The sequence below is a fragment of the Hyalella azteca genome, unplaced genomic scaffold, assembly GCF_000764305.2.
Source record: "Hyalella azteca isolate HAZT.00-mixed unplaced genomic scaffold, Hazt_2.0.2 contig8596, whole genome shotgun sequence".
NCBI classification, from domain to species: domain Eukaryota; kingdom Metazoa; phylum Arthropoda; class Malacostraca; order Amphipoda; family Hyalellidae; genus Hyalella; species Hyalella azteca.
This window is the reverse complement of record NW_025938685.1, coordinates 22,882-94,970: the sequence shown is the minus strand read 5'-3', so window position 1 is coordinate 94,970 and position 72,089 is coordinate 22,882. Positions and strand designations below refer to the sequence as shown.

The window sequence follows — 72,089 nt, the reverse complement described above, 5'->3', positions numbered from 1 at the left end:
ACCGTCAGATATATTGCTCCTGGAAATCTCTACTATAGAAATCTCTCACTCACCGTCGGATCTCTCACTTATGAAAATCGCTCAAACACCGTCGGATATCGCACTCTCAAAATCTCTCACTCACCGTCGGATATCGCACTCCCGGAAATCTCCCCCTCACCTCGGGATATCGCACTCTCGGAAATCTCTCACTCACCGTCGGATATCGCACTCTCGGAAATCTCTCACTCACCGTCGGATATCGCACTCCCGGAAATCTCTCCCTCACCTAGGGATATCGCACTCTCGGAAATCTCTCACTCACCGTCGGATATCGCACTCTCGGAAATCTCTCAGTCACCGTCGGATATCGCACTCTCGGAAATCTCTCCCTCACCTAGGGATATCTCGCCGCATTTGCAGGGCGCAAAACAGACGCAGCAGAGGCGGGAACGCCGGCATTGGTGGGCCGGAGCCTCCAACAAAGCGCTGCTGCTGAGTTCTTTGTCAACGGTCAAAGCTGAGGACAAGTGCGAGTGAAGCGAAATTCCGAGGAGGCGACTGATCCTGCGGGAAACAACAATCTGTCTAAAATGCAAGACAGATATGCAAAGAAAGACATGTTTATAATGCAATGCATTCACTGCAAGAAATGCAAGGCAGACAAAGAAAATGCAGTGAAAAACTGGTCCAATGCAAGAAATTTGCGGCAGACATTTTTGTGCAGCTTAAAATTTTTAAAAACTGCAATGTTAGGCAATATTACGTTCTTTGAATTTGAATTAAATTACGTAAATTTGAAGCAAGCTTCAACAATACGCGATTTACCCGCAGCAAATACACTTATTAAGCTTTTTATTCAATGGCTGTTTTTCATTATTAAAGCATCCACAAAAAATCACAATTGAAGAGAATTAATTTAAGCGGAAAGCAAAGCTCTAACATTGCACTGATCTACTCCATCATTCCATTCCCCAATGCAATGGCTTGTTTCCGCGATCCATGGCACTTGAGGAACGCGTTCATATCCACAAATCTCGATCGTAATCGCTATCATCGGCGCGCGGATAACGTCCTCATGGAAGAGCTTTGCCGGCATTAGCCTGTATTTGGCAATCTTAGATCGAGTATCTGCGGCCTACGGTCGGCAGTGGCAAGCCATGAAAAATATGAATTGTGAATTGTCGTTGCAATGAATAGAAACTTTAAGGATTAGTTTGCAAATAAATATTTTTTAATAGCCGTAAAGGAACTCATGAATTTTTCACTTAAAGTTTAATTTTCATGCCATGAGCCAATTATGAAAATTTTCATTGAAAGGTATTTTTGGGATTGAACATGGATTTTGTAATTCAATTGAACCTATTTATTGAATTTTGGTATCACACGTGGGAGTTCTGCCTGTCCTGGCATTCTCAGAACTGGGGGGGGGGGAATGCATGCAAGTGTCACTCTTCAGATTCAGGGAAGTCAGATATGGAACAATTTTCGGGTCTATTATATCGGGGGCAATTTTTGGGTCTTTTATACTGCCATTTTTAGAGCAGGTTATGGAACCATAACTTAGGACAGTTTCTTGGGACAAATTTTCATAAATTTCAATAATTTCTTTAACTTTTAGCAAGCTCTGGTACCTAATATGAGAAAATTTTATAGCATTTCGGAGAAAGTTTAGGATGCATTCGTGAGATAAATATCGAGACCACTTCCAGGAGTCCAGTTTAATACAATTTTTGAGGCCTAGTAAAATAGTATAATAGAATAATAGTATAACAGTAATAGTATACACTGTAGCGGATTGGGAATTATTTGCTTTAGCGGTTTGGGACTTACTTTAAGAACCTGCAATAGAAACACTTCTATAATCAATGCTGGAAATGTTTTTAATCTTATTTGGGATCAATATTATTGTACTGTAAGCAGCTTCAATTGAACACTCTGAACTCCTCTCATCGACAGCCGCTCACATGTTAACTCTAAGTTCTTTTTATCTAATTTAAGCTACTTTTAGTTAGGAATAATTAGTTTAGTCAGTTTTTTAGTTTATAAGTCTGAGTTATTATAATATAATATATATAATATAGTATATATAATATATATTATATAATAATATAATAATATATATTATTATATATAATAATATATAATAATATATATTATATAATAGATAATATATATAATATATAATATAATAACTCAGAGTTATTATTATCTAATTTAACTACTTTGAGCTCTCCATACGATGTAGGCATGTACTTTATATAATTCAACACAATATAACATAACATAGCATAACAAAACATAACACAACGAAAAATAATACAACATAACATAACATAACTTAACGGAACAAAACATAACATAATATTACATAACATATCTTAACATCACATAGCATAACATTAATTAACATAAAATAACATAACATGTCTACTATTTAGTCACTTTATCACCTACAACTTTATCTCATCACCTCTAAGTTCACAAAAATTATTGACTCTTTGATGACCTTATTACCTCTAACTTTTCATTACTAATATAGTTTTAGTTCACCTTATCGCCCCATGCAGGTCAGAACTATTGCAGAACCTCGCCTCATGCAGGTCAGAACTATTGCAGAACCTCGCCCCATGCAGGTCAGAACTGTTGCAGACAATTTCAAGATCAGCTACATACCAGACAGATCAAATTTGTCTGTACGACCCCTCAAGAGCTCTTCGTAAAAATTAGGTAATTTAAAGCCCTAATTAAATCACCTTGTTTGGTAAGAATCATTTAGGACTTAGGCCTAGTCATTGCAGACTAGGCTAGGGCTAGCTTAATGCTTAATACGTCATTTTGTTTGCTATCACAAAATTTTAAACTGAAACCGACCAAAAATGCTCTCAATACATTTATAAGCTCAACAACATTATCTTAACTCTTCAATAGACTTCACAAGCAAGATACTGGGAAGAGCGCAGGTCATAACAGAAGTCTTAATTGAGTCCTGGACGGTTTAGAGAATCTCTGAGCGCCCGATGCTCAATTGTTTGCTCTGCGCACGCCAGTCACGAGCGCGTAACTCCTGAACTCCGCGCTGAGTAACTCACTTCAATTAAGCCTGCCGATACAAGCTCGTGATTGTTCCTCTTAGAGCTCACTACTATTTCTTTGGTTGAGGAGAATTCTTCATTACTGTATTCTTATACAAGCAGCGCTATTGCTCCTCTTAGAGTTCACCATTTATTGTTTAGTTGAGGAGCATTCATTATTTTTATATTCCGATACAAGCACGTTATTTCACCTCTCGGATTTCACATTCATTCATTGGAATTGGGGAGCATTTAATACAATTCTTTATGGCAGAGAGTGAAGTTTCGATGGATTGTTTTTAATCCACGGTTTTACCACTAAGGATTTACATTATGCATATTTGCCATGTATATTTATTAAAGTTGTATTCATTACACTGATCACCGGGGAATATGGTTGTGGGATTATTTATTGTGGATCGATAAGATTTTTTCAACTGATTTCAAAACAGGCTTTGTTTTTTTCTCTAGCACGATTTTTTGGATTATTTGCATTTTTCGGATAATTATTGTAATAATTATATATGTTTGTATGCATAATTGAATGTTTAATAGAAGCGATCCCACGCATAAATTTATTTTACTTCGAATCAAATATCTGCAATACCGGTAGCTATATTAGGACTTAATGCACAAATAAACGTAATGCACTAATAATTAATATTAATATATTATCACTATACAAATATAATTATTATATACATATCTTACGTAAAAATGCCAATATTTCAAAAACTAGACGTGTCAGAGAAAAAGCAAAGTCATAAATCAGCAGCGAAAATGCTTTCCAATCCACACAGAATTACCTCGGAACCATTACCTATATCGATGATTATTCTTGAAGACAGTGAAGTGTTAAGGTAATCATATTTATCCACTGTTTTCCTTATAAGTAGTTGCAGAGAAGAGATCCCTTATCTGTATTTATCATTCAAATAAAAGGCAGTGAGCGTTTGATGGATAATTATTAGAATCATTTAAAAAACAATAGAGTAGTAAATATTCGTAATTGGTATTCATACTTCATTATTATTCTATACATTATAGACGATAGTGCGGCTTTATTGGATTGATATATGTCGATACTTTTACATGATAAAGATTTATTATCCGTATTCATTATTAAAGTCTCATTAATTAGTTAGGAAATATGAAACTCGTAATGATTGACAATTATTTTATGACTGATCCGATATCATTGAAAAAGTGTTATGCAATTCAGTTTCAATTTTTTACTTTTATTTCAAAGCCAATATGAGAAGACGCATGAAACTCGTTCTTTACTTCTCCCGCGACCGTGGATTCCACGCAGAAGATTATGTATTAATATTCAACATTGTAGCACCTGAATAAAAACCAACTACTATCAGTCTTTATGAATTCTAACCCACGGTTCAGAGCATCAAAGCTGTATATTTTTCTTCTGCGCTTCCCAAAGGCACTAGAAGTCATCGCGTGATGAGAATGCTGAATCCACCTTTGCCAAACGAACTATTTTCGAAGAACTGCAATATGACCAGAGCTGGGCAGCGCTACTTTGAAATGTAGCGCCGCTACCGCTACATGCTCTAAATGTAGCGGGCGCTACCGCTAACGCTACACCAACTAGATTGTAGCGAGCGCTACCGCTACCGCTACAGTAAAATGTAGCGCCGCTACATTAGCCGCTCCAATGGCCAAAATTATTGGAAATCGCTAAATATTTATTGTTCTGCTATTGGGATTTACTCATAAACATTTAATGATAATAAAACATTTTCAAAACATATCAATGAAACTTTATTGCAATTAACTTAACCGAAATAGTACGGGTTAGATATAGTAAATAAAAGTTAGTTATTCTTATGTTTTACCTTCCCTACATGGATGTCTACTTTAATCTACCAATCTCAAAAATTATCCATGTATACATATAAAAAATCAGTCTTTTATTTGTATATATATGTGGATAATTTTTGAGATTGGTAGATTAAAGTAGACATCCATGTAGGGAAGGTGAAACACAAAAATAACTGTGTAGAAATTACTGTAAGCAAATTCAAGTTAGGTGGCTGATGTCCGTGATGTGGTCGTGGACATGTGGTGGCAGCTGGCACGGAACAAGAACAAGTGGTAACTGGTAACAACTTAACAAGTAACAACTATTATGTTGACACTAGTAACAGGATGAGGTTGACAACCTTACACCGAAATCTTTCGTACAGTTTTATTTTGTAATTTATATTATTTATGTATCATGCTGGTTGTTAAATAATATTTAATACTATTAAGTAAAATCTAAAGGCTTTATCTATAAATGTAGCGGTAGCGCTGTAGCGGAAAACCTCGTATCGCTACTTAAATATGTAGCGGGCGCTATCGCTACCGCTACAATTGATTAAATGTAGCGCCGCCACATGTATCGTGCTACTGCCCACCTCTGAATATGACCTAGCTCTAAAAATAGTGTCTTCATCTGCCTTCCAGCTCTGTTGCAAGTTCTTGAGTTAATTCTTTTCCGCAGCTCATGAGACAGCGAGGAAAAATTAACCATTTGCCACGCACTTTAGTCAAGAGAGCGCTACTTTGGACCCGTGGAGTTCCTCAGGTTGCGAAGAAAACCTGAAATCGTTTTCTTTTTTGGCAACGTTTTCTGTTCTTCAGGCCAAACTCTCGCATGTCACTGACGAATGGCGTTAGCCGGCCCGAGATATGCATTTGCATACACAACCGACCCATAGAGCTTTAGGCCTCTTTCTCAGTCCTGTTTTACAAAGTGGAGAATTTTTACGGTGGGATCACTTCCATTTACAACTTTAAATGCTCAGTTAAAAGCGTGGAGACCATCCAGAAGTGAGATACTTTGCAACAAAGTTGAATTGAAACGATATTTTTTGCACGGAGATGAGCGCATGGCATGTCCGAGGAAAAATGCAGGCTTAAAAACATTTGACATCGACACTTGAAACTTTGCTCCCGTTTTAATTTGAGTCCATTATTTTTCCATGAATATATTTCCCACTGTCAACAAATGCCGTATAAACAACCGCCGCTGATATTTCAGAGGAGTTTAAATTACTCAATTACTATTAACAAAAATTTATTTTGCATGGCGTGCAGAGAGTGCGATTTACTTTTTCAAAATTAATGTCCTGCTATGAAAAATTTTTACTCAAATAAATCTATCTCAAAAAGGTGCCGTCGAACTATTACACTATTGACCTAACCTTTCATAATCATTTATAATTTACCTTGCTAATTTCCCGTCGCCTTGTTTTTTTTCTGGCTTGAATATTTTCTTTCCCGTCACTTGCCGCTACACATAGTGCTATCCTCGCTGCCCCCAAATATTAATTGGGTAACACCAACACATCACTTATTTTTCAAACGATCATACTCAACTTAATATATTTTCATTGCACTAAACATCTCTGACGGCATATGCATTCCATTAGTAATCGAACTTTTGAATTTAAATGCATGTGCTTAACATTGAAAACATACAACTCAAATTTTTTGACACATCCGACACACAACTTATATTTTTTTCAAACGCCCATAAGTTGAAAAAAGCTCAAGGGACTGTTTTCAAAGCTGCATTGTAGATGCAAGAGTTCAAGTCAATGAAGCTACACGGGCAGATCTCACCATTATAGGCGGCCAGGAATGACAGCTTCGTTGTCTTGTGATCTCCGACATGTCATCAAATTATCGAAAACGAGCCGTTATCGATACTTGGCTGTCCTCCAGACTTCTTTTCCCGATAAAGCGCTTGTTCTCTCGAGTCAGGGTAATGGCTTTATTGATGAGGAGGTTCTCTATAATGACTAAATTATTTCACCGTTATTTTCATTTCCTTGTTTTGTCTTGAATACCATACCATGTCCGACAACACTTGATGATGGTTAATTGAGTAATTGGACTTTTTTTCCATTTTAGATTTTATGTTAATAAATTAACAGGTTTTAACGTGGTCGTAACGAGAACTGGTTTTGAATTTCAACACCTTCGTCTAAATTTCGGTAACATTTAAAAATTATTTGGTTGAAAGTTGCTTAAAAAATCAGGCGCTGATTCCACTTAGGTTTAGTCGATTTGAGAGTCGGTTTTAAACTCCGTTATTTTTTCCGTTAATTTTTAAATAAGCGCCGAAAAACTAATTTTACATACCACTTGTAATTCTACAAAAGCGAGTTAGCCTGATAGTGCTACAATTTAATTATTTTATCATTTTTGCCGTCATTAAGAAGCAGATGGACCATGACACATCGTTTCAGTAGGTAAGAAACAAGAGATCAAATATTTCTTTCGCTTCAACTTTTAAAATGCATTCTCTCCTTTAAATTACGCAATACCAGATGATAATTTATTGCAATAGAACTCTTCTCAACCCTACGAAATGTTCGCTTTTTGGTTGTTGAAGTCAAATTGTTCTTATGTAATTATCCAAATGTTCTCCATTGGTATTCTCCAGATGTTCCACGATGTTATTCTCCAGATGTTCTTTGATGATATTCTGATGATATTCCCCAGATGATCTCTGATGATATTCCCCAGATGTTCTCTGATGATATTCCCCAGATGTTCTCCGATGATATTCCCTTTCTGCAGGTGTTCCCGATCCCCGAGTCGGTGTTCACGGTGGACAAGAGTCGGTCCGGCAAAGGGCGCGTGGTGGTCAAGGCTGTGCAGCTCGGCGCCGGCGACGCGCCGCTCAGATGCGAGATTTCCGGCGAAGCTCCGTACTTCCGGACGGACGAGCGCTGGGCCAAGATGGAGGTCGCGGGTGAGCATTTTGGTGATATTTAAGTAATTTATATAATATTATTTCAGAAACTTGTGGATAAATGAGGACGAATCAGGTTTAATGTATTAATTTCGCTTTTTTTCATTTTGAGGCGTTTCAGGTGACGCAGAATATATTTGAATCCAGTTTCTTAACTAAATGGATTATAGTTTCCGTTTTTAGATGAACTGTGTAATTTCACGAAAGGATTCAACATACATTTCATGGGGGCAATCTAGATGGTAGAGAGTGTTTTTTGAATTGCATGATTACATTTCGTACCAAGCACGAACGATAAAACAATTCTTCACATTTCCCTGACAGGAATATATGATATTGATGTTACCGTTCCGTCAATGTCTCCATCTGTTTTTATATTTGGCCAATTTAACAATGAACATAAACCAATTCCTCAGAAAATAAATCTCGTCAATTTTAATTATTACTTACACTGATTAAGTCTTCCGAATTATGTGCAGTGAACATATATTAAATATTGTACATTATTCAATGCATTCTAAAAATTAAAAGACATTGCCCCGCATGAAACGTCAATTTTTTCCCCATGATCACTACCAATAAATAATAACATAATTCTAAATTTTTCATCTATAGTTTTATTGCAGAACTTAGCATTGATATTATGTAATATTTTTCTTTTTTGCTTGCATCGATTCATGCAATTTTCCGTTGCGAACATTTGCAACTGAGTCCGTTTTTGTGCAGCTTCCATCAGCTCAGCTGCCACGCTATCAATTTCTTGCTCAGCAACGACAGCTCGACGCGAATTTATTTTTTTTATTTTATTTTTCTCCTTCCGGCGATGTTGCTGGCAGACGCGAGGCTTTTTGCGAGACGACTTACGACATCTGAACACCTCTGGTTGCTCCTGACGATCGAAAAACATCGACTTACGACATCTGACAACCTTTGATTGCTCCCGATTCTCAAAAAAATATAACTCGGTACGCACTGCAGTGAGTGACAGAGAGCTCATTTTCTCGTCGACGAAAATGAGAAGTCACGGACGGGCAGACAGAGGGACAGGAAGACGGACAGACGGACGGACGGACATGACGAGCACAATAGTGCATTTTTTCAGAAATTAGAAAATGCGCAAAAACATCGACTTACTACCACATGTAACATTTGAGATTGCTCCTGATGCTCAGAAAACATCGACCTGCGACATCTTGTAACCTTTGATTGCTTCCAATGCTCTTAAAACATTGACTTACGACATATTGCAATCTTTGATTGTTCCTAATGCTCAGAAAACATCGTTTCATGACTTGTTGTAAAATTTCATTGCTCATGAAGCACAAAAAATTATTATTTATGACAAATTACAATCTTATGTCGCTTACATTGACCTACGACTCTCTGAAATATTAAATGCAATACATATAATATTAATACATAAAATATTAAAAACATCTTTTCGCGTAGCATTATTTCTCTTGATGCTCGAAAAACATTTGACTTACAACGCCACGTAATCTTTTATTGCTTTAGATGCTTGCAATGCTTTTAGTTGAGTGTAATGTCTGGTACCCTAAACTCATGTTATTAATGACTTGGTTGGGGTCTATTAATTACATAAGAGAATACAGCATCGCGCTCCGTCATAATTTATAATTATTCATGTTCTTTTATTATATATGATGCTCAAATCACGTGTGCTAAAAGAAGCTTGCAATCTTCGATGTTCCTTACTCCAAAGAAAATTCAGATAACGATACCCCGCTACCTCTGATTCCCGATAAATAAAAAAAAAATTGAATAGTATTCTTCACTTATTAATAGTTATTCTTCCCATATTTGTTCATCCATCACCACAGCTAGTCAATTATTACTATACTTATTCATTTGGAAATATACTTACTTTTGAAAGAGACAGTCCATTACCGTGTAATTCGTGATTGAAATCTACATTGCACACGGCAGGGATTTTTAGTTAAGTTTCCGAATCGGTCAGAAGCAGCGGGTACACCAAATTCTCCGACATGCACAGCGTTGAGAGAGTTGAGAGATGCGGTGGGAGAATCGCGGAGATTTATAGCGGAGAGAAGATTAAGAAGTCGAGAGATACGGTTTGATATATTACGAAGACTGAGTACCGGTAGGGCGACTGGTACAGCAGAAGCGCAGTTTGACGACAAAGCGTCTGACATGTTAAATGATCTGCCGGGAATGTAGAAATCTACTCCAATTAGAGCCTTATGCTCAAGAGGTGTAGGAGCAGAGTTACCATATATGTACACAGAATATTGAAGTATCGTCAGCGGCTGCATTATACGCAATTTTTAATATATTGATGCATAATATGATATTTGTCATGCCCGTAATATTCTTTGTGTTTAGAGACGTTTTATTATGACCTCTGTTGATAAAATTCCGGCGGAGATTGTCGGTAAGAAATGTAAATAGACCATGAACATGTATTCCATATTTTCGTTGATGTTCGACTGCTTGATGAAAATTTAATGTGGCTTATTGAACCTATTTTTCTATGTGTTCTGCATTGTATTGTTAGTACATTTGTAAAATGTTGTACTGGCTGTCGTTTGCTATGGAACCTTAGTCAGGAAAGTATAGTACGTATAGACTTAAAATTCTTTGATATATCCATGAGGTTCATACAATGAAGAGAAGAAGAGTAGCGTTTCTAATTCGAAGAAATTTAATTTTGTACTTCGTGACACGTACGCGAAACTATTTCAGTAACTAGAAGATAGAGCCTCATCATGGTGTATTTTATAGTACGTAATATAAAATTCGGAATATTGACATGCGCAAACGAACGTGACTAATGTAAAGGTAATTGATAGGTGTCCGTACATTTTTTTATATTGAATTAAACTCAACGCGTACCAAAAAGTATATAATGTGTATATTGTAGTTGTGATTATTAGGTTAGTAATTAGTTACGTTGAGTAAATGTACAAGTTTTCATATCGCAGAGGTAATCGTATTCCGCGTAATTAGGTAATCGTATTCCACGCTATTAGGTAATCGTATTCCGCGTAATTAGGTAATCGTATTCCGCGTAATTAGGTAATCGTATTCCGCGTAATTAGGTAATCGTATTCCGCGCAATTAGGTAATCGTATTCCGCGTAATTATTAAGTCTCGGATCCCACTCTTGGTGGGGGGGATGTTAAGTTCGCCATACCATATAAGAATTACTTGCCGTATTTTTCTTTACTTTTCTGAATTTTCTTATCTCATTGTCAATTTTCTCAACTTGTTAAAAATTTAAAGTCATACATATGAACTAGCAATTGCTTCTGGCTAGAAATATGTTTCGCTAGGATGACAGTTGTTGTTACGGTGCCACTAGGAAAGGGTGGAAGAGAACAAGAGGTTGCACAGATCGAGTGGCCGGAAAGAGGAACAAAACTTTACGATCGCAGACGGCTCCTGTGTAGGATTTATATGATATGTTTACCACGCGTTAACAGCGGCAGCGTGCGAGCCACGACAGTTACATTTGCGTTAAATTACTATCTGAAAGTAACATATTATATAAATACAAAATATTCAGCATTAAATTCACCATATCTTTATTCGATGAAGATATGGTCATATTATGGTGGGTTTATTTCCTTGAGAACTCTTGATCATCTTGAGATTCAATCAAGTTCATTATATTTAACTCATTATAATTTATTTATTCATTTGTTTATTATTTAACTTTAACCATTTGTACAAGTTAATGATAAATTTTTTACTAAAGATGTAGAATATTTTAACCTCTCTTAAAGTTATCTACACTCTCCCTCCTCTCTCACTCAGTTGTGCCCTCGGACCCTCCTTCCCTCACGGGCGTCGCTGGAATGTATGCCCTCAACTCCCACGCTCTTAATTTATCTACACTCCCCCTCCTCTCCCTCAGTTGTGCCCTCGGACCCTCCTTCCCTCACGGGCGTCGCTGGAATGTATGCCCTCAACTCCCAGGCCCTCGCCACCTGCACGGCGCCCCCCGCTCTGCCCAAACCTGAACTTGAGTTCCGCGTCAACGATGAGAAGGTGAAATTAAATATTATCATTTGTATATTTCTTAAGAATATTCATAGTTTTATTATTGGTATATTATATTTATAGTATGATACTTTATACGGATTTTTTTACACTTTTGCTTGAGTTCCGCGTCAACGACGAAAAGGAGCTATAATATTTTATAATTATTACGAGTATTTCACTTCAGGCTATTTCAGTATTATTGTAGGCATCATAAAATGTTTAAAATGTTCAATTGTGGCAAAAAATTAAGGTCAAATGTAATTATTTTGCCTTCGAGTTTTTCTCTTATTTTTCGTTGTGTATTTGTGCATTTTACTTATTCTTCCAATTTAGCAGTTGTAGCATGTATCATTTTTAAAGTTATTTCGTTGCATTTTTTCTATTAGGTGCCAGCTACGTCAGACAGATCATTTCCCGAAACAAAGTTATCTGTTTTGTTTATGTCTAAATTGAAAGGAGGCAATATTAATTAAATATCTGCTTAAGTCATTGATAACCTACATTTAGAATGCATTCCGGTAAACTTTTATTTGCTTTACAAACCTCTTATCACACGGTATAAAAAAAACGAAATTCCTAAGCGCAGCCATGTAATTGATGAAATTGCCTTTAAAACTTGTAATTCAATGCAAGGTTTCCATTCTAGCAACCTCTCACAACGCCGTACATATCGACGTTGTTTCAACGTTGAAATCTCGTTGACATCTGACGGTAAAATTGCGATTATATATATATATATGGGGATATAAAGTCAAAATTTAACGCTATTTCAATGTTGAAACAACGTCGAAATGCACGACGCTGAAAAAATGACACGCTTATCCAATTTTCATTCTAAACTAATACTAAACGTTATTTCAGCGTCATGAGTTATGTTGTTTTAACGTTGATTCGACCTGACATTGCCTGCTGGGTCCTTTTATCCAGAACATGAAATACAGCAATTATGAAAAAATTTCGAAAAATATTTCATAATTCATCAATTAATCCCACTCAGGTGCACCCATCTCTCCTCCTCGAGCCGCTCGTGCAGCTGAACAACGCTACGAAGCTCTACTCGGTGTCACAAACTCTACGGTTACGCACAACTCTTTCCGTTGCACGCAGAGGCTACGTCATAGTTCGATGTTCGGCTTCGGTTCGTGATCTCTATTGGAAAAATTCCGAAGTGAAACTCAACGTTGATGTTCCCGAACAATTCAGACAGAGACCCGAGTTCCACTTATTCGGTGAGATTGACTGGAATTTGAAAAGTTGTACTGTTTTAATTTAACGAGTAGGATGACCGAGTGACATGGCTGCTATATTGTACGTCAATTTTTCTGACACCTTAATTTTCTATTTAAATGTTATATAACTTTTTTCAGAGGCTTAGATGGCTTTGTATGTCACTGTGTGTTTTGTGTCATTGTGTGTTTTATAACGTATGTGCAATTCATTGTATATTCTTAGAATAATTCAGGTTGACGTGAACATAAGAGAATTACATTGAGTCTTTGTTCACAAAGGTTTTTCATTTAATGTGAAAAGGAAACACTAATAAATAAAATATATGATGCAAAATTTATAAATTAAACTATTTCTTATCATCGGACTCGTTTTCTCATTTCCAGGTGACGCCGCAATGCCGACATCGTCTCCAGTTTTCTTAATTTTCCTGATGACGTCATCGTTTGCTCTACGTTTCTAGTCCCGCTACAACCCAAGCTTTTTGTACATAATCTTGACGCAAACTGAATATGTTCTTGATATGTTCATACTCCTGACGCATGATATGTCCATGTCAGTGATACATGTCATATACTTGTCCTTGAGATGTGACATGTACTTGGACATGTCCAATAATAATATTATTGGACATCGAATTAAAACATTAAATGTAAAATTCATGTCCCTTAATTTCATTTTTAAATTATCAATAACAAGCCAAATCAAGGACTATTCGTGCATCACGCACCGATTACTTTTTTAGATAAATTATATCTTCAATTATTTCATTTCAGGGTTAAAATATCTTCGAATATTCACTTAATTGAACCCCTTATCCTGAGGATAATAATTTTAACCAAGTTTGATAAAATATCGGTGGCCATTGTTTACATAGTTCGGTCTTTGACGACACATGGTTTAGAATGAGGAATAATAATTTATTTTACCGATGCAAATCTCTTTTCTATTTAAAATTAATATGGGTAATCACTGGCCACTCAATTGCCTAATTCATCGGATTTATGTATCCGGGTTTAGTGAAAATATGTTGAGTTTGGTCGCGAATATATTCATGCATACAGTACGGCTATTTCGCCTTTTTAAATAATAGCAACATTTTCAATGTACATCATGCCGATGCTTCATGAAGTATTTTCTAAATATGTTATTATATTAGGATTTTGTAAATGGGGACCGCTAACATGATTACTTACTGGAATGACTGAATTCAATGGAAAAACTAATTTTATGTTTTAATGTGACAGGCGTAATTTCTAGCTTTGGTGTTGAGGCTGACCTTGTAATTAAGATGCCGGAAATAGACCTGCGTCAAATTTTTTTGTAATAATTAAACGTAATTATGTTGTTTTATCATTAATTAAATCTTTTGGGTAATTAAAGTATGTGACGGAATACGAAAAAGTTGGCAGTAAGTCTTTCACATTATTAATATACTGTACGACGGATGCAATCATTATCTAAATTTATTGTAGAAACGAATTTTATGACCAGCTCTTTTGGGTCAAAATATTAAAATTTTGCGTTAAACGAATGCGTGGATTTGAGTTACATCATGCGGATCATTACGCGTTCCTTCATGCAGATCATTACGCGTTTCATCTTGCAGATCATTTAGCTTTACGTCATGCTGATCTTTATGCGCATCAACATGCAGACAATGCTTGGATACTCATGCTCGCTACGCGAAAACCCTACGTTTTTTATCATGCGCAAAGTCATAAATTTAATGGTTCATTAGGTTGCAAATTGCATCACGCGTATATCAAAATAATTCTGATTGAATATTTTTTTGTAGATATTAATAAAAAAATAAATGATGGTCATTCAAAGCGAAACTTCCGCTTCGGTTGGCATTCCAGAATGGCTATTATCTACCGTATTAACCGCTTATTGTTCACAAGCAATATTTTTCTTCTTTTATAGAACGGCGAAAAAATTCATCTAAAAGCTCTAAGACAAATAAACGGTTCTCTGAAAATAAAGGTAGAAGGTTATGTTATGTGAATTTAATAAGTTCTTAGTACAATAAAGGATTATGCTTCGTGTTTAATATTTGCTCATGTACGTAATAATTTAGGTCTAAAAAATCATACTTAAAACGCTTAATTGCACCGAAATAGCCGCTTCTCGTGAAGAAGTTCAATATTTGCAACTCATTTAAACTTGACCTGAAACTTATTGTACATATAATGTTGGCTGTTCGCTATTTAACAATACATGGAATGTTGAATAGATTTACTCAGGAATACATTGATAATAATGTAGCTAATATGTGTGTACATATTTTTGAATATATTACTTTCCGAGCCCCAGAACCCGGCAAGGTCCCAAATTTGCTTGATTTTGAAGATCGTATTTAGTTGCAAAACACTGAAACTCTATTGGCTGCAGTCACATACAAGTTTAGAAACATTTCCTGTTTAAGAGGAAAAATATACTGTGTTGTTCAAAAGAAATTTTAAAATAAAACTTCAAAATATCGGCCTATAGAAAATGACACCTTCATAGCCCTGAAATTGTAAATGAATTGTTTAGTATCATAATTATATTAATCTAATTGAACAGCTGATATTACATTTTAAGTGAAATTATGTAATCAAGCATGAATTTTTAAGAAAAATAAAAAATTTGAAATAAATATTCACTAAAACTCATGTCAAATACAAATTTTTCAATAAATAACAATGATTTACTATCTAAATTTCAAATTCCGCTAATTTACCTCACCAAATTGAATATGGAGAATTTCACGCACAATACAAAAGCATTGATGAATGCCAGAGAATTTTGATCTCATCAAAATAAATTCAATTTACAGGAAAAACTTGTTTCTAATTTTTTTTGGCATCCAAAAAGAAGAAACAGTCTTCGTTAAACTGTCACTAAACTACAGTCAACTTAAATTAATACTGGAACTAGATATTGTAAAAGTTCAGTCGCTCTATCACAGTGATAAGCGATCTTTAGAGGAGTTACTCAAGAAACCTCCAAAATTATTTTGTGATTGAAACTGCAATATTTTGCTTGGGTTTGGCTGCGAAAACAAATCTTAAGTCAATGTAAATATGTATAATATTTTTTGTGGCTAAATAATAGTTTTATGCACAGAAATTTGTTCAGATAGTTTCATGTGCCCAATAAATTAGTTAATGGTAAACTATATCATCATTCATGAAAACTTCTCTGAAAATATTTCCGTCCAAAATTCCACTTGTCTTGCAATTATTTAAACACTTTTTCATCTTCAAATGCCAAACATCAAATGGAATAATCGAGCATCTCGAAAGTCGTTGACCGGAATCACGGGGGTGGATGTGCTAGCTTCTGATATTTATGTTCGTCCTCAATTGTCATGATACTTAATTGTCTTGATATGTAATTGTCATGATAGTTAATTACCGTGATACTTAATTGTCACCATACTTAATTGTCATGATACGTAATTGTCGTGCTTCTTAATCGTCATCATATTTGATCGTCAATTACGACGCAAAATTTTCGTCAATTGCTGAAGTTCGCTCGTAATGTTCAGCTTTTATAATGCCTTCGGAAATGGCTTCCTAGTTCCGACTGAAATAAAAAAAACGGTTCAGTTTTCCTTCATTCATGCAGAGATCTTGGCTTTTCAAATTTCTCATAAAAGTCATTCAGTCGCATTTCAAGTTATTTGGAAAAAAATTAAAATTGAAGTAACGTTAGAATTTCAATGCAATAAAAACAAAAGAAACACAGGAACTTTTCTAAAAAAATGGTTAAAACGAGTGAGAATAATAACTATAAATTTTACATGTAAAAAAACGCATACCAGCGTTTGATATCTCTTGAGTTTGTTTAGCATGTAGGTGAGCAACATTAATATCCATCTTTATTTTTGTGATAAAAGAAACGTAGGGCAACGTGGGGCAGCGCGCCCCCCACTTTTTTTAAACTAAATTTTTGATGAAGTTTTAATTGATACGAGGTGGTTCTTTGTTTTGTTTAAAGGTGCAACTAATGAGGAATGTATGATGTGAATTAGACGCCTATAGAGTTATTCAATTTTTTATGAAACACTATTTGTAAAAAGTGTCAAAATGGGCCCATTGCCCCACCCCTGGGGCAATGGGCCCATGGGATTGGGGCAAGGCGCCCACCCTTGGTCCCTTTACCACAATTGCATATTTTTCGTTTAAAAATGAAAAAAAACAACACTTTACAGTTAAAAATAAGAAAAATGTAATAAAAAATGACATTCATTTATTAACAACTCAAAAATCATATCCATAAGGACCATAACTTGAAAAAAATATACTCTTGGCTTAAAAAATCTATCACTGACGTGAAGAAAAATATTTCATTGACATAACATTACAGTATATATCCTTGACTTGAAAAAGATATCGTTGCGATAAAAAATTCGTCCTTGACATGAAAAAATGTATCCTTGACTAGAAAAAATATATTTAGTTGATCAGAAAAAAACTTCGTTCCAGTTTCGTCCATAATCCAGATATTATGTGCAGAGAATTCGTACCTAATCGTGATTTCAGCCAACACCATAAAAACTTCATCAACTTTTGGCTCATTGGTGTTGACTGAAATCAACTTTTGGCAAGGCAAGAGTCAATAACTCGAAAAGTGGTCATAAATACGCATAACTAGAAACTAAACCTGCTGCCTTGAGGCGGCAAATAAAAAAATCATGCAATATGAAGTGTAATTTGTAATTCAAAAAGCTAGTCATAGTTTGAAAAGGTCATTGAGACAAATCTAATGATGTATAATACAAGACTTCACCATGGGCGCTTTGCCCCGTGACACGCGTGGGCCCGTTGCCCCCACTAGGTATCATTTCAATTTATATCGTGTCAACATTTTATTTTAAAAGCTAATAGTCTAAACTTGGCCTCAAAATTATCCCTATAAATATTACTTTGAAAAAATAATTCAAAGTAATTTCATCTATAGTAATGGAAAAAAACTTTATTTAGCGGCAAAAAAATTTTTATCTGGACTAAAACAGTTATTCGCAAATAACTTAATAACGCAAACACTTAGCAAAACGTAAATCCGTACACTTCATCACAGTGAAACTGTCGACCGGCGGTAGAGAACACGGACCAATATCTGCCATACTTAGTGAGAAACCCGCTATGGGCCCGTGACCCGCAGTGGGCTCGCTGCCCCATGTTACCCTATATAGCTAAACGAATGGACTTATTTTCTATTTTCGACAATTATAAGCCAGGAGCGAATTCAAGTGTTTTCTGCTGGAAGTTCTGATCTATATAACTGCATGAATATTAGTGTTAACTCTATTTTTTATTTGTTACACCAGATCATTATCAACACTAGCCGGTAGCTATGGTTTTAACTTGAAGATGCGATCACCGATCTCGAATTCGAGCATTTAGAAAAATTGCGCCTCATGCTTAAAACTTCTAATTAACTTTCATTTCGCATTTAAAAAGAAGCAGGAGATAAATTTTAATATTACTGTAATTCATTTAATTTACTGTATAATATTGACCAGTTTTGAAACCTGCTATTTTTTCTCTATTTGCTTGTGTAATTTCGAATAACATCAAATGTTCTGAACCATTTTTTGCTCTACAATTTTTGATAAATCATTTTCTTCGAATTACCCCTTCATAACAAATCTAAGAGAAGGAGGAAGACCAAGAAAAGGAATGTAAGGGATAGTAACTTTAAGGTAATATTGTTTATTTGTCAAAATATTAAATTGTCATTTTAGTTTAGAGTGAACCGGAGGAAAGGTGCGGAATGTTAGGGTGAAATGGTTATTGTGCTGTGGAAAGCCGGAGCGGAGGTATGTGTGAGAATAGGATCCGATGTAGATATGTAAATAATGATGTGAACAGATTGTGTAAATAAATGATTTCATATTTTAGGTATATGTATCGTGTATAGTTTACTTTATTAGTAGTTATTGATCTATTTCTACTTGGTTCTTTTAGGAAAGCCTCAACCTCGAGCCTAGAGATTCAACCTCAAGCCTGAAGTTTGACTTGGAGCACCTAAGTGTTAACGTACAAGTGTTTAATAGGCAATAGAGGCAATAGTAGCGGTTCAGTGATAATTTGTTTGTGCATTAAAAACTACAGTGTAATAAAGTGTTTCAAAGATGTACCAGTGATTGAACCCTATACGATCATGTAGGCAAGTTGGTGAGTTTGGAAGCCCCAACAGGAAAACCACCTCATAACACGCAATGGATGAATGCGTGAAAATTTAATGCCTTAAACAATCAGAATGAAGAAATAAAGGCAGAATCTCCTAAATAAAAACGAATCTCCCTAGCCATTGTAGGGTAATTTGAATGTGGAATTGAATGAAGCCCGAAGGAATGAAAATATAAGACCAGCACGTGACTAAATTATTCATTATACATGAACTAATGTCTACAGCAAATATCCATATCAGAATTTAACAAGTGAATGAGCTGGTCTGATTACAGAAAAATTATTCAACAGTAAATTTCTCAAATGGAAGAGGTGTCGGAATACTCAAAGTCAAGGATTTTTATACTTTTTATCCAAAGCATTATACATAATTCATGTGGTGCCTCTGCCTATTCCAAGACATGTGTTAAAATGCTGCTGTTTGTGAAAGTTGCCTTTTCCTATATCTAATATAAACCTCACAAATAAATAATCTATTCAAAATGTACAAATAATGAAAACGGAATGCTCAAAATTTCGTCACTGAACTCATTTTCCTCTCAACAGCGATAAACGGAGCAAAAATTTCAACCATTATTAATAAAATTTCAAGTCCTTCCGACCAGAGTTCTCTCTCTTTTATCATCCCGTTCCCCTGAACTAAAACTCCATCATTTTCCTAAATTACTCGTCCGCTCCATCAACTCTCATATCCAAATCACTAGACGCTATATTACCAAATAAATTTCGCTCCTATTAAAGTTCTTATGCAGGCTTCTAACTAAACCGATCCGAATTTGCTGTTTTTAACTTCAATACAAAAAAGTAGTTCTCCTATTACATTTTTCCACAATTTTTATATAGATTTTAATTTATTTATTTAGGGAAGCTGATTGGGAGAAGAAGATTCATTTTTAAATTATTATGAAAATAACACTAACCCTATCGAAATTCGAAGACCTGTCAGCCGCTGGCACACGGACGCCCCAAGTTCTTATGGCCGGGTAAATTAGAAGCTCTATGTCCGCATTAGGTTCCGGTTGCCGTAGCGAAATATATGCTCGTGTCGACATGCCCAAAGTTGAAAATTTCAACCGCAGCCAAAATCTTGATCTTGAACACACAAATGCCGTGAAATGCGTAGTCACGATGAATGTCGCCTGCCGACGAGAACTTGAGAAGTACCTATTGCAACGAACTGATCAAATAACAACTGATTTAGAGCATATTCCGCATGAAATCTTCTCTTATTGTCGAAAAAAGAACTTGCATCGTATGATTGCTGAAGAGATTGAAAGAAGTTATTGTGAAAGATACACCATACAACTACATCTTGTCAATAAAATACTCGTGGGAAAAACTTAACAAATTTTCCTTCATAATTTAAATTTTCCAGTCAAATACGTCATAATTTAAGGAAATTGTTTAAAGCTCTCTGAAAGCATCAAATTGTTTAAAGCTCTCTGAATGAGACAAAACTATAATAGGCTAGTACCTTTTCGATAAGCATTGAGCAATGAGCACTCTTCACTACGTACTGATCGGTTGAAGGTTCGATGCAAACTGGCGCCTTCCTATTCAGTGTTGCCAGGTTTTTTTCTTGGCGAGAATACCAGATTGCCTAGCTCAAAATACCAGAAATTCTATCGTTCAAAAACAGACTAATACCTCCAAATTTAATAAAACTATTCGTCAGAAACGTTGGTTAGAAAAAAAATTATCTTATGTACTGTGCAGTTATCTGACTTGACGATAATTAGCCAAATTGAACACGTTATATTTTTCCCCTCTGTTTGGAACATTTTGACACTTTTCTTTTCCTGTGTTTGATTACATTGACACTTTTTCCTCTTCGCTCAACATGAGCAAGCCACGGAAACAGGTCGTCTTCATTTTGCTTATTTTCGTACATGCTTGCATATTGCATTAATCTAACATTTCGGGTGTGATCACTTGTTGCGGTTGAGCAGATAGCTTTTGGTCCGAATAAGGGACTCCAGTACCGTAGTTGAAATTTTATTCCGTTGCTTGTTTTTCACATAGGTGACTCTTGAAAACACTTGCATCACGAATGCTTTGGAGACAGGTCAAAGTAGACAAGTGATGCAGTAGGCAGCCAGCTCTATGAATGGATGATAATTGTCAAGATCAGTGAAATATTGAATGGCACCCCAGAATTCAAGCGGCACTCCAATAAGTGGCACTCTAGAATTCAAAACCACCAAACAAAAATGGTGGAGCTTGCGTCGCAGAGATCAGTTCGACAACCTCACTCGTCCTAGGCCATATCATCAGTTCATCACTGATCAGTAATCAATCGAGGATCATCACTTTCATGCTCATATTGCACTAAGCACTTTTGTTAAATGTTAACAATTAAATTAGGGTTATTTTATCAAGCGGTAAACTTGCGGTTCCAAAAATGGCGGCAAACCTCTAGTCGCGCCACTCTGATGGTAATCTATATAATCCACGCCTACGTTGGAGGAAATTCAAACTTCAGAGGTGGAATTTAATGCAGTAAATTTGCAGTAAGTCAGAAAATACCAGAAAAATACCAGATTTAGGCAAATATACCAGATCTAAAATGTTCATACCAGACACCTTCTGAAAATACCAGATTTGTGAAATCTGGTATAGAAATATACCATCTGGCAACGCTGTATAATAATCCTATTCAATTGCTGCAACGGTATGCTCTGTCCGGATGGGGGTGCGGGAGGTAGACCCCCACATACCCCCGTATGGCGGGAACTTCGATTGTTCGTGCGTTTACCTTGTTCAGCATCTGATCAGCCCGATCGTGCGATAGCGTAGATTTTGCCTACCGGGCAATTGACTTCCAAAAGAGGCTGGTAAATAGAAGCAAAACACCCTACGTGGCCGACTTGCTCCTGATTCACCCCTAAGCCGAATATAGTTCCTCCAAAACGACCTTAATCGGCACGAAAATTTTGACAGGGAAATGACTAAATGACTAAATGACTAAATGACACTTTGGAATTAAAATGTTGATCCTAGCTTTGGCCTAATGTGGCATCAAATAAAAAAATTTGCTGTCTGTGAAAAATGTGTGATTTAAAGCACCAAAACCAAATCGGAAGTTTTAAATTTTGTTTGAAATGTCAATGGGAAGGCCGATATGGAAAGGATTCTGAAATAGAGCCTTCCAGGCCATTATTTCACTCCGGCCGGTCGGTGCCATCAATCTTAAACATCATCTTAGCCCTCAATCCGGCAATTACTTTCCACCGTAAAACAATGCAACGCGGTCACTGCACCCTGAAGATTATCGCTGAAGCAAGTCACGGCAGCGAAGAGGTAATGAAATTCCGGTATTTTCATGTAGCTTGCATCAAAGTTTTGGTGGGAACATTGTTGGGAAACCGTGCACGATTTACAGGTTCCGAACTGAACGAAGCCGAGGCTTAAATCGCCTAAAAATGACAGCGCACCAACAGACGTTCATTTCCTGGCAAACCTGCCGGCAGAACGTGGCCGGCATCCTGAGTGCTGGTCAAGGTGCACAGATTCGTGCAGTAAACCGGTTTGGGGGACGGTTATATTTTTAGGTGAACGTAGATGAGCGTGAAGTGATGTAACGGTCGGAATGATTGGATCGTACGTAATATTGGATATTGAGTAAAACTATTTAAGGAATAGATCATATACTCTAAACAATTAGAATTAGTGATTCGATTTGAGTTTCTAACAGATTTAGGGGATGAAGTTACTGAGTGAGGAACACGGATGTATTTTCGAATGAACGTTGATGATCATGAAGAGATTTGATGGTCAGAAACTCGAAGAAAATGTTGGATTATTGGGCGAAGAATTCTTTTACTCAGTGCACTACTTATGAGAAAAGCGATTTGAGTTTCGAACAGCTTTAGGAGGTTAACATGCTGCTTCAGCAAACATATTCTGTCATTAAAACGAAATGAAAATTATTTACAAAGCTTTGAATAGACCATAAGAGGCACCAACTTCTGGTAATTATGCTGCAAAAATTAACCAGTCATTAAATTAACCAACAAAAAACCTCAGTAAATAATTTTTTACCAGCTGTTTTGGAGCACTCAATCATATACGAGTGCTTTCAGACAGTTATCAAATACGTCATTATCCAGATGAAATAATCAATATCAAATTCTGCAAACGGTGGAATGTGACCATTGCATCATTGAAATAATTTCTGCATTACTTAAATTATCATAGATGCAAATTTTTATTAACTCAGAAATAGATTAATAGTTTATTGTAATCTGGAATTAGTTTGAAGAAAATTTATTTTCAAATGCAATTTTTCGTAAGGTTCTCGTTAATGAATTAGAACAGAAAATCGTTCCCAAAATAGGAAAGGGATATATAACCACGTTTACTTGTTTATCAGACTTTTAGAGTGTAAAGCTAGTCGACGACGTATCAAATAGTTTCATGCTAGCCCAGTTGTTCGTAGCCGGCGTTAAAACTGCCCACAATATTTCGGTACGTTAATTTATGCCTTCTTATAACTTGTTTATAGTATTGATGATTATTTGTTTTATTTGAATATTATAAGCATACATTGAAGTTTATAGGGTTAATATATTTATGTTTGTTCTTACAGATACAATTTTCTCATTCAATAAAAAGGAAATTTGTTGTTGGAACTATGCTTATCCTAAAACCTGAACGCGAACTTACTGCAACCCAAACTCAACAAAACGGAAAACGTTTTACACATTGAGTTCTCGTTCTCAAAAAGATCAATTAAATTAGAATTTGCGCTAAAATTTACCAAGAAATATGTATTAAAATCAAGTGTTTAACATTGCCAGTATTGCGAGGATTGTCATATTTGAGTCCTACAGAGATCACAGTATCAGATGTATTCAATAAATAAGACCCTAATTCATGTTTTCTAATCTTTATATGAGCTTCCATGTGCTTCATTAATGGTAATCATTTTAATAGTGAACGAGTTCGCAACGCTGCTCAAATTTACTGGAGCCATTTAGTTCATAGAAAATTTATTAACGCTATCAATAAATTAACTTTCAAATTCAGCAATGTATCAAATAATATAGCATTTTCGATGTAATTTTATAATTTCAACAAATTTTGTCATTTTGTTTTCATAAAATGATTTTTTTAATGTTTTGTCTGTCAAGTCGAATGTAATTTTAACTAAGTTAAAATTCTACCGTGTTCACTCAGGATATATTTTTGTCTTCCCTCCAGAAAACGTCTCTATTTTATTTTAATGACAGGATTAAAGTTCAAATTTATCGATTTTACAAACCATTGACCAGAAATAAGATTAGTTTGTTGCAACGCTAAATAGAATCACAATTTACGGGCCGATTTAGTCCTGATAATCACCGTACAATTTTCGAATCACTATACGGACCAGGGGCCAGATTATCAAAACTTCGTAACTTTTTGTACTTACGACAAAAAAGTTATGTGGTACGTAAGTACACCCTAATTTTGGCATTATCAAAACTTTCGTACGCAAGTCTTAGCTAAAAACGTAAATGTTTTTCCCGCTCAAATGTTTTGATAATACCACCGCTAGTATTACGTTGTCATAGCAACGCCATTTGTAAGTCGATTTTGCGTACTTACGAAATTTTGATAATACGGCCCCTGAAACCTTTCCGTCCTCGCATTTACGTCCGCGCAACTTGTCCAGTCAAGAGGATGCTTCGAGTACTACGGCTATTGAAGCTCGTAGAAAAGGCGCATTGGAAAATTCCACGCACGGAGTCTGTGAAGATTTCATTTATTTATCTGTGAACGGAGTCTCTGAACATTTATTTTTCCTGCTATTAAAGTGAAGACATTTTCACCGGAGACCGCGCCACGAATTGGAAAATATCGCATTCTAAAAATCACATTTATGCATGTCACGTAAACTACGTAGTGTAATATATTATGACAATAATATGTACATTTCTGGAAAATTTGCTATGAAGATTGCGTATTACGCAAGGGAATGAACGTGACTTTAGCGTCATTATCCCTGAGAATTGCTTGATAAATGAATATTCTCGGGCTTAAAATACTTAAAATGGCTCTTTTTGCTGTGGCGTATGTTTAAAAGGTTTGCCGTAGATATCTAAGCATTGGTGTCCGATTGTAGAATATTATATTTAATATGAATTTGACCAACTTATATTGGCTGCTGAATCGGGTTTTATAGAATCCTTAAGCATTTTTTTTCAAGCTAACAATGCGTGGATGAAAAATTTTTTTACTCTCATATTTTGTAATTTGATCTGAATATTATTATGTAATTACATTTGCGTAGATTTCGTAAATAATAATACATCTAATTTATTATACATAATTTTTATGGATTTAGGTAGCTTTTACTATTTGAAATCTATTCACTGTAGTCTTTGCAACACATGTAAAAACATGCAACATATATGCATAGAAAGCTCTACTCTAATTTAAATAATCTACTCACTGAAATAGAAACGTTCTAATAAAAAATTGCTATCTTATTCTTTAATGAAACACAGGATTAAAAATACACACAAAAAGTGAATGCCTGCGGTCAACACCTGATATTACATCCATGATGTAGGCAGACAACTTATGAATTTTACAGTCATTTCAAGATGACAACTCACGACAGGTTTACTTCTACTACGAATGTTGTAATTTCAGAATAAATTTGTCGTGTAATTATTTTGCCGCGTGTGTATATAATGTGAGAATAAATATTAGTGGTGCTGATTTAATCCCCTGCATTAAACTGGATTTTCCAATAATTTACATTGCATGTAATTCGACAATAAAAAAATTAATAAATTGCCATAGAAGAATGAACTTCTAATCGAAAAAATATTCTGAGTTAAATTTGAATAAATTTGTCCTACGACGAATTTGGATTTTCTCCGGCTGAGTTCTATTAAATTCAATTTTTGCTGAAAATTTAACAGAAATTATCGCAATTACAAATAAATATTTATATCTACCTGTAAATGATTGAAAATATTAAAGTAAGGAGACGCTATTTGACTACAACAAGAAATTCAGCTCTAGTTTAATTTGTTCGTTCTAATTAATGTAATGTTTAAGATATCATATTAATTTCCTGACGAGCTTTTGTATGTAAGATAACCTAAAAGATTCAATGCGAAGGCCCAATTATTTTTCAAAGGTAAACCGTCCTAAGGAACTTTCCGATGAGTAAATTGTGCAAGTTTTCTGTTCTAATTTGGGCATGAAAATAAACGCCTATATTTTTCACGATAAAGAATTGCCTCGTAAACGACTTTATTCAATAATTTGACAGTGTTTTCTTGCACTAATTCAATTCTCAAGCACTCGAGTTTTGATAAGAGTTCTGCGGCACTAATTTAAGCGAGCAGCAAAATATAAGTAAATACTGTTAAGTTTACTGCCTCTTGTATCATAGTTACGGAACTGCCGCGTGAGGTCGGAATATTTTCATGCATCGAACCCTTATTTATTTTTATTCAAAGGTAAAATTAATAGCATAAAGTTCTAAGTTAACCTCAACTTACGGGACAACTTTGAAGCTTGCCTTGCAGCACTCGCATACAATTCGGAGGCCTATAGTTTGCTCACAAACCAATTTTTTGCTTTAACTTTGGTATCAAGATAAACATCTCATGTTCTGTAAATATTCGAAGCTGGTACGAATAACTCGAATCTCATTGGCCTGAGAGCTCTTTATGGACTATCTACATAGTTAAATATCTCATGTATAGAATTCAATGACAAAAAGCAATGAGTTTAATTCTGATTTACAAAGGCAATAATGCAGTGAAAACATTTAACACTGATTATAACTTAGTTCTAAATGAACGCAGTAGAAGTATAACAAATGACGTAGACTAACACATGCGCATTCGTCAAGGTTCCGAAGTAAAGGTTTATTACGACATGTTTAATGCTCACTAAAAGTGCCTTCACTCTTTTATTAAAGATTTTTACGGTGGTCATCAGAAGGCTTCAGAGTCTCATTCAGGTTCCTTTATTCGTGACCTCAAGCGAAGTGAACCTCAGTGACGACTTAATGGAAATCTTTTCTTTTACCATTTCTTCTTCTTTTCTTTTTTCTTATTTTTACTATATTTCCCAGAGGAAAAAATATATTTTTTTTAGATTTTCTAGTAAAAATTTTTCTTGAGAATATTGTTTTCCATTTTTCAAATGAAAGTTTTTGGTTGACTTTTGAGACTTGACTCCGTTGAGAATTTTTTATACTTTGTTAACACTAATATATGAAACGAGCTTTAATAACTAATAATTAGAGGAGAATTTTTACCATAATTTCTTATTACCTTATTCTTTTATTTCTCCTTGAAAATTTCTACGTTATTCGGTTCTCATTTAATATATGTTAAATGTATTTATTAAATAAATAAATATATTAAATAAATACACAGTAAATAGATAACACAAACTTGCATTCATTTCAACACAGAACTTCTGAATAGAGTCCACTTTCTATATGTCTTTTCAAGCCAAATTTTAGTTACCAGTAGAACACTTCGCCATTACGGCTGGTAATTTAGCTAAATTTAATAGGAGCTAATATTCTTCAGGAGATAATTTTGTAAAAAAGTTCGGACTCATTCCAAAGTACGCATAAATAATCGAACGATGAAGTTGAAAAAAGGTTGATCATGAAAGTTGGTGTTGACATCATCGCCATGACAAAAATTGGCCGTTTTGGTGAGGAGTTGAAATTCATGCATTTCATAATTAAATTTCAGTTTATAAATTTGTCCGAGGTTGCTCTCAAGACATTGAACTCATTATATTAAGCTCTACCTGAGGATCGGGTTTCGTTGACTAAGGTAGTGAGGATAAGTAAGACACACAAGTCCAGATGACGTAACTTGTATACGGGGTGGTTATACAGAGTTGCGATACAGAGGAATAAGCTACGGCATCGACCGTAAGGTCGGAGATCTCAAGCTACACGCTACATCGCGGAGTGCTCATCAGTTACTGGGGGGTTTGCTCTAGGTTGCTAGACCTTTTATAACGTTCGCTTCCGCCCACTACTGAGGTCTTGATCGCGTGATCTATCACGTGTCTATCAGATGTTGACTCGTGGACTCAATAGCTAACTAGGTCTGTTGGTAAACACATTAGGACTTGTTTCCGCGACCTACTCTCGGACAAATTCATAAATAAAAAATTACCTTCGAAACAATTATACCGGCTGAATAACCTAGATAAGCTGATGTTCACGAGGAATTGGTCTTTGTTGTCTGAGTTGCCATCAAATGAAAAAATTATAAAGTTAATAGTGACATTTTCCAATGACTTAATTATTACTTAATAATTAGTCATCGAATTAATTTACAACTTTATGCCAAAATACATAATTATTTGCCAGCGTAAATGCATCTAGAAAGTAAGCGACCACATTCCTGCACCATTGCTCCCATATGACTGCAATACTTGATCCATTGTTCATTTATTAATTGACAGATGAGCGACTTTTGATTATCTCGGACGACCGACTGCCCTCCACACCTCAGTAAAATATTACAGGCGGTTTTGCGGTGGCCAAGAAACAACAGATATTTCATCGTCTATAATTCATATGGGCTTAATAATAGAGTTTATTCCCTCGTCAGTGGATTGATTGACTATGAAATTCATAAATTGCAGTAATTGCCTTGTCAGGAGTTCCCGATCAAGTTATTTCAGCCAATTACTTTGCATTCGAATTACTTCTAATTGATAAAACTTGTTTGCGGCTGATGGAAATACCTGTAATAATTTTTTCTGGGTGCGGGAATTTTCCGAAAGGGAATTATTAAATCTGGGGAGAGGGAAAGCCAACTTGCTGCTTTCCTTCTAAATTATTAATTTAATTATGATTCTTGTAAAATTTAAATCCTAAGGATTAACTTTTTCTTAAATTAATTTAATTAATTATTAAATAAAATAAAAATTATAATTAAATTCCGCTGCTTCCCTACTAAAATTATTACTGGCTGCCAATTCCAACAATACCCAGAAAGTTAGAATTTACTTTTATTTACAATGATTTTCCTTTATTTACCTGGATTTACCGTGATTTTTCTTTAATTTACATTGATTTACTTTCATTTACATTCCAACAATACCTTGAAAACGTTTCTAAGTTTAATTATTCAAGTGAAGGCTTGCTCAATTTAATTGGCATTTCTATGTTTTAAACCTTTCATTTACGTTCGGAATATCGTGTTCTATTAATTTTTTCTACTTAAATGCTGGGAAGTCAGAACACTTGTTTCTATGATCATTTTAAATAAATGGCAGTATTTTTTAACTTGGAGCTGAAATGATGAAAAAAATGATGAAAATTTTAAATACTAAATTCATTAATTCGCAGTAATTATGAAAAAGTTAAATACCAAATTCATTCATGCTAAACTTGAGCAAAAATACAACCAATATTACGCACTGAATAAGAAATTATTAGTTTTACATCTACTCAAGAGACGATCGGAAAATTCACACCTACCATCATAGAAATAGGTAAAATACGCTTTTTTATTGCAATAACATATATTGGAAGAAATCTTTCGATATGGCAAAAAATCTTCCACAGTGAAGTTTTCTGTCTGTTCGACTTGTTGATGTTCATAACATGTTTGCGGTAGAAGTTTCGCGTGGAACGATTCCTTAAAAAACTTCCTTCAATACTCATATTTAATAAGTTTTCTAAGAATCTAAATTCAGTATTGGAAGTCTATTAAATTTTTAACTGAGCTAGTTCAGAGTTTAAATTCTTTCATCATGTTCCATGTAAAACTTCTCCAATATATATTCAGAAATGCAATGTGTAAATAATTTTCGGTGTTAATGGCTGGCTTATCTAATGAAAAAACAATCTAGACAATTTCACTGATGAATTCAATATCTCAACCGCAAACAAATACAAAAGAACGCAAGCACATACACGCATATTGGCCACCACGCAAACAACAAATGAACGCCGTTAGACGTGCAAAAACTGTGATAACTTTCAGCGGGAAATTCGCTAAGCTACAATGTTAGGAGTGACTGCAGTATATCAAAGACGCCAGTGTGTATTAAAGCGCATGAAATATTCAGAGGAACATGATGACCTCTAATTAATCTAAAACGGATGACGTGTAACGCACCAGCATATGTAATATGTTGTATGGTTTTCATGTATTTGAACATTCACTTGTTTTTTGAGTGAATTTTATGTGTTTTTTTTTAGTAGCAAAGAAGTTAGTAAAATTTGGCAGAAAGCCTGACATATGAATTCGATGATGCTCGACAAGCTCTGTCTGAATTCTAGCTGTATGAATATCCAATTTGAAACTATAAGGGATGAAACTATTTTAAAACATCTTCAGTTTCCAATAAATCTGCTATAGTTTTAATACAACAGTAGAAAACGAAGATCAACCAAATGTAGAAAACCGTTCATAAACAAGTTAGAGAATTTTTTTTCGTACCGACAGAAATGTTTCATATATGCTCGGAATAAAGTGGAATATCGACAAAAAATTTTCCGCATTTGTCAAGCTCAATAATTATGAAATTTTTTGTTTATTGAAAATTTGACTTTCATTGAGAACTTTTAATCACCGAAAATTTTCCAGTTTTTTATAGAGAGAAGCTTCTTATTATTTTTCCATAACAAAAAAAAAAAAAGGAAATACTTCAGTCTTGCATCCGTATTCTCTTGCTTGCCGTAATAAATAACTGACCATTTAACGTATTTTTGCACGTCCTACTGCCCGTTTTTCTTAGCGTCTGCAGCCCTCTTATTTTTTACAACACTTCTCTTTAACTTCACTTCTTGTTGTTTGTTTGTCTGTCTGTCTGCTACAAATCTTATAATCGATTTTTAACACACTTCTAGCTGTCCAATCTATCTGAAATTTTGCAGACTTGCGTAAAGTCGGAGACAATGCATGAATCAATTGACAGAATAAATAATTCTAAAAATAATTTTTCTTTTCAATATTAAAAAATTTAAAAAATAATTTAGTTTGCTTCAAATCTTATAATCAATATTTAACACATTTCTAGCTGTCCAATCTATCTGAAATTTTGCAGACTTGCGTAAAGTCGGAAACAATGCATAAATCAATTGACAAATAAATAATTTTGAAAATTTTATTTCTTTTGTGTATTAAAATATTTAAAAATTAATTTTTTAATATTTGAATTAAAATTACTAATTTTAATTCGAATATTAAATTCATAGTAAATGTTTTACATTGGAGACACTGGATTTTTTAGAAGTGTTGTCTTTAAAAATTAACTTTTAAACGTATATTATTATTGGTTTCTATTCAGTCGCACGAATTGACTCCTTATCAATCAAGGCAATGTTTTGTCGGAATATTCCATGCATGGGAAAACATTTTTGTGAGTAATTTCCGTGATGTTGAACACTGTTATCATGCTTACACATACGTCAGCACATCCGTGATGGTCAACTCGGGTATTATGCTTACACATCCGTGATGTTAAACTCTTGTATTATGCTTACACATCCGTGAAGTTGAACTCTTGTAATATGCTTACACATCCGTGATGTTGAACTCTTGTATTATGCTTACACATCCGTGATGTTGAACTCTTGTATTATGCTTACACATCGTCATAAAAAGTGTTACGGTACGTTGCTTCTAGAATTTATCCCACCATATATGATAACAAACTGATTTTTATTTATTTTGCATCCACAGACTAGGAGCTCTGTTGATGTTTGTTAAGAGGACAAATTTAAGACACACAATATCACGATCGATGAAATTTAGCTCTTCGTGATGAAATAAAATTTCGAATATAAATTTCATGTTAAATTATTAAGTGAACCTATTTAAATCTGCTAAAATATACTAAAAAAACTACAAAATTTCATGTCAAATCTGCATAAAAATGAAACATATATCATATAAATATATCAAGTTCAGTCTCTCTCTCGCGATGTTATAGATTTATGAAGTATAATTATTTTTAGACAAAATTACTCAAAATAATACCTGATAAAAAATTAAAAGCACAATTACAGATGTTTAAAGTTATAAGTGAAATAAATTTCAAAACACCTACATATAATAACCATTTTCCATTTTTTCTGATTATATTGCACACGGTTGACATAGTTATTAAACATTAAAGTGCGTGATTCGACCGTGTTTTTACACGAGTACGTAGGTACAGTTTTAATCACGGCAGCAAAACTTAGCATTTCGTTGCTATGTACCTAAAGCTCTATTAATTCTTAATAACATTTGTTATTGGGAAAATTATGTAATGCTAGTGAATTAATCTTTTTAAGATACAAATATTAATAATTTCGCAACACTTTGAATGTCTTGAATGTCAGAAAGACAAATAACGCAAAAAAATATATGCAATTCAAATCAATAATAATTTGCAATTGGAAGAGTCCATAGATGCTTCAATGCAACAGCCATGAAGCGGCGCTACAGCAACGATATTGCATCACTGCAGCAGGCAATACTGCTGCATAATTGCAGCAGCAATATTGCAGCTTTGAAGCAAGCAATAAACAGCCGTGCAGGAACGATAACACAGCGGAGATGCAGCAATAACAAAGTTATCACTGCAGTAAAAATACAACATTGCTGCAGCAAAAATATGGCATTGCTCAAACAATACCTCGTCATTATGCAGAATAACACGCAGTCTATCCCCAGGTCAGTAATTTAAGGCATAAATCATTTCAAAAAAGCTTTAATTTTGAAGCGCAGAGCTCCATTACCCGCCGCTACGGTTTCTTCTTGCGGGAATGCCCACGCCGCTAAATTTAAACACCGCACTCAGCTCTCTGGTATGTACTTTTGGGCTGGAAATAATTGCAATATGTTTACTTTTTACAAGCAAGTTTTGCAATGTTGACACATTATCACAAACTAATGCATACAGAAACTTTATTTTATCTATTAAATTTGTCTAAACATATTGCTGACTTGTAGGTCGTTTGTTAGGTTATTTAATGCGCCGTTTTATGCATGTAGATCTTCTAAGTATAGACTGAAATTTATGAATCGCATTTATAATACATTTTTAAAATAACAGCTATTTTTAAGTTGAGACTTTCAAGACGTTAAAAATTTTATCGTGAGACGTACTATAGATTACTTCCCATGTGAGTTTGAATGCAACAAATTTTATAACAACTACTGAGATGAACTGTGACTGGAAATTTAATTTTAAAGTTATGGCAAGTCGTAAGGCTTACTCATATGTTCTTGTTATAATTTATAGGGTTTCTAAATTACTTAAGCACTTTGATCTTCAAACAGCCGGTGAGCTTGAGAAATATCCTGTGAACAGCTTCTACCTCACAAAATATCGTATTTTCTCATATATTACAGCGGGAGACAATTCCTAATTTTAAATTAATAATTAATTAATTTAAGTTATTAAATTTAAATAATTATATTCAAAATACAATATGGAGGAGTTTATTTGGAACAGCATGGCTTACATCAATTTGTAAACGGCCCCGGTGAGAGTATACTTCCTTTTATATACTCGCATTGGTCTCAATGGCCGCCATTGATGGAGCATTAAAGGGTAACTGAATAGTCAGATGACCTCTTTAATGTCGAACGTGAGGCTTCTGATCCTAAAAGCAACTCTAGAATTCATTCAAATTTTTAAAGCAGCATTTTGGACTTGAAACTACATCAAATAAAGCTGAAGAATTGCGATAAAAATACCTTCAATTGTTAACGTTTTATTACTTGAAATAAACCTGGAGCTCTAATATATCAAGTCGTCACCTTGCTCATTAGTTCAGTTTTAGTTTTAACAACAGCATTTCACCATAGCTTACTGCTTAAAAAAATACATGTTAGTTGAGTTTAAAATGTAAAGCTGACTTGCTAATTTTTTCCACACACAACAATAGACGTTCCCAATTTGATTGGTCCATTCAGAAAAATATAGTTCAACTTACTCGTGAAAAATTTCCGAGTTTTTAGAAAGAAATTACACATTCACTGTCACCCTCCCCCCAAAAATCCCAATTCGGGTAATTTAAAAGAATGGTTTTCAGTATTTGTTATTAAGGGTCTAAGAAAAAGAAATGTATTTGGGCCTGAATTTCGAGAGACTAAGGTAACTTAATGGAATGCCTAGCGGCATTTTCAAGAGTCGTTTGGTCGGACGTAACGAGCAGACACAGAAGCTGAACTGCCTCTTAAGCTGCGGGTACCGACTTAGGTAGGCTGCTTCCGTAGACTTACATCCTCACTTAAGGAGGCTGCTTCCATAGACTTACATCCTCACTTAAGGAGGCTGCTTCCATAGACTTACCTCCTCACCTAAGGAGGCTGGTTCCATAGACTTACCTCCTCACTTAAGGAGGCTGCTTCCGTAGACTTACCTCCTCACCTAAGGAGGCTGGTTCCATAGACTTACCTCCTCACTTAAGGAGGCTGCTTCCGTAGACTTGCCTCCTCACTTCGGGAGGCTGCTTCCGTAGACTTACCTCATACAGAAACATGCAGGCATAAGTATATGAAGCATCTATTATTTTTAACAAAAAGAATGATGTTCGTATGCTATCCATTGCCGCTGATAATAATAATAATATTATTATATTATTATATAATAATAATATAATTTGCATTGCAAATTCCATTGCAAGCTACTCATTTGCTTCTGTGTAGCTCATGGAGCAATATTAAGCTGAAATGCAGCTGCTTTGAGGCAATTTTCATACATACAGTATATCTACTGCGGCAATAGCCCCACTTGCACTCTACGCTAAATTACTTCCATGTCTTCATCAGGAATTTTCCAGCCCGTCATTACGGATCAAATGAAAAAGAGCTCGAGGCTTCATCTAATTCAAAGGCTAAAGTTAAAAATCTCCATCTAATTCAAGATTCCGAAAATAGAAAGCGTCTTAGTTATGCTATTTAAATTCCACAGAAGAGGCGTGCTTGGTTTGCACTAATGACTGGAGCTCTGGATTAAGACATTGCAAACTTTACATGCGTAAATTAAATTAACGAAGCGAAAATTAACTGAAATGATTCGAATTTTTGGTGATGTTTAAAGGGATGTTTTTAGATTCCTGGGGCCTTTGGTCGGGATGAAGGCGCTGGATTACGGCTTGAAAAAGGCACTAAACAAAAACTTCATTTATAGAACAGCGGTGTAAATAATGTTCGTTGGTTTATGTGTTATAAACAATTGTTTAAGATGATTATGTGTCAAAATTCAATCAAAATATTGCTAAAAGTAAGTGCGGGGTTTAACAAATTTTATGGGCTTTATTTGTGAGATCAGAATGATGCTAAAAAATTTTTTTTTAACCAGCACCTGTGTTTATAATCTTGCTTGATGGGAAGAATATTGCGTGAAAACAAATCGGAGAGGTATAATTTTTTGTTTAATGTTTGTATTTATTGTATTTTCAGTTCGAGTACGCAAAAAAATTCCCGTATTATAACTTATACCTATAAAAAGAATTAGTGAATCAGCGAAATGAATTGCAGACTTTTTTAAAGGATAAGATTAACGTGCTTTTAATAGCTCGTAATAAAGAGTATATGGGAGCGAGCAAGAGCAAATTCCTGGCAGTAAGTTGCTATCGTTTGAAAGAAGATGAGAGGAATTTAAATTTCAACGCGGCTAAATATTTAATTATAATTTTAACTGCAAGAGACTCCGGCGTGTCGGATCCGGCATAACGTTAATCAAACAATAAACATAGAACAATAAACGTTCGCATAACGTTCATTAAACATTAAACTTCCAGTAAAATATAGGAAATTTTTGTGAGGATGGAGTAATTTCAAATTGAGATTCAATTTTAAATATTGCAATACAAGGAGTAAAGCCTTGTATTGAATTCTAAAATATATTGTATTTCGTATGTCATATGGAAATATGTTGTATTTTTAAGGTAAATAAAAAGGCTTATTCTCTAGAAGGCTTTTCATGGCAAAAAGAAAAATTATCTTAGTTGAGCATAATTGGTTAAAATGGTTTATGATTTTTTTAAATCGAAATCTTGTCAAATCAATAAATCGTCCTCTGCCCTTAGATAGGACCAAAAATATTATTTAAGTTAATGGGAGTGCTCGAAAAAACAAGTGAAAGGTAAAATATTAATTGTAAATTATAATATTTCTCAACCTCGATGAGAAATTTCATCATCTGCTAACAGGAGAGGCCGAAATGATTAATTTATTATTTATACAGTTATCTTAAGAAATGCAAGACCGTAATGATATATTGGAGGAAATCAACATGCGAGACAATTTAAGAACTTATAAGGCATTTCACTAAATTTACGCTCGACGACGTTGGACACATTTCTTGTTCTGCGAAAAGTTCTCCAACGGATTTGAAAACATTATTACATGGAGAATAAGCAATGCGATTACACGTTTAGACTGATCAGACATTTACTTGCCGAAAAATTGTTTTAATTTGTTTTAGCTGTTTTCCACCATCAATCGTAACTATGCCACAAAAGGCAAAAAAATGAATGTGTCCTCAGGAATGAAGCAATAATTCTTGCCTCACTCATTTAAAAAAAATAAATAAAAGGAAAAATACAATAACTAATACAATAATCAAGCTCCTGGAATAACTTGATATCGCGCGCTGTGATACCAATTACGAAAAATAAGTAACGTGGATATCTAAGTGAGTGTCGTGGATACGTAAGTGAGTGTCGACACAAGTGAGTGTCGTGGATACGTAAGTATATCCACGATAAGATACTTATACGGATAGAAACTAAAGAAACGACAGGTTGAATTGGGTTGACTAAATCATATGAGACTTGTTAGTATTTGAGTTTTGTGACTGGAGAGGGAAACTTGTGACTATAAGTTTCTTGTGACTGGACGGGTTGACTTGTGATGCTTAATTGAGGCTTGTGACAGGGCAAGGGGACTTATGACTGCTTAAGACTTGTGACTGGTCTGGGAGGGCAGTGACTTTTTGTGTCTTGTGACTGGACATTGAGACTCGTGACTGTAGAAGACTAGTGACTGGACACGTAGACTTGTGACAGTTTGTGGCTTGTGACTGGAGAGGGAGACTTGTGACTATTTGACACTTGTGACTGGACTGGCAGACTTGTGATTTGACAGGACGACTTGTGACTATATGGGGAGATTTGTGGCTGGACGTTTAGACTAGTGACTGGACGGAGAGACTTGTGACTGGACGTTGAGACTAGTGACTGGACGGGGAGACTTGTGTTGTCTTTCGTCGCTGTAAGGGACATGAGAGTCCCCAGAAATTGGTCTCACGAGTCCCTAATTTAAGAAGAATGATCTCCGTTTCTCCTCAAATAATGGAGAAACTGAGAAGAAGTACGCCGAAATTGACGCGGGATTGGAACACTGCGCTTCAATTGTTCAATTAGTTTCTCCATTGTTTTCTAGTATTAAATAATATATCGTAAAAATATAGTAAAAAATAATATCGTAAAAATATGTCGTAGAACTTTCATTCTTAACAAACATTTGAGGCATCAGAAATTCAGTAAGATTTTAGTCTGCAATTTATTATTTATCCTCGCGAAGATGTGAAAACCATAAGTAAGAGCTGCCAAATAAGCAATCTAAAGATTTTCAGAGTATTACGGAAGTACGTGGAAGCAAAAGATGATTATATCAATAAAGATTGAATTTATCACTGAAGTATAGATTTGAACAAACATATTTTCCAGCACTGTGAGTAGCATAAAAGTTCGCATAGATCAGAGCCGCTATAAATAAATGTTTATCTCTGATATGGCTGATAAAGACCGTGGTGCAGATGTAAACTGTATACCAGCTGTACCTGAGAAACACGGTAAATGCCTTTGCCCTGCGGGGTGCCTGTTTGTAACTTCTATCAAACTTGTGGTACGCTCACCAGAATAAAATTGTAATTGGTAATTCCTGAAAATATTTCCTAGTTATTGAATAAATAATTGACTTGAATTGCTACCTGGAGCTGTTGCTAATGCCTTAACAGCTTAGACGGCATTAAACAACTTAGATTGGCGGGACGCTGGTCGAGGCTGGCAGTGAACCTTCAATATATACTTCGGTCCCCTATTTCATTCTAACCCTGTAACCCTAAACACTGTCTGATGGGCGAGTTCAGATAACCCTAAACACTGTCTGATGGGCGAGTTCAGATAACCCTAAACACCATCTGATAGGCGAGTTCATTCGAACCCTAAACACCGTCTGTGCTATGGAGTTAACACTAACTCGGGCGACCTTTGAACTTCAACTTTAATCTGACTTTCAAATCTCGTTCAATTAAAACCACAAAATCGCGCATATACAAGGTCCGACAGAGCACTTATTTTAAAATAAAACAAGGTAAGGTTTCAATACGAAAATAGACTTTTCTTATGTGAACATTTGAGATTTGCGAGATATTTGCTTAAACTTTAACTTGATTTATAGGTAACGGAGAACTCACGTTCTTCCAGTACTCGTATATTGCCGGCTCGAACCTGTCACTCTGGTTCTTGCCTACTTATAAATGTGGGGAAGCCTGTAAACAGCGGAACTTCTGTAAGCCTACATCGCTAAGTGTCTTTTCTTATCGACGCAACGAACATTTAATGGATGCCCAGCCCTGAAGAATAAAACTTTTCCGTATTAAATTATTTTATTCCTTTCGTTTGTTAGTGCGTAATAGAGGTTTGCTTCTTGCGTTGAGAAATTCCCTACGATAATTTGGAATAATTATTCCATCGGTCTGTACACATAAATTCATGAGCTACAAGCATAAGAAGCTCAACTGTTATTTTAACTGGTACAATTTCTGCGGTCTCATTTCATTATTGATGCGAATAACTACTGTTGATGTTTTTTGTGCATAATTCTATGGTATATAACAACGCTGTTTTCTTCCTTTTTTATATATTTTTATTTATTTTATTTTAAACATAGGAAACTAAACTGTTATGATAACCGGTACAATTTTAGTCGTCACATTTCATTATTGATGCGAATAACTACTGTTGATGTTTTTTGTGCATAATTCTATGGTAGATAACAACGCGGTTTTCTTTATTCTTTGGAGCACCACAGCTAGTAACTATAATATTCGTCTTTCTAGAACCTAATACTTGCTAACTGACGTGTATAATCTTCACTTGTCCTTCAAGTACAGTGAAGCCTTGTCCCTGCCCTGACGACTTAAGCAGCAGCGCAAGCAGCGGCCCCTCAGACAGAGGAGCCCAGTGACTGAATGCGGTGATAACCTACGCGAGTTCAGTGAAGTTCAGGTGCAGGTTCATCACATTGACTTATTTTACTATTTGTTCCTAAATTATCGTATAAATGGTAGTGATAAATTAATTTAGTTTTTTGTTGACATAAACATGCTTTAACGAGCGTTGGCATTTATGCAACTCAACTCTCATTCCTGAATTACATTTTTTAGGCTAAATTCTGAGATAGGACAGAAGAAGATTTTATCGATGATTATCTTCATTTGCGTTCTGCCAGAACCCAAATTGAGATTTACACCGTAAACGCTGTAAAATGTATTTCCCGGTGCTCGCAATTACGACGAATAATATTCTGCATTTTCTGAACAACACTATCTAGAAAGGCCAGTTTCACTGAAGACCTTGAACCAGCAGCTCTGACTGAGTATACTCGTATTATATTGCATAAACATCACAGATCTGTCAGTGTGATCTCCCATCAAAGCGATCGCCTCCCAAATGGGGGTCGTACAAGTCTTCTTCTTGGCCGCCGCCATCTTGCCGGTAAGTTATTAGAGCACCGTAAGGCATTTCTTGGTCAGGTTAAGATATGGAGTACCCATTAAGACGCCATTCTGAATAAGGTTTTTAATTACGAAATTAATATTTGCGTTATGAAGTTCGACTTCTCATTTGCTTTCTTGTAGATCAATTCTGGATGTATCTTTTTATTGCACAAGCACCGTTTGATTCGCTACAGGCAGCATTATTCAATATGGTCCTCAAAATAATGGTCAAGTTGAACTAACATCAATCAAGTATTGAAATAGATTGGCCTCAGTATTATGCCCAGCAATTTTCAATCTGGCATTTCCTATTCGAATTCTCCTGAAAATAATTTTTTTGCGGGACAATTTGAACAAGTTTGGTAAAATTTGACTGTCTTTTAGTCGCTATATTTTACTTTAATTATGTTATTACTGTATTGAACTTTTGTTTTGGTAAACGGACGCTTAATGTGCAGAAACTTTTCTTTTGTGCCACTGCATTGACTCATATGCGACTACAACACAGTTTCGTTAAAATGGGAACCTATATTATTTATAAAGTCTAATGCTTATTATATAGGTGGTAACTGTCACTTATAGTACTTACTTTCATTGTAGTCCTATAAAAACGAAAATTCAGTAACAGAAACTGCGTCATAACTATGATTAGAAATCATACGATGCATGTCTGGCAGGACAACTCTAGAAAGAAGACAACTTGAGTTGTGTTCTTCAACCAAGGTAATCGTTTCAACAGCACAACATAATTGCAGAATATAAATATATATCCGTAGAACACGATTCGCATCCGCCTTTTTTTAATTGAATGTTGCAATTGTGAGGTCAGCTATCTACGCACTGACATCTAATCTTGAAAATGTCGAGGATTTTTACATCTATATTTTATACGTACAGTGATATGAAACAATAGGATATGCATTAAAAACAATAATCTTACTACAAAACCACACTCATGCAAGTTTCTATCAAGTGGACGAAAACATTATATCTGTAATTGTTAATTAAGCATTTTGTTGCTACAAACTTGCAAGCGGGCGATTCAAATCTTATAATTATGTTATAACATTATTCTAATGGTGTTGTTGTGAAATATAATGAGGCCACAAATCTGGCCACTCACCGTTACGCCACCTATAAACTACTATCGCCACCTATAATCATCGGTGCACCACCTTTAATTTTTATTTGGGTAGAAGTCTTGGCTGTACCGCGTCCTCCCTGCATGTTCCACTGGCATTCATCAGTTAGTGAGTCGAGCATTGCTGCCCTAGAAGTCTTGGCAGCACCGCGTCCTCCCTGCATGTGCTACTGGCATTCATCAGTTAGTGAGTCGAGCATTGCTGCCCTAGAAGTCTTGGCAGCACCGCATCCTCCCTGCATGTGCTACTGGCATTCATCAGTTAGTGTTTATTCATTAGCTCGGCACAAGTTATTGTAATATTCGGTGCGACTGTAATATTGTAATAATATTACAGTCGCACCGGTGTAATATTGTAATTGTTCGGTGTAATATTGTAATACTCGGTGTAGGAATAAGCGACGTAAAAAATTATACACGATGTAAAAGATAGATGGCGTGTAGGCAAGTGATGAAGGAGTGAAGCATTAATCTCAATATTATATCAGATTACTTCGAATTTAATGTATCAAGTGATGAGCCCTTATTATCAGTGAGTTGTGAATATGTCAACTTGTTTCAGAATTTACTTTAGAATGTGAAATGATGAAGACATACGATAAGGTTTGTTTAGTGAAGTCGAGCTTAAAGTATGTACTATAAATGCGGGGGAAATAGGGGATTTATTTAAAATGTTAGTATGACTTGCAGTATACACACGCATAAGACATCATGCACTCGCAGTATATATCATGCACCTGCAGTATACATCATGCACTTGCAGTATACATCAAACACATGCAGTATACATACGCATAAGACGTCAGGAGACGAGCGATACTCTGGCAGGCGTGCATGTGGCCGGGATAGAGGCCCAGTGTTGCCTCTCCCTTGACAACAGCGCCATAGTTGATCGCTTTAGCCGTGACCTCGTTGAGTGTCTTGTAAATGAACGCCTTCATGCCTCTGCTAGCAGAGGCTGGACATAGGCTATGCATGTCCTGTGTGTAGTAGTCCTTGGTTATAACGCAACTGTGTCATCTACTGCTGGACAGCAAGCTTACGTGCAATTGAATACGGCAATATCTTTTTCAGACTTAGAAAGCCAACTTAAGATATCTGTAGATATCAGTGGAAAATTACCTATGTTTTCTGCAGAAGCAGGAGCAAGTTATATAAGATCTGTACAGGATAAGGATTACTCCCTCTCATTAAATTATTATGAATATGCTACGAATAACGTATGAGTGCAACTTGCAGGCTACGGTGAAGCAGCTCTAACTGAAGTTGGTAAAGGTTTTTACAATAGTGGCAAGAACCCATATTTTGGATTGTTATGTGGCGATAACTACATTACTTCTTATCAGCAGGGTGCATTATTGGCCATGGGGATTAACATAAAATTTAGTAGTTCTGTTGCCAAACAAGAGTTTGAGGAAAAGGCTGGAGCTACATTTGGTAGTATTATAAGCGCTGCAGAAAGCATAAAGAATGTTGTGACCCGATATAAGATCACTGGTGCAGTGATGATGCAAGCTTTTCAGGTGGGAGGAGACCCCAGTCAACTTTCTAAGATATTAAATAAAGATAGCAGCGGGAAGTACTATGCACTGACATGTAGCCTTACAACGATGGATGATTGCGTATTAGCTGCTAGTGGTTTACTGGATTATGCAAAAGAAAGCTTTTCAACGCAGTTTTCTTTTCAAAATAATACAGGATTAACGCCTCTTGGTATTGCGTTTAGTCAGTACGCATCAATTAAGTATATAGGTCTTGTTGCTCCTCCCTCTCTAGTTACTCAGGAAGTTATACAAGATCGGAATAGTCTGTTCACTACATTAAAAGAAAATCAATATTACCAACAAAAACTCTACCCGTTTTTTAATCAAGGATACCCAGTTGGCCTAGATGCTACATTCCTCAACAAGTCGAAGTCAATTTTGTCTAAAGCAGATAGCAATGTACGTCTGTTAATGCAAGCACATGAAGGAGCGGCTGACTGTTTTACTTTTCCAGATCAGTGCCACAACATTAGAGCTAGTATAGATTCTCAGCTTCAAAATATTACAAGTAGTGATTTAACATTTATAGATGATATAAAATACTCAACTGTTACTCTAGGTGGTATGTTTTACAATACAGGCGGAGGTTCACCGACATCATGGTCGGCTGTTGTTATACCAACACCTCAATACACACTTCTTAACGTCCTCAGCGTTTACATTACAGATAAAGAATACTCATTTGACGTTTATGTTTATGACAATGCCCATGATTTACATGAATACGCATTTACCGGTAACTCAAGCGATGGTATATGGTATGTTGGAACCTTATGTAAGGACTATCTTTTCAAAGAAAATGATTGTTGGCCTAATAGTGGATTTATTAAAAATATATCACCATTTTTCTTTGAAGCTTATGATATTGCCGACGATATGATGACTATGAATGCGTAAATCGCTTATAATATATGAATAATTAGCGATGAATGGTCTCAATAACATAAGCTGTGATTTTGTCAGGCAGATTTTGCATGAAAAATTGCATAGTTAGGCTAATTGCAGATATTAAAATAAAAAAATATGGCGAACTGATTCAGTGCAGCAGCTCAATCTCTGAAAGGCATTGTCGACTTTTCTTGAGCCTTCGTCCACGATAAGAAGATTATCTTTTGAATCGACTTATCATCAGAAAATACACCATGGTTTCTTATATTTTTTCTAATTTGCCTATTAATTGACTCTATAAGATTTGTGGTGCAAATTATCCTACGGAATTTCTCTGGATATTGCTGGAATATTACAAGATTCTCCCGTTATACCAGATTGTTGCAATATGTGGATATTGTTCACTGTATTCTTCATCAAAATGTTCTAGCGCAAGATGTGCTATACATCTTCAGTACCAGAGCAATAAATAAGCTTTAAATCTGATGCCAATATTTTCTTTCTTTATATGATACATTCATCAGACTATTTCAACTTGATGAACTACAAGCGGATGAACTATAAGCTGATGCTCAGTTATGGGATAACCTGCACTTATTGCTGCAGACATACCATAAAGGTTATCACTATATGCAATAAAGATATCCTTTAATCCTCGATTTTAAGCGTGCTTGGTTCATCTAAGCATTTTTAGGATAGCAATATCCTGAAAGTGCTCTGAGAAACGCTATATCTTTATTAAGTGAGCTTTTAAAAAAATTCAAAATACCATAAAAATAAAAGACGTTTTTACCGTTTAGAGATACCTCATCTACGTACATTTAGCACATCTGATTCTAGTGTTTATTTTAGAAATTCTTTGTCATTAGCGCCTTGAAGCTTTTTCCAAAATACAGTATATATGTATATATACCTGTGTTCTATCAAATTTATCTTCTTCTCACTGCTTTCCAGCGATATTGGCCTATATAATAGTGAATTTTTTGAGACTCTATTGTTCCGAGACTCTATTGTTTCATATTCTAGTCGTGTTACAGATCCCTTCTTTCCATGCATGTTGATCCATCGGCTGCGTGCAAAGCGTATGTATAATAAACTCATATCGAGATAAACTGCGTTACTGAACCTTCTTGTGAAGTTAAAGAAAGAACTTCTGTCATCTAATTTCCTTGCATATTCTATAAAATATTTATGAGAGATACCGTGATGAATTGTAGATCATCAATATTATCTTTATTCGACCTCGCCACTACATGCAGTAAAAACATACTTGCTGGAGCTGGAATTTCGTAAAAGCATCTATATAGTGTCTACTGTTTAGTAATTCGTTGGTATGATCTTGTTTTGAAGTATTTAATTGTTGCTCAATATAGATTCGAGAACTCAACATCTGATGATGTGTCAATACCAGAAAATAAGTCTGAGAGCCAATGACTCTCTTGAGCACTCAGATCACCTTAGATTAAAAGTGAAAATAGTAAATCTCTCAGTGCAGCATTATCATTAGTGCAGCATTATCATCAATGCAGCATTATAAATCTCTCAGCATTATCATCATTACTATCAAAAGGCAGCTCATCATAGAAGTGAAGCATGTCAATCAAATCCTCTGATGCGTTGATATTAGATGCTTTATCTGTTTTAATGAAAAAAACAATATCTGTAAATTGATTATATAGTAAAAATACAGCTTTTTAAATCCAGATATTACAACCTCTCCAAACATCGCTTGAACTTTTATTGATCAACGCCTCATCCGAGATCTAATTATCTAGGCAGTAAATGTTTTATTGCATTCGCTTGAGGATAGCAAAATAATCTTCTTTTGTTAGCCTATCTTTGATGATTTGAAATAATTCCTCTCTATCTGATGGCCTATTTTGCAATAATATAGTGGCATGCTCACTACGCGAAGTGGTGCATAGTAGTGCAAATAGTACATATTGAAATTTGGTAATCGTATCATGTGTATCAGTTCAAGCCCTTTACGTATCTTGTGTATCAGTTCAGGCCCTTTACGTATCATGTGTATCAGTTCAAGCCCTTTACGTATCATGTGTATCAGTTCAAGCTCTTTACGTTTCATGTGTATCAGTTCAAGCCCTTTATGTATCAAGTGTATCAGCTCAAGCCCTTTACGTATCATGTGTATCAGTTCAAGCCCTTTATGTATCATGTGTATCAGTTCAAGCCCTTTACGTAACAATTAAGAGTATCAGTTCAATGCCGCCCAAAATGCTCTTTGCGAAAAGAAATGAAGTATATCCCAGCATTACCCGTATCCAGCGCTTGATATTTCTGTGATCCTGTTTAATCATGTTATTTGGATATTTGTTTTGTCGGATATGTATGGTTCTTTTGCAATAAAGTATATAGAATTCTGTTGTTTTATTATTTTGTTAATTTTGAGTTGACTTTTGCTGTCTGTGTTTCAACATTTTATATTTTTTCATCATGAACTTTACCTATACTTGGTTGACTAAGGTTGATCACGGGATGAAAAGTACTGGCCAGATTTTTTTGCTCAACCTTTATCTCCAGCTTAATATTGGGTTCAATGAAGAATACGACCTACACGTGTGGTGGCTTGGTCATAAGCCACATACATATTTAAGATTATGTTTAGTGTGAAGCTGATACATGGGTGCAATTAAGCAGGGATACAAAAAAGGTCGCATCATCCTGACTTCGTAAGCCATATTAAAGCATGAATAAATGAATAACACTTTCTCGAATTCTTAGCATCTATGCGAGATGATCAATGTATTCATTGTAGTGAGAAATTGTTGGAAAGACTCGTTAATGTTGATCAGATCGGGTTTATTGCTCACGCCAACGATATTTCCTTCTTGCTTCTGCTCAAAACAAGTGACCTACCGGAGGCTCAGGCGGTGAACATTCGCGGCTTGGCTGATGGTTCCCGAGAAAGATTGTTGCTGTAATGGAGATCTACTCCCGAATTTCATTTTCTACTTATTTTATTCAACATCACTGCCTGCTGATTATAACAATGGCAAAAGCTGATTAAATTTCATATATGCAATGATATCTGGTCTAAATTTTCAGAAAAAAATTCTATTTTTTTTTCGACTCCTTTACTATAAAATGACATTTGGAGTTAGCAAATACCCCGTTGAGAATTCAAACGGAATTGAGTTGGAAATCGACATGTTATTTTCTATTTGATTATAAAGATTTTGTTAATGATGAGAATAATAAACTGGATTTTTATTATTGCTCCTAATCAAACAAACCGTCGGATGACCTTATAATATGAGTGATACTTCCTTGACGCGGCCATTACGGCTGAAATAAAGTTTACAAAGTAGCGTGTTATAATTTTTTAATTAACCACTTGAGCTTAAATTATACCTCACAATCCAGTGGAGATACGCGTTTAAATTAAAGTGTGATTTGTTTGTTGATACTATTGTTAAATAGCTATAAGTGCTATTATCAGAATCTGACCTAATAATAATCACATAAATGGATGCCTGTTTTAGTACGGTTAGTTATTTTCCTTTTATATAATAAACCTTTAACATTCTAAAGTGTATATTATTTTCCCGCTTTTAATATTAGTAAGATCATTACTAATTATGATTAGTAAGATTAATTATTTTGCTATTTCTGTTATCAAGATGGATTTATATTGTATTGCTCTTCCTTAAAAACGTAATTTTCCAATTATATTATTTTGACTTTTCAAGCTTGTAGATTATTAGGTACAAGCTTGTCAAGTTCGATTATAAGTTCGCTAACATAGGCAACAGAACCACTAGTATAAGACTCCTAATTATAGGAAAATCAACTGGATGCTCTGAACGGCAACCAATTAAGTTACCAGTAGCTATGATGAACACTACAAAATTTGCAATTATTGCTTATGTAAACAAATGAATATGTTTCTTGAGTGTGTTCATGAATTTTAATTCGTTATAGTTTCATGAATTTCTGCAGTAAACTTGTGTATTGACGGCGTCTCAATGCGCATGAGAGCCTCTCGCTCTGCTCCTGAGTTGACGCAAATATGCGCCCAACGACGACTTTCAGTTGAGAACAAAACATCTCCTTTGCGGTGGTGTCGTTATGATCAAAAATTGTTCATTAAATATCAAGCACTTTGGTAATAATTCGAGAAATATTTTTCTGACATTTATACGAGAGAAAAATGCAGTAATAGAAATGGAATAGGTGGAATTTTTCCTTCATAATTATGAGAACATTCGATTCCTGTGTATTATTCATGCTTACCTATTCATGAACACAGCTGGCCGTAATAGAATCGATGTAATTTTACCTTCATTATTATGAGAACATCCGATTCCTGTGTAGTCTTCATGCTTAGCTATTCATGAACACAGCTGGCCGTAATAGAATCGATGAAATTTTACCTTCATTAATTATTATGAGAACATCCGATTCCTGTGTAGTCTTCATGCTTACCTATTCATGAACACAGCTGGCCGTAAGATGTTGAATTTTTTTAACTCAATCTTCTTTTTTAGTTATCATGGGAATCAAATCGAAATGAGGCCTAACAACTATAATATTCAGGTCATTTTGGATAAATTCATACTGTTCCACTTGAATCCTTCGTGACTTGCTTTCGAAGTTTTCTATGGTTATAATCATTTTGGAACTTCAGAACACGCTTAGTCTTTAGGGATCTTTTACTGTTATCAAGATGCCTCCCAAAATGGCACGATGCATAAATCTATGCATATAATCTTTTATCTTTCCAACCCTGCTGTGCATTTTGAGGAACATAACATCAGTCTCTTATACACATCTAGATGTGTATAAGAGACAGGATATACGCAGTCTAAACACGAATATCCTCTCGAGGATGACGTGCATTTAAAGGTTCCCAAACCCCTGCTTGTGAGTTCCTTTAGAGTTTATAACTACTGCACAAAGGTCAGCCATCCTACATAATATTCATTTTATTTCAGTTGGCCACGCAAATGCACGAAAGAAAATTCTTTTCGAAGTTCTGTAGAAAATTGTATTCGAGGGGATACATTGTTGTTCCCGTATTTATCTGGGTGCGTGGCTGTAATAAAGAAAGGTTCGGTAATAAATACGCCTGGAAACGTGCAACAAATTATTGATTATTGTATTGTCATCGGGAGCTGAGCTTCCCTAAAAGTTTCAGAGCGCTAGCTAGCGGGAAAGTTGGTGAAATATCGATTGCAATATTTGATCATCACAGACAGACAGAGGGACACGAAAGCGAGCTAAGAAAAACGTGGTAAAATGGGCCGATTTACACGCAACGTAATCGTTACAAATATCGATGAGCGATTGGTATTAATAAACATGTTGATCCTATTTTGTTTGTGCATCAAGAAATGATTTGTGAGTAATCCAGCGAGGTCACGGCGACGAATGAGGCATTAGGAAGGGCAGACCTTTATTCATTTGTAATTAATCTGTATTTAATACCATTTGAAGCATCAAAAATTCATCAATATATACAATTTATAAATTTAATGTTTATTAAAGTAGAAGTGAGGAAGATGAAACAAAGAAAATAAGAAAGAAAGAATTTAAAGAGCTTCATTCATTCGGGTTACCGAAGAACGAGATTCGAATACATTCTTCGGATTACCGAATAATGTAGATAAATTAAGACCAAATCTATGTAGATAGAATGTATCATCGACTAAAATTCTCGCTCCATGTGCTCACAGACGTTTTCCGTCGAGGTTAGGGGCATGAAAGTCTACATACAGTATAGCCGCCCATATGAATCCATGTTATAGAAATATATAAGATAGAGATGGAAATGTGAACTGTACAACAGCTGGACCTGAGAAACCAGGTAAACGCCTTTGCCTTGAGATGAAGACTGAATGCCCATGCCCTGAGAAGACACCTAAATACCTTTGCACCGAAATGAAACCTAAACGCCTTTTCCCTGAGAAATATGTAGACTTTCATGCCCCTAACCATGAAACCTAACCTCCTTAAGCCCCTTTCCGTCGACGTGAAAAAAACCGCCGCGGGATTTCCCGCGCTATCATTTACACGAGGCGGTTTTTCACGCTGGAATCTTTCAGGCTTGCAGCTCTGTTCTCCGTAAGTGGTCCACAGTTTTTGTGAACTATGTTTATGAATGGCTGCTCATAGCAAAGAAAAGAAGGCTCTCCTTTTATATTTGCTGCATAAAAGACAGCAAAGAAAGAAAAGGAGGTGCTGGGTTCACAATATATTAAAATTAAGGCCACAAGAAGGTGAAGTTGCCACGTTATTCTGAAAATTGAGAGAGTATGAAGTAAAATTCTTCAATTATTTCCGAATGTCCGCCGAAAGTTTTGATGAATTATTGTCTTGTGTGCAAGGCAAATTAACCCACAACAGCATGCAGTTGAGAGACGCCGTGCCTGCTATTGAAAAACTGGCTTTAACTCACACTCACACCCTCGTCGACCCACTGTCTGTACCACACTAGGTAGCGGCGTGCAAAACCGCCCTGTGTGAAAGATTACATTGAATACCATTGCAAGCTAAACTGTAGCGGGAAATCCCGCCGCAGTTTTAATTTGACACACGCGGTCGTCAGGCGTGAAATTTCACGCCGCGTGAAAAGTGAAAAGCAGTGCACATTTTGTATGTCCGCTGAGGTTCGGCGGGGAATCTCGCCGCGGTTTTTTTCACGCCGGTGGGATTTCCCGCCCTGTGTGAAAGGGGCCTTAGTCATGCCCATTCGGTATGACTGAGGAGGTTGACGATTGCTGGCCGATTCCAGCATCTGTTTTCAAACTACCGAAATTGTCTGAACTTTGAGATCGTTTTAGTAGTCATTTTCTGGTTAAAATTTTCTTATTGTATCCTATTTACATGTATTATGTACTTACGTCTACCAAAATTTCATTGTTCAATGCTCCTATTAACTTGAAAATTAATTTTGGTACATTCGAAACGCCGTTAAATATATTAAAAATCCTTGCTGAGACCTGGCTTTTGATCTGTTAACGTCATCTGAAGAATTTTGATTGGTTGCAAATTGGAATTTAATGCATTCTCTTGTCATTATTTGTACGTGTTTCAATAAGAAAATTCTGCCATCTAATGTTAATTCTATGGTAGAAAACAACGTAGTTTTCTTTATTCCTTGTAACGAGAATATTCGTCTTTTTATAACTTAATATGCAGAGCTGGGCAGCGCTACTTTGAAATGTAGCAGGCGCTACCGCTACCGCTACAATTGCTTAAATGTAGCGCCGCTACCGCTACTGAAAATGTAGCGGCCGTTACATGTAGCGCGCTACTGCCCACCTCTGGTAACATCTAACATGTTGACACTATAGTAACAGGCTGAGGTTGACAACATTACACCGAAATCTTTCGTAAAATTTTATTCAGTAATTTATATTATGTATGTATCATGATGGTTTTTAAATAATATTTAATACTATTATTTAAATCTAAAGGCTTTATCTATAAATGTAGCGGTAGAGCTGTAGCGGCAAAACCTCGTATGGCTACTTAAATATGTAGCGGGCGCTACCGCTACCGCTACAATTGCTTGAATGTAGCGCCGCTACCGCTACATGTAGCGCGCTACTGCCCACCTCTGGATATTGAGGTATTTGATACTCGCAGAAATTAGATACTTAAATAAGAAATTGTACATACAATTTCTCAATGAATTCTCTACAAAGCCTCAATGATCAGTTCAGGAGAAGGGAGACTCGGAGACGCTCCTGGTGCAAGGCAGCGGCCCCGCCATCAGACAGAGGTGCCTTCAACGAGCCTCAATGATCAGTTCAGGAGGAGGGAGACTCGGAGACGCTCCTGGTGCAGGTTAGCGACAGAGCAGCATTTTCGAGTGCAGTGACAACTGGTGCGGTTGCAGTGACAATTGACCCGGGGACTGGGATGCGGGTGTCTTCAATAATTCACTAATTGAAGTCATAATGTTTTCAGAATTTCGGTCAATTGTTAGTTTTAAATTAATAAAGTTCGAAGAATAAAATTTGCATGAATTAGTCTCAAATTCTCATTTCTTCACATAAATGTTTACAAAACCATGACTTTTGTAAGGATTGAAGTTAAAGCGACCCGATTGCGTATTCATAATTTTTTACAATTTCGTTTCATTTACGATGAATTTCATCCATCAATAACTAAACAATTTTCATACATAAATAAATACCTTCATTAGAATTCAAGAAGAACCAAGCCCCTCAGGTGCCCTAAAGTTGAGGGCACTTCAACTTGAGGTCATCACCGCCGTGCCTGCAACATCAAGTTGAGGGCAGCTTTACCGCGTGGTGAAATTCGTACGAAGAGCCATGCAATAAATTCTTCTACTCACCTCAAACTGTGAAAGCTGACTCTCACACTCTGGTAGTAAATCAAATTTCCTGAAGTAAAGGAAAATGAACAACAAATATAAATGTTTAGTTAAGGAGTGGCCCATGAAGATGATTAATTTGCCTCTATTTTGTCCGGTGTTGTGTAGAGACTCCAGTTGTAGTGACTCGTATTCATAACTCGCACTATCATATCTTGTCAATGTCGTAGTTAATATTTTAAACATTCAAACTCATTATCATCAACCTTCGTAGCTATATGTAACTTAATTATTTTGAACTCGACTGTTTATATCGTATTTCATCATTTAACTATTAAATAACTATAAAATATTCGGTCCTTAAATCTTGTCAATTCTTGCGCACGGACGACACTCTTGTAATTTCTGAATGATTGAAATTCAGTATACGACGAAATTACTTTTTATTTTCAAAATCGTACCATCAATTATTGTCAGTTCGTTTTAGACCACGCTAGCGGGTAAACATAAGCCAATCGCGTGTTAGAGTCATTTTCTGAACGACTTACTGGGGTGAATATCTGCTAAGCGGTTAAGACGCTAAGTTCTACACTACAATTCAATTCTTGTAAAGCAATAAAATATTTCAGTGTAACTGTCATAATTGAATCATCATTTATATTTTCTGAATTCTTTTGATATTGTTATCCCATTGTGTTCATGTCTGTATTCTAATAAGCTTCCAACACGGACAGGTGTTGACCGGCAGATTCTTTCTTCAGCCCGACTTTCTTCAATAAATAACTGAAACTTAAGATCCTTCACTCCAACCTTCGGGATATAGTTGCATCAATTAATAAACCTTACCCAATCCAGCAATCACCAAAACCACCCTCTTCTGCACAGTGCACTTGATAGCCGTGACGGCAGCTAAGAGTCCAATACTTTGCGACGACATCCCCGATCTGTCAGTGTTATCTCCCATCAAAGCGATCGCCTCCTAAATGGGGTGTGACGTCGTTCATCACTCGTCCGATTCAACGCACAAAGTTGTCCTATCCTTATCTATTCTTTCCTAAAATCTTTACTCTCTTTGGCGTGCACTCAACAAGTGCGTGGAAATAGCGCAAAGATCAACGACATTATCATTCAGGGAATGCAACAACATTATGCCCTCAAACGGTTCCCGCGTTTACCGCTCAGCCAACGCCACCGTCACCGCTGACGCTGACCGCGCCAGTGTTGCCAGATGGGCCTTTTTCAGGCCAAATTTCGCAAATGTGGCCTTTTTTGAAAGGCATTGGCCTGAAAAATTTCATTTGGCCTTTTTGTCCGTTTTGGGCCTTTTTTATGAAAAATTTAACTCTCGGTTTTTTTTTTATGATAATTTGGTCCTTCAATTTTATCCAAGACGAGTGCACCCAAATTCATTTTTGCCCAAGACGAGTACACTCAAATTTTGACACGAAACTGTGTCAACACTTCGGTTTAGGTGGCAACACTAGCGAGTGCCGCCTAATCTGGGCAACACTTTGGTTGAACCATGGGACTTTATCCAATTACCGACTCTTATTAATTAGGAACCATGGACGGCAGAGCTGACAGAGCGTATAATCGAGTATAGTTTTCACTTCTAAAGAGCAGTACATTCAGCACTATTTTTTTGAGGTTACAGCACAGCTTCTCGATATATTCAGCCTTCTGGTGTGAGTCACTTCAAGATATCACTTTGAACAAATAAATTTTATTTCCTATGCAAGTAATGATAGGCAATATATTATTTTCCTGCGCATTCGAAAGTTGTGATACATTTATAGGATTGACTTTTAATATTTAGATTAGTCTTGCAAGGACCACATCATCTCTATACCGCAGAAATGAGTTTAAATTTTTTCATCTTCCGAGTATAAATATTCTACCGTCAATGCCAACATGTCAAAAACTTCGCCACATGGGTCGCCTGCCGAAGACCACTACTGCCCTGGATGTAATGGACCATCATGATTCCAGCCTTCCGGAACGTAGCCTTCATCACTTCAAGCCGTCCGTATCTAGGCCGTGGGTCGAATCAGCCCTCGGTCGAACGGCCACTTGTCGAAGGACGATAAATTTTGGAACAGAACTATGCTATCTGAAACCTAACCTCAGATGCGGTGAACGTAAAATTACGTAATTTATCGATGCCCGGAAGTCAGATTCGATCCGCGGCCTGGTGGTGCATGGCAGGTTCTATGCGAGGCCGGAGGAAGACAAAGCCGAGTGGTTCACGGCTGATTGGTGGATGTCCGGAGATATCCAAGGCGTTCGATTCAGGGCTCATTGGTGCACAAAATTGATGGTGCACGGCTTCGCTCCCCGCGACATCTCTCATGTCGCCTACCACTTTACTATCTATTTTGTTAGCAAAATAGCAAAACTGAGCCCAAACTCTCTAACGCGGACGAAAAGCTTTATGGTTGTTAGGTGGCAATTGAATCCTCCACATCATGTATTATACGGCTTTATTTACGGTCGGCGAGTAACGTGCGATTCGCTGCAGGCTGGCGGCTTATGTGGCATTGACGGTAATTTAGCTCATACTGTGATGAAATTGGTGTATTTTTGCTGTCTGAAAGCCTTGAGAGTAAATGCATGCACTGCAAATGGTTAGAACTACCTTAAATTTAAAAATTTTCTATTAATTTCAAATGGGGCCTTTTTGGGCCTTTTTTGTGAGTCAAATTGGCCTTTTTCTCTTGGCTCCATCTGGCAACCCTGGACCGCGCCCGGCGCCAGTGTCATAATAGAGCTTGAGTGAGTGGGGTGTGGCAGCTCACGCACGCCCGCCCGCAGAGTGTTACCTTAATATGTTGCTAGGCCTACTGTATCTCTCTATCGTTCGTTAATGTGTGTGATTCCAAGTTCACGTCGTTGAGTGAATATTAAAGTTATCTTTGTGAGTAACGCTGCGCCTAAATATTGTTGGCAGCCATTATTACGAACATTTGCTCATAGGCTCTGAGCCATGTAGCAAAGACGCTGTTCCGTTTTCTTCGACTCAATTCTAGAGAAAAGTTTTAAGGGATACTACTTTGTTCTCCGCTTACAGCCTCATCAAGCCTACTGCCGACGTGCGTTTCTCGTAGTCTCCTTCAATTTAAAGCACATTAGGTAATTTTAAGATATTTTCTTCTAAACGTAATCTCTAATCTCACGATTTCAGGTAGCGTAATTGTATTTGAAGCCCAACCGAAGCCGTTGGCACCATAATCGTAATCAAAGCCCAACCAAGCGTTGGCACCATAATCGTAATCAAAGCCCAACCCAGCGCTTGTACATGCCAGCATAAGCAAGAAAACGTCATTAATAGTCTCTTCTTCTTGCCTGCCAAAACCACCTTGTGTAAATAACAAATTAAATACCGCGTCCATGCTGACATAAACAATCACTGGCATGCCAGTTGGAATCTTGTTATAGAGTAGTCAATTACTAATGTTTATTTACAACGTTTATTAATTAATTATAAACAATGAGAGTTCAGCCCCTTCTTTAGTGTAAGTTTCATGTATGTCTTTCTTGACCTATTAGTATTAACTAATATTAAATATTATTTCCAGCTTACGTCACTCGAGAATCTGAAATAAACGGAAGAAAATCATCGTCTATTTTATTCCTCCCGTAGAGCCTCCACATCCGTGTTATGGGGGTCGTACAAGTTTTCTTCTTGGCCGCCGCCATCTTGCCGGTAAGTTATTAAAGCACGTAATTCATTTCAATATTATTTCCTATCATCTAAGCATGTGAAGACGTCATTGAATAACTCACACGAGTTTGTTAATAGTGAAGACGTGTAATTTAGTACCATATTAATACTATGATCAAATTACTTATGGAAATCGCTGAACATATTTCAACTACAATAATGTAAACAAATGAACATGTTTCTTGTGTGTGCTCATGAATTTTGATTCGTTATAGTTTCATGAATTTCTGCAGTAAACTTGTGTATTGACGGCGGCTCAATGCGCATAAGAGCCTCTCGCTCTGCTCCTGAGTTGACGCAAATATGCGCCCAACGACGACTTTCAGTTGAGAAAAAAACATCTCCTTTGCAGTGCTGTCATTATGATCAGAAATTGTTCATTGAATATCAAGCACTTTGGTAATAATTCGAGAAATATTTTTCTGACATACATACGAGAGAAAAATGCAGTAATAGAAATGGAATGGGTGGAATTTTACCTTCATTATTATGAGAACATCCGATTCCTGTGTAGTCTTCATGCTTACCTATTCATGAACACAGCTGGCCGTAAGATGTTGAATTTTTTTCACTCAATCTTCTTTTTTAGTTATCATGGGAATCAAATCGANACAATATTCTGCCACCGCCATGCACGCAACATCAAAACAATATTCTGTCACCGCCATGCACTCAACATCAAAACAATATTCTGTTACCGCTATGCACGAAACATCAAAACAGTATTCTGCCACCGTCATGGGCGCAACATCAAAACAATATTATGTCTCCGCCATGCACGCAACATCAAAGCAGTTATCTGTCGCCGCCATGCACGCAACATCAAAACAATATTCTATTTCCGTCATGCTCCTCCGTATGCGTGATTTGCTGGTTCCCTGGGCAATTTTAACCCCTCATTTCACGAATTGTGTTGCTCCCTCATAACACAAACCTGTTGATGTTCTCTCATAATTATATTGCGGTCATCTCGGAACATTCAATAGACTGCAAAATGAAACTCTAGTAGCGCGTCAGCAATCCCTAAACTGACTTAAAAAACTACTTGTTTCCATAATTGGGTTTCAAAAAAGTAATTGAACGCTACTAGACGTTTTACAGATTGTGTCCTCGCTGAATGTGTCTTTCCGCTTTCCTAACAATCTCATGTAGGTACTATTGATTGTGTCCCCGCTTAATTTCATGCCGCTCTCCTACCAATTTCTTGTGCTGCTGATTGTGTCCTCGCTGAACTCCGTGCCGCCGTCCCACCAATCTCTTGTACTGCTGATTGTGTCCTCGCTGAACCCCATGCCGCCGTCCTAACAATCTCTTGTACCGCTGATTGCTCTCCCACTAAACTCAGGGTCGCCGTCATAACAAACACGCATAATACATCAGGATCTTGCAGTATACATGCGCAGGAGACAAGCGATACTCTGGCAGGCTTGCATGTGGCCGGGACAGAGGCCCAGTGTTGCCTCTCCCTTGACAACAGCGCCATAGTTGATCGCTTTAGCAGTGACCTCGTTGAGTGTCTTGTAAATGAACGCCTTCAAGCACCCCAGCCTCGCCTGGCATGCGCAATATCGACGTGTATTTTAGTGATCAGAGATACAAGCTTCAACTCGTCCGTTGGATTGCAACTGTTCTGAAAACAAAATGTGAAAATTGAATTGGGCACATAGTTTGTAAGTGAAATAAGTTATAAACAATATTGAAGATAATATTCAAAAAGAAACAAATATCAAAAATTAATAACCTACCGAATTACGGTATAATCTATGATGAATTCTGGCCATAGAATGAATTTGCGTACGCTCTGTAGCCCTGGGTCTGCATAAAGGGTCCAGATTGACGCACCACCGCCACGCAATATAGAATAGAATAGAAGTGTTGACACTGAAAAAATAGGCCCATGGCCAGTTGCCGATTCATGAATTTTTCGCGACTTGATTCACAAGGGATCCGACCTTTGGAACCCGATCTTTCCATAACTGACGATTGATTGAGATAGCTGCTGGACTTATTGCCTGGTCCGTAATTTGCTAGGCATTTTAAGACTGAGCATATGCTCCTGCATAGCTTCGTCTAGTCTGTTTTTGAAGGCGTTCATACTCGGAGCGTCAATTATGCTATCAGGAAGGCTGTATGCACCACTGATGTACCAATGACGCACCCCCGTCGCGCAGTATGCACCACTGATGTACCAATGACGCACCCCCGTCGCGCAGTATGCACCGCTGATGTACCAATGACGCACCTTATCTTCTGAGGTTTATTAAGCGTTCAATATCACCGTCGCGTGCTCTATGCTCTATGAAGTGTCTTCTATCTTCTTTCTTTATCTTCTGAGGTTTGTTAAGCGCTTAGCAGGAGATTTCAATGACGATCAAATTCTGGCTGGATCTGATTCCTGCAGCGTAAGAATACGTTATTTTCTCGTAGCGTATAGTCATCTTTATATAATACTTGCGTTTCTGGATAATTAATAGTCGCCAATTAATTTAAGCAAATCCCACGAATGATACATGGATATCTTCTGCACCGGTCGTTGAAAAATCCTTCTACATATGTTGTGTTCTACTTAATTTAGAAGCTTATTCTTAATTCTCTTCAACTAATTTTTGTTTTACATGAACACGTTCACAGAATGCTTCATAAATAATAAATTAATAAATTAATCGAATGAAATAAATAAAATTAATTTAATTAAATTAACTTCCATATTATTTGTACAGGTCCTGACGCTGGCCGGCAGTGAAGTGGTCACAAATACCTACGTTGATGGCCGGACTGTGAGTATTGCAAAGCAACTAGGAGAGGTTACTTTATGCCACTTACCTTCCTTTTAATAATCACAGTGTTTAGAGTTTAATTCAATTTCTTTCACATTATCCTTGAAATTATTTGCATTATCAGCCGCGTGAGATATCTATTGGTTGGCATTGATTTTCATTTTCATGGCATTCGTCATATGAAGAAATTTGGTGCAAAAATATTTGATAGGAAAAATACTTGGCACGAGTCATATTATGTCATTATTTAGGCTTCAAACTTGAGATGATCCAGTAGAATTTGTTAAGTATAATATAAATTTGTAGCGTTCCATCGGTAAGAATTTAAACCTTGTTCATAAAAACAATTATTTTCGAGTTAAGAGCAAGGTTATAAAAGAGCAGTTAGAGTGCCGCCTATTCTAACTGGTCATCAGCAGTCCAACTCGTCCTCAGGGTGTGGTGGTGATGCCTGGGCTGGCGTCTCAGGCCTCCGACCCTCCGATGCAAGGCGTGCACATGAGGCTCAGCTCTTCTTCTTCAGCTCGTCCACCGAGATCTGACATTCAACGCCCGTCTTCCTCATCAGTAAATACTCTTCCATCAAGTATGGCGACAACCTCTTCTTCCAGTGCAAGTAACTCTCTTTTGATGCAAGCAAATTCAAACAGAAACCACCAGCCTCTCTATCACTTTTTGAAGGAAAAGAATAAAAAAATTCTATCAGAACCCCCAGAAGCTGCATTTGGGAACTATCCTGCCAGTCGAATGGTTATGAAAAATCGGTTCACTTCCATTGAGCTTATAGGAAGACGTTATCGTCGTAATACTTTCCAATCAACATCTGGAAACAACAGTGAGATAATCAAGACTTATCAACTTTTAGATGAAGGGGAGGAGAAAATCCAGTTATGTGAACGATGTAAGAATATAACCTTAGTGTTAGGTAATACTGGGGCCGGCAAGAGTACGTTTCTTCAGTGGTTCGCTGGGGACAACGACAAGTTGCTAGCGAAAAGAGAATTTGGGACAAGTGGACCGTACCTCATTGAGGATGAAAATAGAATTGGAAACACAACTTTAAACTCGATGACAATTTTCCCAGAGTTAGTAATTCACCATGAAACAGATGATGCGTACTATGATTGCCCTGGATTTAGTGATACTAGGAGCACCAGTATGGAAATAGCAACAACCTACTTCATTAAAAAAGTGGCCGATTATGCTGAGCATCTTAAATTGATTTTTGTTGTTAATCATTCATCGGTTAGAAGAGGAGTAGACAGACAAGATTTCGTAAAATTACTTAGACATGTTGCAGATTTCATGACGGACATTAATAAATATCGAGGAAGTATTGCAATTATGGTGACAAAAATTGATCCTCATTATGAAGAAGTAAACGGGATCCCAATTTTAGATTCAGATGAGCTCGTTATAAGAGCCATAGCTCATTTTCTAGAGGAGGTTAAGCAGTGGTTGAGGGAGCGATTAGCCGGTGCAGGAGATTCTGGTAAAGACAAACAATTTCATGAGCAAGCAATGAAGTTTGTGGAAATTTTGCTAATTATGAAAGATGGACATTATTCGAGAATCGGCATATTTAGGAGGCCAAATAAGCCAGGACCTCTGAGTAATATAATGCTTTTACAAGAGGGAAAGAAGCATGTACAGAGGATAGTGAATGAAAACCTTGCATTCACGGCAACCAGTGATAGTGATTTCGGGTATACCATATCTGATACGTCCAAGGTTGCTGTAGATGCTCTGGCAGAAGGAATCAACGACAATATATCATCTAATCTACGCATTATCTCAGAAACCATGCTGAAATATTACAGACATTTATTAGAAGACATGTGTACCAAGATACGATCTTTTACTAACACTACTGGGGCTGTTGATGCAAATCCATCTGACGCTCGGATGTTTAATGACACTTTCAATGCTGGGATTAACCGTACGACAAAACTTATTGAAGAAGCTGTTAATATAACAACAGACCAGTTGGGGCGGAAGATTAACGAGAGCTTTAATACCCTCTGTATTGATGGGTGTGCTGAGGCTATGCAAAGTATTTCGCAACAGGGTAAATATTTTTCATTTTTGCAGGTAGTGAGTGACAGCGCGTTAGGTTCTAGGACTTGGGGTGACTTGTTGCAACCCTTTGCATCCTATCTCTCCTACTCAAGACACGATATTCAGCGCGATATTAACGATGTCGCAGAAGAAATCAATGATCAAATGCGAACTAATATATCTAATATCGCAGTAAAAATTAAGGAATATTACCAAAGTAAAATGCGTTCCGTTATAATTCAGCAATTACCAGCTGAAATGAACTTTGGACATGCTTTCATCATGAACATGACGGAAAAGATGAAACATTCAAATAAAACACAAGATTTATCAAGACAAATTACAAGGGCTATTTCAGATTTAGATACCTCCAAAATCAGCCGCAACACCAACAATGTTTTTCGGCATGGAAAGTACTTAACATTTTTACAAATTATAAGCAATAAAACGCTAGATACCCCATCACCATCTCAATTAATAACTCCACTCAATGAAACAGCAACGTATCTCAGGGAATCACAAGGATGGTACGAATTCTTAATCAATTTGAATGAAAAGTTATCTACATATGACGTACAGAAAAATAGAATGAAATACAACGTGGCCAACATTGCGGACTGGGGACATGATGGTAAACAGCAGGGAATATCAATAACTCGACATAACTTCAGACAATTTATGGAAAATATAGTCCTATTTGATGTGATGGGATATAATAAGGTACAAAATATAGAAGCTGATGATATACGCGTGGAGGACTTGAGACAAGTGGCTCGTTTGACTTTGAACAAATTCCATGCCTCATGTCAATCAAATAAACTCACAATCAAAGGAGGTTACATAAGACTTAGTGAAGCAATATTGGAAATTGTGAATTGCGAGGGCAACACCATTGAAATATTTGCTCTGAACAAAATATTTATTGACGAAAATTTAAATAAAACAGGGGAAAAGCTCAAACTTACCATAATAGCCCCGACATGGGAGGTAATAGGTAGTAGAGTAATAAACTTGAGTGGGGCTGACGGTCAGCTGCATAATCCCCCCAAGGCAACGAATTACTGGGGGAATTACAGTCCTCGTGGAGCTGACGGTATGCCAGGCTTTCACGGTGGGCCAGCTGGGAGTTTTTTTGGCATTGGCACAACATTTAATAATGGGAATATGTTAAATGTTATTGCTAGTGGCGGAAATGGTGGAATTGGTCAGCATGGCGGTGATGGTGCAAACGGTCGTGAAGGAGATTCTCCCGTAAACAGATTTTGGAACTCAAAGTCAGCATATACCTGCAAGAATGTCTGTAATAACGGTCGATTTGCCGGTGGTTACGACTGTATCGTAGGAAGCCAGGTAGAGTTTTTCATAGTTGTTTGTCACGATCGAATGTACACAATTCGCATTGAAGGTGAAGATGGCACAATTGGTGGAGATGGTGGGGATGGAGGACCAAAAGGACTCGGGGGTAAAGCAGGTGATATCAAGATAGTTACGTTGGGTGGTGATACAGGAATATCAAGTACTAATAATGATGGAAGAGATGGGATATCAGGCAGAGGTGGTCAAGGAGGAGCTGGCGGAAAGCGCGGGAATTCCCTAAAAGTAAAGTGCAAAGCCTCTTACTGTTTTTTCATTCCAACTTACAATTTCCATAGCGAAGATATCATATTTGGGGGATACAATCTTCCTGGAAGAAATGGAATGGATGGAGATAGTCGGGCGAATATTGAAAACATAGAACCAGCAGCCATCATTGATTATAAAGCTGAGATTATCAACGATTATAAAGGTTATGTGAGAGAAAACCTCCAAGTTGATCGTGGTGGCCTCATAAGGAAAAATGATCTTATCAAATTTTTCAGTGAATTGGACATTAGTGGTGATGTTAAACGCTTGTATGATACATCAGGACTAGTAGGGGAGCTGCGAGGCTTAGAAAGACAGTCTAATCTATTACAAGAGAAAGATTCTGTATTCTTTTATGAATCATTATTAGATAGGATCAATGCATTTGCAAATGATTTTAAAGCTCAAGAAAGATCGAAAGAACATAATAAGACGCTCGGCTATATGTATACAGCTGTTTTGGGCAAACTTTATGATTTGAAAAGTGATTCAGACGCAACTTTGGTGATCGATATAAAAGGATATTTTGATATATTAACGTCTAATATGAACGCCTTGGGAAAATTACAAGAAAAATATAAAATGGTGAGCGTAATAAACAATTTTAGGGATCAATATAAAGACAGTCTCGACAAAAAAATGGAAGAATCTCAACGTTTCATCGAAGAAGAGATTACACCTGCCATAGATCAAATACACGAGCAAATATATGATAAAATGGACAAGCTACTGTCAGTAATTAAAGAACTCCAAAAAGAGGCTGACAACAAAAGGGTTGAGTTACTCAAGAAGACGAAGGAATTAGAACATGCATTAGTTCTTTCTGATTTGTTTGGTAATTTAAAAAGTGTATGGCAAGTAGCTAATATGTTGGGACCTGTTGGAGAGACATTGAAGGGGCTCGTAGGAGCCTTGACTTCGGTGCCGGACTCTTTCGTATCAGGCGCTCAGACCGCGGGACAACAATCACCATCATTGCCTTTAGGTATTATGGCTGACCTACGGCTTTTGAAAGCTCAAGTCAAAAGTATCAAGGACAAACAAATGACGAAGAACCATCGAATAATAGATTACATTGATCATGAAATCACTTCAAATGTATTGCTGAATGATATACGAGAAAGTCTACATAAAATTAAAACGGGTCAATTTCCAATTCATGATGCTGATGGAGCACCAAATCTCAAACAGTTTTCAGAGGAGCTTACGGTCAAAATCAAGAAATTGCTAATAACAAAAGAAAACGAGTTGAGGACTAACACAGCTATTGATGACGAAAGTGTCACGCAGGCATTAGATGCCATAGCTAAAGTTCGTCAGTTGATCCAGATTAGTGAAGTGAGCGCTGATACGTATGTCAACAACAAGGATGATCAGGCGAAACTTGATGCGCTGAGTAACGCTATCCAACAGGCAGAAGAAGAGCACCAGAGACTTAAGCAATATGAAAATAAAATTGAAAGTGCATTAGCACCCACCTTAGAAAATATGGAAGAAGATCTCAAAGAAATAGAGAGTAAGCTGGTTACAAAATCTCAAGTTGCGCTTGACGTAAACAAATGGCAGGTTCAGAGCGTGCTCAGAGACATGAAATTATCCGTGCGTCAGTTAACTAAAGAGTTCCAATTAGGAGAAGATTTGACGCGTTGTATTGAAAAGTTGGAAGAATCTATGACCACCTTAATCGGTATTTACGATCGCATGCAAGACTGCCAAGAACAACAAAACTTAGCTAACTATATTGCAGCCGTCGCCGCTTACCATGGTCCTGATGATGTTGATCAAGTTGAATTAGAAATACTCATCAGATCTAACCTTATACTAACGCAATACAAAACAGCTGTTAATGCATTCAAGCAGTGGGTATTTCCATTTGCTGGTCTTTATCTGGAAAGGATTATGTCGCCATCCCATCTTGCGATTAATAATGGCAATATTGAGGATTTAGCTACAAAGGCTGTAGAACAAATAGAATATATAAGAGCACGAGTAGACGAATATATGACAGCTATTCAGCGTCATGATCAACATATACACGAAGGATTATTTGACAGCCATCACGATTCTTCCCATCCGTTTTTCGTATGGAGAAATGAGGACCACAAAGAGGAGATAAGCAAGCTATTGTCAGGCGAGGCAATAGTCGTAAAAGCTGACATAAGAGGCAGTGCACCAGACAAAGATGCCATTAAGTTCAATTTATTGGAACTGAACCTCAAAGTAACTAATGCGACCAGGCAGCGGGAGCTAAACGATAAACTTAAAAGTTTTAAGGTAAGCGCCACCCACTTTGGTAATTCATATTATAGGTATGATGATAAGTTATATGCTATAGGCAGTCATAGCGAAAACATCGAATATTCATTTGAAAAAGACGTTATTGGTGTACCAATACATAGAAATCAGGTGTATAATAAAATCAAAGCAGGTGATTTCATGCTTAGTCCATATGCCATGTGGAGAATTCAGTTAAAACAACTCAAACATTCGATTCCTTTCAATCAGTTAGCACTATATAAAGATGAAGCTGACTTGGAGTTAGTAGGTAGCGGTTGGTATGTTACCAGTAGCGCTGGCATGCCAAACCTGAATGTCGAGAAGTACCATAGAGCAGGTACCATAAGTACCATGCTATGTTGTTCGTTGACTATGATATGCATGATGGATACGAACTCTTCGAACTATAGACGATACTGTCACATAAACTTTCACATTTTGAAGGTAAAAGATTATTTGAAACATGACATCAGATAAGGATAAATAGGAACATTGCGCAACTTTACAAGGCGAAACTGGTCCTGTGCTCTTTATTCAAAGCCCAGTAGACATGTGGTAGAACATACATGGTTGAAAGCCTGACAGAGCAGTTATCCGAAAAGGCTTGGCAGCAATATTTGTAACACACTCAGAATAATAGGAAGACAATGTCTAAATAACGATGCACTTCATAAACTTGAGTGCAAGGACAAGTATTTTATTATTTGTAGAATATGACCCATTTATTTTTCTGAATTCACGCAAGAATTCAAGCTCGTAGATAACTTGGCAAGTTTTGCAAGCTTGACAAGTTTAAGCTCAGAAGTGTATATTTGTGAGCTCAGAAGTGTAGTAGCGAAGCCTTAACGATTGACGATTCCTGATAGTTTGCTTTATGATTTTACCCGACTCCGTCGTGCCAGTATAAATAAATATCAGGTGGGCCAGGCCAGTGCAGCAATTTGTAGTGATCCGAGTACCGCGCGAGCCAGGCTAGGGCACCAACTTGTAATGACCCGAGTACCGCGCGAGCCAGGTTAGGGCAGCAACTTGTAGTGATCCGAGTACCTCGCTAGCCAGGCTAGGGCTGCAACTTGTAATGACCCGAGTACCGTGCGAGCCAGGCTAGGGCTGCAACTTGTAATGACCCGAGTACCGCGCGAGCCAGGCTAGGGCTGTAACTTGTAATGACCCGAGTACCGCGCGAGCCAGGCTAGGGCAGCAACTTGTATTGACCCGAGTACCGCGCGAGCCAGGCTAGGGCTGCAACTTGTAATGACCCGAGTACCGCGCGAGCCAGGCTAGGGCAGCAACTTGTTACGACCCGAGTACCGCGTGAGCCAGGCTAGGGCAGCAACTTGTAATGACCCGAGTACCGCGCGAGCCAGGTTAGGGCAGCAACTTGTAGTGGCCCGAGTACCACGCGAGCCAGGCTAGGGCTGCAACTTGTAATGACCCGAGTACCGCGCGAGCCAGGCTAGGGCTGCAACTTGTAGTGATCCGAGTACCGCGCGAGCCAGGCCAGGGTAAAAACTTTCAGTGACCCGAGTACAGTGCGGGCCAGCCTAGGGCAGCAAATCATCAATTGATGAACGGATTTTATTTCGAGGTGATATCTACAACTGGTGAGTGTTGCAAAGGTCGCACTGATTGATGGATTTCAAGCGATTAGCATAATTTATTGCTTAATATTAATTGTAAAAGATAGTCTCCGGCAGTCGTGTGTAAAGATAGATGATATTCTAGCTTTATTTTAACTTGGTTATTGTTAAATATGTATTCATTTATGAATGTAACGAATTGTGTCCGTGTGGTTAAAAGTTTAAGCTATACCTTAAGCTGTTGTTAAGATATTTTTTCAATATACTAAGTTGGATCGTTGTACGTTTGCGGCTGCGGCATTGCGTTATCATATAATGACTAGTTGAGAGCACTAGGTGAATACAATATCGAGATTTCTCCTTCATTTCATCATTATGTACAGATTAACTGAAATAGAGCGTGTGATTTTAAGAGGCAATATTATTATAATATTAATAAACTTTCCTCTTGTGGCGATACATCTGAATATTATGAACGTGTTAATAATAGTGGTGTAATGTTCAATAGAGGATAATTTAATAAGCTGCAGACCAATGAAGATCTCCTGCTTTATTTTGGCTTTGATGGAGGCTACGAAGACGGAAAACATCTGTCGTGACTTGGTCGTAAGGAACATTCATTTCTATATCAATGTGGCTGATGTTATGAAGTAGATGTAACCTTACATATATTTGTCAAAATTTTTGTGCCTGTTCCAACTTGATGATTGGCCCCACATAATTAATATATGGGCGCGTATCCACGCTACTAATCGTGTCGGGATATTGCCAGAAGCTTGTTGGAGTAAGGCATTGCGAAACTTTGAGGAACTGATTGGATCAAATTGAAATTTGATTTTTGAACTAATATATCTTAATTTAATTTCACAAGAAAGATTTTTTCACAATTTGAAGTGGGAGTCGAGTGCGAGTTCTATGTTCTAAGCAGTTAAACCAAACAACGTTGTGACGCTCTGGATTTGTCAGCCTATATAGGAATAGCATGGATACTTGAACAAAAAACTTGTGTAAAAGGGTTGTTATTGTTAAAATGTAACTTCTTGTCAATACCATTGATATTCAATTGCGCATGCTGATCGAATTGGTCTACCGGAGGCTCACGAATATGCCTTCGCGGCTTGTCTGATGGTTCTCTAGATTAATGGTTGTTGTAATAAAGGGTGCTCCCAAATTGTTTCAATTGCTACTTATTCTATTCAAATTTTAGACTTTTGTTACCACAATAACGAAATTTGATTGATGTTTCTTCCTATACACAATGCTATCAGGGTAGTGTTGTAAGAAAAAATATATTATTCATTAAACTTGTTCGATGTAGATTATCTTGCAGTGTTTGCAATTATACGTTGGTTTTTATACCCGAAATATTTTTATATAGACATGTTTTTCAATGTGATGATTATGACTTGTGATTATGATGCACCGTGATGTTTTATTTCTTTAAAATATTACAATGTATCCTTCATATGATCTATTAAATTTACAATGGAATGGGTTCAAGGAACACGACCGATATGAGGCCCTGAAGCAAATAATTTGAATATTCGCAATAGATGGATAAGTTTTTCACGTTGATTTAAATTTAAATTAGTTCTTCCGATTGCAAACGATGGCCGTTGATAGCCTTAAGAATATAATTGGTTTGAGTGGCTTGCGTGGACGGCGCTGAGTTGACAATTTACAAGTCCTGACAACGGCAAGTCACGGAGTGTTCATTCAACGGTGGACGCATATTGTCTATAGGAAGACTTGATTCTTAAAAAGATACAGACCAAGCAGTGGACAGCAGGCACGATCGTGCTGTAATGAACCTCCTATGAACTCCAGAGGAGTAATCGGCCTAAGCTCGTAGGCCTCGATACTAAATTTACCGACGGTAAATATGGTAAACCTTGTAATATAAGTAAAATATACCTTGACGGATCCATTGCATTTGAAATAAAGTTTAAATTTAGCATGTTTTTCATCTTTTAATTAACCCAGCAGAGCCCATACCTTACAAAACTTCTAAGAACCATTTCATTCTCTTTATCCTGGAGTTCACATTAACTTCTTTTATTCTTCGTTTCAATAATTCCTAACATCCTGAAATTTTTTACACTGTTTGCTCATCATTTAACCTCTTTCCTCTTTACAGAGCAATAAAAATTTCAAATTATACATAAAAATATCTCTAGGGATTTTTGTGCACAGGCTCAGTAGTTCACGTTTATTGGAGTTTCGGTTGATCGGATTACTTCCAAGTTGACATCTGCATTCTCGCAAACAAGTAACACATGTATTCTGCAATATAAAAGACAGATCAGGCTAAATTTTTATTTTCACAAACAATATCCAGCATGCAACAAGCCAAAGAGAATTAGTATTTAATTGACTGAGGGAATCTGTATACATGTTCATATTCAGTATTTGACATGTTCGTAAAATCATCTACGTCCAAATGAGTGAATTAATATATTGTTTAGTTTCAAAACTGTTGTCTATTCGCCGTCACATTTAATTTCATTCAAATCATGTATTTTATTGATTTTATTTGTGTTTTTTGTATGTTTTAATTTGATAGTCAAATAAAGCTTACAACAGTGTTTGTTTCCATTTTTACCAGTTTACGTAGTTAGATTTGGTTCTTGGCTGTCATTAAACGATGAAAATCATGCAAGAGAAACCTATCGATAATTTATGAAATTTCTTATGATAGCTTCTTGTAAACCACTCGCATGCTCGTCTGATCATTTCCTTCAAGGCTTACTATTGACAAAAATGTATTTGATTTTTTACACCACCTCGATGGTATATCTGTTTACACCACCAGGATGATATATAAATTCAAGCAGATTTTCCTCAAGCATCAGTAGGTGTTATGAGCTGCACGCTTCATGTGTTCCAAGATAATCCTGAGAAATTCTCAATTTTATTAAGGGCTGATTACCTGACCGTCAATTTCCCGTCGAATATTATTTACCAGTATTTTTGACTGAGTAGATTTCATAATGGTCATCGGAACGATGGAATTCATCATTTATGTCTAATCTTTTAGATGGATGACATCTAACAACAGCAGGCGATTTCTCTACAGGTTTATATTTATCGAACTGGCAGTAATTATAAATTAACACGTTGACTTCGAAGTGCGTACCATGAAGTGTACTTTTCCAGGACGTAGTGGAACATAATTAGAACATAGTCCGCGTAGTTGAACAAAAACAACTACGCAAACAAAAAAAAAAAATACCTAAAAAAATACTTAAAAAAAACTTTTTAAAAAAACACGTTTTTCTTGTGGACTAAAAAGTAGAAAATAAAATACTTAAAAAAAACTTTTTAAAAAAACACGTTTTTCTTGTGGACTAAAAAGTAGAAAATAAATTATGGCTCGCCCCAAAAAACGTGTGTCGGGCAGATTTATGATTAAAGCGAAAAGCACACAACACACGAATTTTGGAAATTTGATGGTGAACGTACAGCCTGACCCACTTTTTTGGGGCGAGCCATAATTTATTTTCTACTTTTTAGTCCACAAGAAAAACTTGTTTTTTTTAAAAGTTTTTTTAAGTATTTTATTTTCTCCTTTTTAGTCCGTTGCTACACATGAAAAACGTTGTTGCGAGCCAATTTACTTGACGTGACGTACGTATCGATGATACGCAGCGTATCATCGATATACGCAGTCTAAACACGGATATCCTCTCGAGGATGACGTGCATTAAAGGTTCCCAACCCCTGCTTGTAAGTTCCTTTAGAGTTTATAACTACTGCACAAAGGTCAGCCATCCTACATAATATTCATTTTATTTCAGTTGGCCACGCAGATGCACGAAAGAAAATTCTTTTCGAAGTTCTGTAGAAAATTGTATTCGAGGGGATACATTGTTGTTCCCGTACTTATCTGGGTGCGTGGCTGTAATTAAGAAAGGTTCGGTAATAAATACGCCTGGAAACGTGCAACAAATTATTGATTATTGTATTGTCATCGGGAGCTGAGCTTCCCTAAAAGTTTCAGAGCGCTAGCTAGCGGGAAAGTTGGTGAAATATCGATTGCAAGATTTGATCATCACAAACAGACAGACAGACAGACGGACACGAAAGCGAGCTAAGAAAAACGTGGTGAAAAGCCAGAAAAAGCCTATACCTGAATAATATACCCGTATGTTTGTAGTTTCCGGCGTAAAAATTTCATTTCTTTTCTTTTGCAGTTTTTTTAGATTTAACACGGAAGTAACCATATCATAAATTTTAGCCGGCCAACGCAATTGAAAAAAAACTAAATCGCGAAATTTGTCCGGAAAAAAAGACAGTCTGGGAACCCGGTTCCATAATAGTACAAAAAATGAAATGATGGTACAAGATGAAGCAATCGGAGTCAACATGTTAAGTATTCATGAGAAGTACGACATAGATTAGCAGGGTGAAATTCATCCGCAGGATAAATCGATTAGCAGGAAGACACTGCATCAGCTGGATGCTATTTATCAGCAGGACGAAATTGATCAGCGGAACAGCATTTATCAGCAACGCAATTAGACGACTCCAAATTAGCACGACCTCTGGCGCTCGTTTCGTGGAACGCACATGCTCAAGGCAGATGAGACTGCGGCAAATGAAACTGCCTTCCAATATTGCGTCAAGCGATGAGTGTAGTAGACCATCAAGCAAAGAGCAATTGCGAGATATAGCATAAAATGTGTGCGTCCTTTAAAAAACTGGCGCTTGAGTGAAGTAAACACATTTGTAAACATCAAGCACTTATAAGCAAAGGAAAAGACGGAAATTTTCACTATCTTCACTATCATTTAGGCTCTAAGTCTCTTATGTATGTATCAAAATTTCCAGGTATAAATTTTTCACACGAAAAAGATTATTAGAAAAGTATATACTAAGTTAAACTTGACATGAAAACTAATTCTATCTGTCGTAACAAATTGAAAATGAGGCTGGTCGAGGTTCGAAATTTTTTACATCACCAAAAAACGAATTACCACTTTAGAAGTTTCTCCTGCCACCATTCAGGCCTAATTCTAACCAATTATATGATTAGATTTAGTTTATCTGACACAAAAAACATAAAAATTTGTTTTCTTCGTTTCTGTAATTGAACCAATTTTTTCGCATTCAACTTGCTTACAAGATGAGAAATTTCATGAAATGAAGATCTTTCCACGCATACGTTTACGTATTTTCCTTTTCATAGCAGCGTCGCGTAAGAGCTTTAGATTTTATCAAGCATGAGGGATTGCATGAATTTAGGACTCCATATAAAATGACCCGCAATTTTGTCTCTCCTGCGTGCCGGACACGGTATTTCGGTCACCATTTTAATTAATTTATGACTTGGTCATTTTCCTCTCGTTTACTATGACGCAAAACTTTTTTTTTCATAACAATGCGTATCTCTTGCTCCATTGCTTCAAATTATTACTGTATTTCCAGTTTTATTTCACGCATTAGTTTAATCAATTAATTTATTTTTCATATTTACCTCATTTAACTCTTTTTGTACTCACCCATTCATTATTGTTTTTTTACCAAAACCAAAAATCCTTTAGTAATTTTATCGCCATTTTTCAGTGATTCACGGAAACCGAAGTAGATTTATTAGAAGAGTAGAGGAGTTATTGCAGCTGACCGTATCAAGGATACAAAACGCCCTGATATACTACTTAATAAATATAATAAATCAATAGATAATTTTAAATTGAATATATAAATATAATAAATAAATATATTAGATCTCCGATAGGTTTTAAATAAAACAGCTCTGTTGAAACAGAAAAAATGCCCTAATGAGCCCCGTGAAAGAGCCACACGGAACTAATTAAATAAACTAATGTAAATACATTATAGCAAATTTAGAGGCCCTGATGGGAAACCTAAAGTACACAGGAATTCAGCATTGTGGTCGACAGTCAAATAAATTCTAATTTATGGGAGTTTAATAGATAGCGTTTCTCGCTCAATTGTATTCTACATTACGCACTCACCCTGAACGAGAAATTTTATATAAATAATGTTTTCGACATCTCTTGAATTAATACACCATTAAAGAAAAATTTATTCGGAGAGAAATTCCGGAATCACTTCCTGCTAATTGTGATATTATTTGAAAATATGCGAATTTTACATGAATGATATGCGTTTAAAAATTACTTTTTAAAGACAACACTTCTAAAGAATACAGTGTCTCCGATGTTACAC

The 72,089-nt window shown here is 36.4% G+C and overlaps 2 protein-coding genes across 6 annotated transcripts; both read left to right on the top strand.

The window, feature by feature from the left end:
- The first annotated feature begins 2,547 nt into the window (after nucleotides 1-2,547).
- LOC108664971 lies at nucleotides 2,548-13,718 on the top strand. The gene is made up of 5 exons (XM_018151679.2): nucleotides 2,548-2,615; nucleotides 7,644-7,818; nucleotides 11,617-11,850; nucleotides 12,842-13,073; nucleotides 13,458-13,718. The coding sequence occupies exons 3-5, from the start codon at nucleotides 11,662-11,664 to the stop codon at nucleotides 13,532-13,534; spliced, it is 498 nt and encodes a 165-aa protein (XP_018007168.1). The 5' UTR covers nucleotides 2,548-2,615; nucleotides 7,644-7,818; nucleotides 11,617-11,661; the 3' UTR covers nucleotides 13,535-13,718.
- A 25,665-nt stretch (nucleotides 13,719-39,383) lies between these two features.
- LOC108664972 lies at nucleotides 39,384-68,482 on the top strand. 5 transcript variants are annotated; one of them, XM_018151680.2, is made up of 4 exons: nucleotides 39,384-39,981; nucleotides 55,502-55,564; nucleotides 58,303-58,359; nucleotides 58,795-68,482. In XM_018151680.2, the coding sequence occupies exons 1-4, from the start codon at nucleotides 39,937-39,939 to the stop codon at nucleotides 64,792-64,794; spliced, it is 6,165 nt and encodes a 2,054-aa protein (XP_018007169.1). In that variant the 5' UTR covers nucleotides 39,384-39,936; the 3' UTR covers nucleotides 64,795-68,482. The 5 variants fall into 5 exon arrangements, with proteins under 5 accessions (XP_018007169.1, XP_018007171.1, XP_047737644.1 ...); XM_047881688.1 differs by lacking the exon at nucleotides 39,384-39,981 and adding an exon at nucleotides 54,695-54,950; XM_047881687.1 differs by lacking the exon at nucleotides 39,384-39,981 and adding an exon at nucleotides 54,949-54,990.
- Nucleotides 68,483-72,089: the final 3,607 nt, after the last annotated feature.

Excerpts from the sequence above, each read along its gene's own strand:
- LOC108664971 (XM_018151679.2), top strand. The coding sequence starts at position 11,662 with ATGCCCTCAACTCCCACGCTCTTAATTTATCTACACTCCCCCTCCTCT. Across the intron at positions 11,851-12,841 it reads TCCGCGTCAACGATGAGAAG|GTGCACCCATCTCTCCTCCT; the intron begins GTGAAATTAAAT and ends AATCCCACTCAG. Across the intron at positions 13,074-13,457 it reads ACCCGAGTTCCACTTATTCG|GTGACGCCGCAATGCCGACA; the intron begins GTGAGATTGACT and ends TCTCATTTCCAG.
- LOC108664972 (XM_018151680.2), top strand. The coding sequence starts at position 39,937 with ATGGGGGTCGTACAAGTCTTCTTCTTGGCCGCCGCCATCTTGCCG. Across the intron at positions 55,565-58,302 it reads TGGCCGCCGCCATCTTGCCG|GTCCTGACGCTGGCCGGCAG; the intron begins GTAAGTTATTAA and ends TTATTTGTACAG. Across the intron at positions 58,360-58,794 it reads CCTACGTTGATGGCCGGACT|GGTGTGGTGGTGATGCCTGG; the intron begins GTGAGTATTGCA and ends ACTCGTCCTCAG.